General features: G+C 49.2%; 2 protein-coding genes and 3 pseudogenes across 2 annotated transcripts; 2 read left to right on the plus strand and 3 right to left on the minus strand.

The window, feature by feature from the left end:
- The first annotated feature begins 19,910 nt into the window (after window positions 1-19,910).
- Window positions 19,911-20,935, plus strand: LOC147980928 (uncharacterized; annotated as a pseudogene).
- Window positions 20,936-39,420: 18,485 nt separating this feature from the next.
- LOC125545575 (pentatricopeptide repeat-containing protein At2g03880, mitochondrial pseudogene) lies at window positions 39,421-41,907 on the minus strand (annotated as a pseudogene).
- A 154-nt stretch (window positions 41,908-42,061) lies between these two features.
- Window positions 42,062-44,854, minus strand: SLD5 (DNA replication protein-like protein). The gene is made up of 6 exons (XM_048709577.2): window positions 44,424-44,854; window positions 44,196-44,318; window positions 44,005-44,087; window positions 43,802-43,911; window positions 42,486-42,561; window positions 42,062-42,406 (listed from the first exon to the last, which is right to left on the minus strand). The coding sequence occupies exons 1-6, from the start codon at window positions 44,583-44,585 to the stop codon at window positions 42,307-42,309; spliced, it is 654 nt and encodes a 217-aa protein (XP_048565534.1). The 5' UTR covers window positions 44,586-44,854; the 3' UTR covers window positions 42,062-42,306.
- An 8,469-nt stretch (window positions 44,855-53,323) lies between these two features.
- LOC125547079 (uncharacterized) lies at window positions 53,324-54,166 on the minus strand (annotated as a pseudogene).
- Window positions 54,167-54,675: 509 nt separating this feature from the next.
- On the plus strand, window positions 54,676-55,454 carry LOC125547080 (uncharacterized). The gene is made up of 2 exons (XM_087515800.1): window positions 54,676-54,704; window positions 54,806-55,454. Exons 1-2 carry the CDS (start codon window positions 54,676-54,678, stop codon window positions 55,452-55,454), a joined length of 678 nt encoding a protein of 225 aa, XP_087371926.1.
- Window positions 55,455-71,805: the final 16,351 nt, after the last annotated feature.

Raw genomic sequence — 71,805 nt, forward strand, 5'->3', positions numbered from 1 at the left:
ACTGAGGCCCTCCTTTGGATAAACCAGGGCACAATCGCAGTAGTTCTCCCTTTACTACCTTAGCCGATATAGCGGAATATAAGGTAGCAAGCACAGGAGCCGGGCAACCCAACTATTGACCAAAGACATGATTCAGAGCCAATGCATATAATGCTAAATTCGGGGTGCCGAACTATACTATGAAAAGTGTTCGGACTTTGTTGCCGTATTGTAGGGCGCCTGGGAGCCCCTGGCAAATATGAAACGTACCAAAGTGTACGGGTGCTAGAAGATAAGTTATTAAAGGAAAACAGAAAGAAAGCAGAGGTGATATCTTGAGCCCTTAAACTTGAGCCACGAACTGTTTCCATTATAATTGGGTTAGTGCGTCAAAGCGCATTGATACAAATAGTGCGATAAGCAACCGGCTGTTTAACAAGCCATCACCAAAGGCGAGCTGCGTGTGAGTCCTGACAACAGGTAGGGTGTCGTTGAATTGACCTCTAGAGCTTCCCCTGTACGTCTTTGCTTCTTGCCATCCTAGTGTTTTTTATCCTTTGACAGGACCGGTAGTCGGGCCGTCGAAGAAGGCCTATGTAAAATAAACCTGGAAAAGGAAAAAGGAAATATTGACAGTATATGTGTGTCCGGGATCGGTCGAGCCGAACTGTGGATCACAAGCTAGCTGTGCCTCCGTCGATGCCCATGAGATTTCTAGTGCGTAGTTATGCACACATGTTACGAATGCCACTACCTGATCGGGGCTGGGACGGAGGACAAATTGCTAGTCGAGCTCTTGATGAGCCGAGCTGTCCTGTTGTAGCGTAGTCCGGACCCTCTTTACGATGTCCAGGGGCTCGACAGCGGGATTACGGTTCTGTTTGAGAAGGCCGCTCTATACTTCTGCTGCTAGGGCGGCGGTGTGCTCCTCTGTGCGGAGGGAGCGTTCCGTGTTTCCGTTGACCGTTATGACGCCGCGTGGACCGGGCATCTTAAGCTTAAGATAAGCATAGTGCGGGACCGCGTTGAACCGAGCAAATGCAGTCCGTCCGAGCAGTGCGTGATAACCACTATGGAATGGGACAATGTCAAAGATTAACTCCTCGCTTCGGAAGTTGTCGGGGGATCCAAAGACAACCTCTAGTGTGATTGAGCCCGTACAATGGGCTTCTACACCTGGTATGACTCCTTTGAAGGTAGTCTTCGTTGGCTTGATCCTTGATGGATTAATGCCCATTTTGCGCACCGTGTCTTGATAGAGCAGATTGAGGCTGCTACCACTGTCCATGAGGACTCGCGTTTGGTGGAATCCATCAATGATTGGGTCCAGGACTAGTGCGGCTGATCCGCCATGCCGGATACTGGTCGGATGATCCCGACGATCAAAAGTGATCGGGCATGATGACCATGGGTTGAATTTTGGGGCGACTGGCTCTATCGCATAAACGTCCCTTGGTGCGCGCTTGCGCTCCCTTATGGGGATGTGAGTAGCATATATCATGTTCACCGTTTTGACTTGAGGGGGGAACTTCTTTTGCCCCCCTGAGTTCGATTGCCGGGGCTCTTCGTCATCGTCCTCACTTTGTGATCCCTTTTCCTTGTTCTCGGCGTTTAACTTGCCGGCCTGTTTGAAGACCCAACAATCCCTGTTGGTATGATTGGCTGGTCTATCCGAGGTGCCATGTATCTGGCACGAACGATCAAGTATGCGGTCCAAGCTAGATGGTCCCTGACCGTTCCATTTATATGCCTTTTTCCGCTGACCGGACTTGGAGCCGCTGAATCCTCCGTTAACAATAGTGTCATCGGTATTATCACCATTGCTTCGGCGCTTGTGTCTGTTACGTCGAAGCTTGCCATTGCTGTTTTTGACCTCGGAGGGGCCTGCCTCGCTGGCTGTGTTTTTGCTACGAGCCAGCCAACTGTCCTCACCCGTGCAAAAGCGGGTCATGAGTGTCGTGAGGGCTGCCATAGATTTGGGCTTTTCTTGGCCGAGATGGTGGGTGAGCCATTCGTCGCGGATGCTATGTTTAAAGGCCGCTAGGGCTTCAGCGTCCGGACAGTCAACAATCTGGTTCTTTTTAGTTAGGAATCTAGTCCATAATTTCCTGGCTGACTCTCCAGGCTATTGGACTATGTGACTTAAGTCGCCGGCGTCTGGTGGCCGGACGTATGTACCTTGGAAGTTGTCAAGAAAAGCTTCTTCCAAGTCCTCCCAGCTGTCGATGGAATTTTCAGGCAGGCTGTTTAACCAGTGTCGGGCTGACCCTTTGAGTTTTAGTGGAAGGTATTTGATAGCATGGAGGTCATCTCCGTGGGCCATGTGAATGTGGAGAATAAAATCCTCGATCCATACCGCGGGATCGGTTGTGCCGTTGTATGATTCAATATTGACGGGTTTGAACCCTTCGGGGAATTCATGGTCCATTACTTCATCGGTGAAGCAAAGAGGGTGTGCGGCGCCTCTATATCTGGCTGCATTGCGCCGTAGCTCTGGTGGAGTTCGTCTGCGGTTATCGGCTCGGGTGTGACTAGGTTTGTCACACCCGAATAGGCATCCGTCATCGCGTATCAAGGGACGTCCTTGTGATCTGTAAATCGATCGGGTATGTCCTGCTCTACTATCCAGGGTCTGCCGGAGGTCGTATGTGTGACCCCAAGCTGTTTTGTCTCTATTTTTACGAGGCGGTGGGGCAGGCTACTGTTCAGCCTAAGCTGCCGCTCTATGCCGACCACGTGGTGGTCGGTCCGCCGCACTGTCCCGACCGCGTGGTGGTTGATCGGCCACGTTGTGCGAGGGGGTATGAGCTCCGACGCCTCTTCGTCGAACTGGGGTAGTAGCCTTCGCTTTGGGTAACTCTTGGCTGGGCGTCTGAGGCCGTATTCTTCGGCTGCTAGGACATCGGTCCATCTATCGACGAGCAGATCTTGGTCAGCTTGAAGCTGCTGTTGTTTCTTTTTCAGGCTCCTCGCCGTTGCTATTAGCTGGCGCTTGAAGTGCTCTTGCTCGAGAGGTTCCTCAGGCATGATGAAATTTTCGTTGCCAAGGCTTTCCTCATCCTCGGAGAGCGGACGGTAACTACCGTCCTCCGAGTCGTTGGGCCTGGCCTGTTCGTCGGGGCTGGCTTGCCTGTTTTCTTGCCCCTCCTACTCGGATGTTACCTCAGCAAGGTCTTCATTTTTTTTCGGTATCGTCCAGAGTATTATTTTCATCGGCGCCAGCATTGCTGTCTTTTGAACGACGTGACTTAGAGCGGCGCCGAGGACACCGGCGTTTTTGCTATGTCTCAGGAGGTTTATTCTCGATTGGATTTTCTTTGTCGTCGTCGTTGGTTGTTTTGGGTGTATCCACCATGTACACATCGTACGAAGAAGTGGCCGCCCAACGCCCGGTAAATGGCGGGTTTTGGTCTTGATCTTCATCGGCATCGTCGTCCATACCATTGATGTCTTCAGAGTCATAATCAAGCGTGTCGGTTAGGTCCTCGACAGTGGCTATGAAGTGGGTGGCGGATAGGAAGCAAAATTCTCGATCATCAGCCCCCAGCCCGGACTGGACAGAGTTCGGTTGTGAGTCCCCCGCCAAGGACAGGCTTTTTAATGAGTTTAGCATATCGCCCAAAGGCGAGTGCAGGAAGATGTCTACGGCGCTGAATTCGAAGATCGATGAGTGATCGAGTTCAGTGTCCGCAGGCTCACATGGTTCGGAACTTATAACCAAAGACGAGTCCGGAGTTCCGGTGACACCGATATGGTGTGGGGTTAAGTCCATGTGCGGCTCCAACGCCGGGGAATCTGTGGCCTCCGTGGTGGGGTCGAGTCTTCGATCCTTGGATGCCGCAGTGTGCTTTGGATCTAAGGCCAGAGTGGTCACAGGAGCTATCTCCTGGATGCGGTCTGACGATAGATTTAGGTCATGTTCGTCAAGGTGACCGGGAGAGGTCGCCGCGGTCTCGAATCCGGCAAAGATCAAATCTCCACGGATGTCCGCAACGTAGTTCAAACTCCCAAATCTGACCTGATGACCAGGGGTGTAGGTATCGATCTGTTCCAGGTGGCCAAATGAGTTGGCCTGCAGTGTGAAGCCGCCGAGCACGAAGATCTGTCCGGGGGGAGGTTTCTCCTTGGACAGCGTCACTATCGACGATTGAAGGGGCCATCTAACCTTTCATCGACGGCATAGTAGAACTCTCAATGAAAGCACCAATGTCGGTGTCAAAACCGGTGGATCTCGGATAGGGGGTCCCGAACTGTGCGTCTAAGGTCGATGGTAACAGGAGACAAGGGACACGGTGTTTACCCAGGTTTGGGCCCTCTCTATGGAGGTAATACCCTACTTCCTGCTTGATTGATCTTGATGGATATGAGTATTACAAGAGTTGATCTACCACGAGATCGTAATGGCAAAACCCTAGAAGTCAAGCCTGTATGACTATGGTAATGAGTATATGTCTTTTCCGGACTAAGTCCTCCGGTTTATATAGACATCGGGAGGATCTAGGGTTACACAAGGTCGGTTACAAAGAAAGGAATCTACATATCCGGTCACCAAGCTTGCCTTCCACGCCAAGGAGAGTCCTATCCGGACACGGGTGCAGTCTTCGGTCTTCGTATCTTCACAGCCCATCAGTCTGGCCCATGGCTAACAGGTCGGACATTCGAGGACCCCTTAGTCCAGGACTCCCTCAGAGCCGAAGTTCGAGCACACCTCCATGGTGTTCTCAAACTTGATGCGGTCACCAGCCGACCACCCGAGGAAGAAGGCCCTCCAGCCTATACCCCAAGGGAAGGGGTTGGCGTTGGAGCTGGAGCTAGAGCTCATGGCGATGGGGAGGAGGAAGGTTGACAGTGAGAGAAGAGAGGGGGTGGGTAAGTAGTGGTGGGCAGGGTGAGTAAATATAGGGGAGTTGGAGAGGAGGAGAAGAGTGACAGTCATGCCATTTTAACTACATGCTATTCAATAAGCCATGAACTCTGTGTTGTGCCTGACTTCATGAATTGTGTGCAGATCGAGGAGAGCAATGAGATGGGCACGGAGATGCTCCCGGCCATTGACAACAAGGGCAAATAGCCCCTTCACCCAATGCCCGACGAGGTTGTGCTGCCGCCCACCGCCGAGGAAGACCCGAAGACGCCTGAGAGTGGCGACGACGAGGGCATGGAGGAGCCCCCTAGCAACAAGCGCCACAACTACGGCCACTACCATCAGGAGGATGGCCCAACTCACTTCTGCAAGGTCATCCTTGCACTGAAGCTTGAGTGCATCCCCATGCCCCTGACTTCACCAAGCACTTCGTCGCGGTGCCGACGGAGTTCAAGCTCAGGAACAACACCGGCTGCTCCTGGAAGGTGACGGTGAAGCTGATGAACGACTGGGTGACGCTGGATTAGGGTTGGGCCACCTATGCAACCGTTCATCAGATCAAGATCAGCTACATGGTGACATTCAAGCTCCTCACTCCCGGCACCCTCAAGGTCATCATTTTCGACGAAGATGGCATTGAGGTCGTCAACAAGTGCGTGAAGCACGACGAAGCCTTCGCCGCCAAGGAGTAGGGCCGGGGGCTCCCTAAGTACTATCGAGTCTGCTTTGAACTGTTTATGTTTATGGTTTATGCGTTGAACTGTTATGAAGTGTGGTACTGCTTATCTGAATATGCTCTTAAGTAGTTGATCCTCTGTTTATACTCTGATCTGCTTATGATGTGTGCTACATGGTTGTGCCGAAGTGTGCTGGTAACCTCACCAACTAGCCAAAGAGGTTACCACACACCAGGCGTTGCATACAACCAACACCATGCCTTGGGTTTGTCCACTAACATGCAGGCAACCAAACACCAGGGAGTGTGGTTCAGCCCATGCAGGCAAGAGGGCATGCAAGCAACCAAACACCATGCAGATGGTGCATTTGAGGCTGCATTTGCATAGTCAGGCTGAGTTGAGAAGGCTATGCAATGCAGCTATTGTTGGCTACGGCAACCAAATACGTCCTTAGTATACTTACTTACATTCAAAATGTTTTGGAATATTCAACATGGATAAATCATATCCATCCAAAACTCATATGGTTGCCAAATCCATGGATATGAATAAAGATCTTTTTAGACATCAGGATGACGACGAAGAGATATTAGGACCTGAGTTTTCATATCTCAATGGAGCGCTAATGTATACCACGTGGAGAGAAGGCAAGGGCAGGGAGCGGCGTTAGTGTTGTTGTCGGTGATGAGGTGAGTGTTAGAGCATCTCCAGCCGTTGGCCCCCAGGGGGCGCCTAAAATCGCCCCCTGGGGGTGAGCCAGTGCAAAAACTCGGCCTGGGGCCGAGTTGGTCCCCAGCCGCCGGTCCCAGGTGAAAGGATCGATATGGTTGACTAGAGGGGGGGGGTGAATAGGCAACTAACAATTTTTTGCTTTTCTTTAACAATTTAAACTTTGCATCAAAGTAGGTTGTCTAGATATGCAACTAGGTGAGCAACCTATATGATGCAACAAGGATAGGAACACAAGCAAGCAAGTGATATGATACAAATAAGCTTGCACAAGTAAAGGCACGAGATAACCAAGGGTGGAGACGGTGGAGACGAGGATGTGTTGCCGAAGTTCCTTCCCTTTGAGAGGAAGTATGTCTCCGTTGGAGCGGTGTGGAGGCACAATGCTCCCCAAGAAGCCACTAGGGCCACCGTATTCTCCTCACGCCCTCACACAATGCGAGATGCCGTGATTCCACTATTGGTGCCCTTGAAGGCGGCGACCGAACCTTTACAAACAAGGTTGGGGCTCTCTCCACAACTTAATTGGAGGCTCCCAACGAAACCACGAAGCTTCACCACAATGGAATATGGCTCCGAGGTGACCTCAACCATCTAGGGTGCTCAAACACCCAAGAGTAACAAAATCCACACAAGAAAGTATGGGGGAAGCAAATATCCTTTGGTGGAAGTGTAGATCTAGGTCTCCTCCTTCAATCCCTAGCAAATCAACAAGTTTGAGTGGCTAGAGAGAGAGATCGGGCAAGAGAGCTTGAAGTGCATTAATGGTGGAGTGAGAGAGGTCAAAGGTAAGAGTGGTAGGTGGGAGAAACACTCTTATATAGCAACCCTAAAAATCCAGCTGTTGCTGCATTTTCAGCCCCGCAGCGGTACAACCGGTCCTTGTCCCGGTACAACCGGGACTCACGGTGTAGTTGCAGAACCCTACCAGGCAGTACAACTGGGCCACTAGGCGGTAGTACCGGTTAAGAAAAATGACCGGACCAACCGCCCAGCCACCGCACAACTACCGCCTCAGAACAGAGACGAGACCGGTACTTGAGCGGTGCAAGACCGGAACAACCGCATGGCCTTGAGCTCTTGGATGGCGAAGTTCTGAGCGGAAGAACCGCTCAGACCACCGGTGGTACCGGTCAACTAGGGTCGACTAGATCAACCGGGCCACCACCGCCCGAGAATCGCATCAAAACAGAACCTTGAGCGGTACTTGAGTGGTGCATGGCCGGAACCACCGCCCTAGCCTTTGTTGAGAAAGGTGGCGGTACCACCGCCCGGAGGCAGCGGTACAACCGCTCGGTAAAAGCTGGAGAGCGACAAGGTCCAGCAGTACAACCTCTCCAAGGGGCGGTACAACCGCTGGGAAGAGCAGAAAACAGAAAGAAAGACAGGGGAACATTCTCTCTCACAACTGCGGAAGACAAATGAGGGGTGAGGAAAGTGTATGTGAAAAGATTCCCCAGAGCTTCCTAATGAGGATTCCCTCTTGATAGTACGGGTACTCTACGACCAAAGAAAATAAAAGCGTAGAGGACACGTCTTTTTTTTTTCTACGAGAGGCAATAGCAATCCGATGTAAGCCTAAGCATCGAGAACCTGAAACATATAGCACACGATTAGACCAACAAAGGGTTGTCATCATCATCCAAAACATAAAGTAGGGAAATGCCCTTTCAATCTCCCCCTTTTTGGTGGATGATGACAACAACACGATTTGCAAGAGATAAGTCAATGAAATCTAGACGGAACTCCCCCTGAATATGTGCCCCAATAAGAACTAGCTGTTAGAAAGCATGGGCACACTTTCAAGACTAGACTCCCCCTAGATTTTATAGACTCACCACTCCGAGCATAAAAAGAGAGTCAATATAATACTTAGAGTGCAATAATAACGATAATGACCGATGAACGGAAAGGTAAAAGGAGTAACAAGTCTCACACACAGCAAGGAACAAAACAAGTCCACGAACAAAGACCAACACGAGAAAACGAGAAAAAGAAAAACCCATGCAAATCCCCAAGACCTATAGAACCCTCTCCCCCTTTGGCATCAAGACACCAAAACGGAAAAGAGCGAAGCTAGTGTCCCAAGCTCAGGCGTCCTCCTCTGACTCCTCGGTCGCATCTGGATCCTCATCATCAGAGTCGTCATCATCGTCGTGATCGGATTCTTCCATGGCATTGTCAACTGCTGCAAACGAGGAGGATGGCTGGGGAGGGGCTTCATCATCAGTCCAGGTGCTATGGGTAGATATCCAACGCTCCTCCGGCGTGATGCTCTTCTCAGAGCCACTCTGAACCGGCATGTTGAGGTGCTTCATCATTGCAATTTGGCGACATCGTGCAAGCTTCTCATTGACATGTGCCTCATACATCCTCTTCTGGATGTCAGCCTGGAGACAAAAGGTGTTCTTCACCTTGGAAGTGAGCTTGGCCACCCATGAAGGCTTGGCCCCTGGCTCCATCTCAAAGTCATCATCGTCAGAAGTAGCATAGACATCCTCAGGAGCATTGGCAGGGAAGCGAGGCTCGGCATGCTTCTTCTTCTTAAGGAGCTTGACCTCATGAACAGTGAGGTTGTCTGGAGAAGTGAGGAGCTCTCCAGGACGACGAACAGCCCACATAGAGTTTAGAAAGCACATGACAAACGGAGCATAGATTGGGACTTTACGGTAGATGACCACGTTGTACATCTCATGCCACATCCAATTAGACACATAAAATGTTGCCCCTGTCCCCACCATGGTCTTCATAGCAACCATCAAATCAACCAGATAACCATGAATCTCATCTTGATTGCCCACCTTGGGTAAGAGCACATTGCGGAACACTCGGTGCATGATGTCATAGACCTTCTCCAAATCCTTGGATTCTCCAATAATCCCATGGCCCCGAATGTACAGAGGGGCAAGCTTCTCCTTAAGCATGGACTCAGGAAAGTCATGAGGACGAATGCCACCCCTTCCTTCCAGACCGGTATCCTCGTACCCAATAGCATTGCAGAATGCCCTCCAGGGAACTTGAAACAATTCATCACGACACATGAAGGTGAGAGTGGGTGCGTCATCTTCCCCAAAATGAACCGTGGCATAGAACTGATGGATGAGTTGAACATCAAAGTCATAGTTGACTGAAATGAGCTTGACAAGATCAAACTCCTCGCAGAGAGCCATTGCCTCACCAAAATACTCCAGGTTGTTCCTCCAATGGTCAAGATCAATTGTCCACTGCTTGGCATATCTGTTCTTGTTGTGCTCAAAGAGTTCATGAACAATCCGCACTTGCATCTCATTCGGGAACTGAACGGTGGTCCAACGAGGAGCAATGGGAACCTCATACGGATTCTTCGATCGGAAGGCTTCCCATTCCTTGGCTTTCCAACGATGCAACGGCCTAACCACACGTTGCTTAGCAGCTGTAGACTTTTCACGGCTAGTGGGCTTGGTGGGAATCACAACTTCTTCTTCATCATCAGACACAACCGGGCGCAAGGTCCTTCGTGCCCTCTTCTTGGTCTTGCGAGGAGCAGAGCGAGAACTAGAGCCACCTGAACACACACACGAAAAGAGCACACAAAACCCAACAAGGATGAGAGGATTGCACACACTAGCATAAAAGGAACATGTTGCGGCAACAGAGAAGATAGAACAGTATTGGGTGGTTGATATACTCCGGTTGTACTGGATCCTCCGCCGGTAGTACCGCTCCAGCGGTTGTACCGCCCGTAGGGGCGGTAGAACCGCTGACAGTGGCACCACCAGGGGATATAGATCTAACCGAGGCATACTAATAACACAAGTAATATTCCGAATTCTAAGTGCTGCAAACAAGACAGGAGGCAAACAAAGATCTCTTCTACTCCATAGTTCAAACACTAATCGCGAAAAGTGAAGTAATGCCCTAGACAAAGGAAGAACCCTAGAAAGATCTAGGAGCAAAGAACACGAGGCATTACCACCATCCATGGGAAGAGATCGGGAGGCTTCCACGGAGAGAATCCACGGAGAGCCCAAGGATCCGAAGCGCGAGACGCACTCCGGGGCAGGGGCAAAGAGGGCCGGTGGCTAGGGCACAGAGAAGAGGAACGAGGGCGAATTGAAAAAGAAAACCCTTCAGCCCCGCCGAGTAAATATAGGCCCGTAGACATGCCCCGGTAGTACCGCTCCGGGGAGCGGTTGTACCGCTCATCTGGTACAGACCGGTGGTTGGAGGCAATACTTCAGGTGCTTGGAAGGCAGCGTAGTACCGCCCGGCGTCCACCGGTAGTACCGGACGTAGGTTACCATGGGTTTGAGTGGTGGAACCGCCCAAGCACCGAGTGGAGACCCATTGGGACGGCACAACCAGGTACCAGCGGTAGAACCGCCCGTGATCCCGGTTGTACCGCCCGACCACCTATGCCCAAGCCAAGATCAAATGAGTGCAATCCAAGGAGGGGAAGAAAGAGCACAAAACAGGAGAGAAACAACACCCTAGGAGAACGCAAAGAGCAAAGAAAGAATGAGAGAAAACAACACGAGAACAAAAAGCTAACTCCAACCTCCCCAAGAGAGGACGGTGGCCAGAGCCACCTATGTTTGAGTCAATTGGTATGGCACCGCGAAGAATTATCCTTGGGCCCATGACCAAAACTCGTCTTTGAAGCACAATTACCATCAAAAGTGGCTAATGTGAAAGAGGTGATCGATTTATGCATAATGGGGGAAGGGAGAGTTCATTGAGAGAACAACACTCCCCCTATGTCCATGCCTACACCTAAACAAGACAACACGTTGAGTATAGTGGGGTGTGCAAGGGCTCAAGCAACATTGCTCGAATTGATGATATTTAGCTCACGCCTTAACTCGCAAAATCTTGCTTCATCCAAAGGCTTCGTGAAGATATCTGCAAGGTTATCATGAGTGTTGACGTAGTTGAGTTTGATCTCTCCTCGCCTAATGTGATCCCGGATGAAGTGATACCGAATCTCAATATGCTTCGCCTTGAAGTGTTGCACCGGGTTGAGGGAAATCTTGATGGCACTTTCATTGTCACACCAAAGAGGCACTTTGTCACAAATGACACCGTAATCCTTTAAAGTTTGCCTCATCCATAAGAGTTGTGCACAACAACTACCGGCCGCCACATACTCCGCTTCTGTGGACGAGAGAGACACACAACTTTGCTTCTTAGAAGACCAACTTACCAAAGAGCAAACAAGGAATTGGCACCGTCCGGAAGTAGACTTCCTATCCACTTTGTCTCCCGCCCAATCGGAATCCGAATATCCTACAAGCTTGAAATTTGCTCCTCTTGGGTACCATAAGCCAAAGTTTGGGGTATGAGCCAAATATCGAAAGATTCGCTTGACCGCCACAAAGTGGCTTTCCTTAGGTGCGACTTGAAACCGTGCACAAATTCCCACACTCAACATGATATCCGGTCTAGATGCAAAAAGGTAGAGCAAGGAGCCTATCATGGAGCGATATACCTTTTGATCCACCGCTTTACCATTGGGATCTATGTCAAGTTGGCACTTGGTGGTCATTGGAGTGGAAGCCGGCTTGACATAACTTAGCTTGAATCTCTTGAGCATGTCTTGAGTATATTTGGCTTGGTTGATGAAGGTTCCTTCTCTTCTTTGCTTCACTTCGAACCCTAGAAAGAACTTCAACTCTCCCATGGAATACATCTCGAACTTTGAGGTCATGAGAGCGACAAATTCCTCATTGAAAGCTTTGTTAGGGGAACCAAAGATGATATCATCAACATATAATTGGCACACAAACAAATCCCCTTTGACCTTCTTAGTAAAAAGAGTGGGGTCGATTAACCCAACTTCAAAACCACGGTCTTGTAACAACTCGGTAAGGTGGTCATACCACGCACGTGGGGCTTGTTTAAGGCCATAGAGTGCCTTATCGAGTTGATACATATGATCGGGAAAGTAGGGATCCTCGAACCCCGGGGGATTGCCTGACGTAAACCAATTCATTAATAGGACCATTAAGAAAAGCACTCTTCACATCCATTTGTTGTAACTTAAAGTTATGATGAGAAGCATATGCAATCAACATGCGAATGGATTCAAGACGAGCAACGGGAGCAAAGGTTTCACCGTAGTCGATACCCTCGACTTGGGAGTAGCCTTGTGCTACCAAACGAGCCTTGTTGCGACTGATAATCCCATGGGCATCTTGCTTGTTCTTAAATATCCACTTGGTTCCAATGACATTGTGATTCCCGGTCGGTCTTGGCACCAATCTCGACACTTTGTTGCGCTCGAAGTTGTTGATTTCTTCATGCATGGCATTGAGCCAATCCGGATCTTCTAGCGCCTCATAGACCTTGTGGGGTTCCACACAAGAGACAAACGCATGATGCTCACAATAATTTGCTAATTGTCTACGAGTGCTTACCCCCTTTCTTAAGCTTCCAAGCACATTCGTCATGAGATGATCCTTGGTGGAGAGCTTGGAAGCAACCTTGGCGGCACGACACTCTAATTCCTCATCGGGAATGAGACGAGGAGTGGTCACTTGATCATCTTGAGCATCGTCTTGAGCTTGTTTTTGTTCTTGAACTTGCTCAAAGGAGAGAACTTGACCTTGGGCATCACTTGATGTGTCAACACCGTCTTGAGCGTGATCTTGCCCTTGGTCATGTTCTTGAGGATGAGGACCTTCATGTTGTTCTTCGGAAGCATGTGGGCCTTGGGTTGGTGATGGCTCCACTTGAGTGGAGCTTTGTCCTTCTCCTTCGGCCACAAGGGGTTCCTCAAGGGGTAGGATAAAGCCAACACCCATTCTTCTTATGGCTTGGGGAGGAATTTCATCACCTACATCACAAGTGCCACTTTGCTCCACTTGGGAGCCGTTATTCTCATCAAACTCCATGTTACACGTCTCCTCAATAAGTCCCGTGGATTTATTGAGAACACGGTAAGCATGAGAGTTTGTAGCATAACCAACAAATATGCCCTCATAAGCTCTAGCCTCAAATTTAGACAACCGAACACCTTTCTTGAGAATGAAACACTTACACCCGAACACCCAGAAGTACTTGATGTTGGGCTTGTTACCGGTGAGTATCTCATATGGAGTCTTGTTCAAGCCCTTGCGGAGGTAGAGCAGATTGGATGCATGACACGCGGTGTTGATGGCTTCGGCCCAAAAGTTTTACGGAGACTTGAACTCTGCCATAATGGTCCTTGCCGCATCCATCAACGTCCGGTTCTTCCTCTCCGCAACACCGTTTTGTTGAGGGGTGTAAGGTGCAGAGTATTGATGCTTGATCCCCTCATCACTAAGAAACTCATCCAAGGTGTAGTTCTTGAACTCGGTGCCGTTGTCACTTCTTATTGTCAAGATCTTTGCATTGTGTTGACGTTGTGCTTCATTTGCAAAGTCAATGACGGTTTGTTGGGTCTCGCTCTTCCTCTTGAAGAAATACACCCAAGTGTATCTTGAGTAGTCATCCACAATCACCAAGCAATACTTCCTACCCCCAAGACTATCGAAGGATGGAGGCCCAAAGAGATCCATGTGAAGAAGCTCCAAAGGCCTCTTTGAGTAAATGATAGTCGTGGGAGGGTGAGCCTTCTCATGTAGCTTTCCTTCGATACAAGCACTGCAAGAACGATCTTTAGCAAAACTAACATTTGTTAGTCCACGGACATGGTCCCCCTTGAGAATACTTTTCAAAGATTTCATATTGACATGGGCTAGACGGCGATGCCAAAGCCATACCACATCAACTTTAGCCATTAGGAATGTCGCGGTCTTAGTGGGTCGCTCCGAAAAGTTAATCACATATAGACCGTTCTCGACATGCCCAACAAAGGCTACTTTAAGAGTCTTGCTCCACATGAGGGCCACGGTATCAATATCAAAGAAGGTGGCAAAGCCCATGATTGCAAGTTGACGAACGGAAAGTAAATTGTATACAAGGGACTCTACAAGCATGACCTTCTCGATCGTGAGATCATGAGAAATGACAACCTTGCCGAGTCCCAATACCTTAGAGGACGAGGCATCACCCCATTCGACATTGGTGGGCATAGAGGGAATCTTGTGCACGTCCACCACCAAGTCCTTGCTTCCGGTCATATGATTTGTAGCTCCACTATCGAGCAACCATGATCCCCCACCGGAAGCAAACACCTACAAGAGATTAATGCTTGGTTTTAGGTACCCATTCGTAATGGGTCCTTTGATGTTAGTAACAAGGGTCTTAGGAACCCAAATAGACCATTCAATGTATTCATAGGGAGAACCAACAAATTTGGCATAAACATGCCCATCACTAGCACGACATAACACATAAGAAGGATTAAAGTTGCCGACTTTGTTTGGAGGGGTGGCATTGCCCTTCTCGGCACCGCCACACTTCGCATCGTTCTTCTTCTCCTTGGATGCACCCTCTCCCTCCTTCACAAAAGTTTGCTTGAGAGGGGGAGGTCGTTTGGCCTTGTCATTCTTCTTCTTGTTCTTGGGCTTGGGTGCGTACCCAATCCCTTCCTTGGCCACGACTTCCTTTTGACTACTCAAAAGGTTGTTGAGGTTCTTCTCACCTTGTATACATGACACAAGGCCTTTCTCAAGCTGCTCCTTCAACTTAGCATTTTCCTCAACAAGATGTATATGCTCATAACACGGGTTAGTAGCATTTGCATTATCAATTAAAACCATATGAGGAAATGTGGCTTTCTCCTTAGTTAGCTTCACTTGGAGTTGATCATGAGACTCCTTGAGACTAGCGTGAATACCCTTCAAGGCCTTGTGGTCCTTGTCAAGTATATCAAACTCCTCTTTGAGTCTAGCAAGATCAACCCCAAGTTCGGCCTTCTCAGAATTTAGCACACGAGAAACAACAAGAGCATGATCAAGATCTTTCTTTAATTTAGCATGATCTTCGTTGTGTGACTCCTCAAGAGCCAAACGAAGACCACGCTCTTCCTCAAGAGCATTGGAAAGATCTGAAATCTCATCGGCATAATCACGGCTATGCCCTTCAATCTTAGAGATGGTATCTTCGTGAGCGTCGATCATGTCATTGGCTTCACCAAGTTGTTCCAAGAGAGCAACAAAGTGCTTCTTGGACTTGCCCTTGAGTTTACCCATAAAGGTCTCAAACTCATTCTCCTCCACATTAGTTCCCTCAAGTTCATTAATGCTATCCGTCGGAGAAGGATGATTAATGATGGTAGTTTTGATGTTGGGGGTTACCTTGTTGGTGGCTTTAGCCATGAGGCACTTGGCGGTGATGCTCTCATTTGGTGAGTCGAAGAGAGACACCCGTGGAGTCGTTGCAATGGCAACGGAGGCCATGGCAACCGACTCATCACCTTCATCATCGTCATCATCCTCATTGTACTCTTCTTGTACCACCAATGCCTTGGGAGGAGTCTTCTTGGTAAAGTTGCTCTTGTTGGGGAATGACTTGGCCTTGTCCTTTCGGATGAGATTGCCACCATTGTCTTCCCTCTTCTCATACGGGCACTCCGCAACAAAATGACTCACGTTGCCACAATTGTAGCAAGTCCTTACACGTTGCTTGCTCTTAATGCCACTCGAGTTGTTTTTGCTAAAGTTTTGCCTCGAGTTTTTCTTGCTCCAAAATTGCCTTGAAGCGAGTGCCATGTGTTCATGATATGCATACTTTGTATCCTCGGGGTTGCTCTCCTCTTCTTCCTCTTCTTCTTCTTCAACGGACATCTTGGCCTTCAATGCAAGGTTGGGCTTCTTTGTCCTTTGAGAACGAAGCACCGCATTGTCGGTGGTATTGTCCAAAATGTTCATGGCCACAAACTCATCCAACACTTCGCTTGAGGTCAAAGTGTGGAAGTCCGGTCTTTGATGAATAACGGAGGACATGGCCTTGTGATAGGGCATCATTGCCTTGAGGAATTGGCGCTTGATCCAATTGTCATCCGTGTCCTTGCTCCCGTGATCTCGTAGTGAGATCGCGAGTTTGGTTACTCTCCGATAAAGCTCACGAGGTTCTTCATCTTCTTTCATTGCAAACTCATCGGCCTCATCTTGCACCACTTCATAGTTGGAGCGTTGAATGCTTGCGCTTCCCCGATAGAGAGAGACAACACAATGCCATGCATCTTTGTCCAAGGCGAAGGGACGAAGATGAGGTAGGTCTTCGGGTGGAATTGCATCTTGAATGATGAAGAGAGCATTCTCATTGAATTGATTATCCGCGGCTTCTCAAGGAGTGAAGTTGCTTGGATCATGCGGATAGAAACCTTCTTCAATGATTCTCCAAAGGTTAGTGTTCACATGATTTAAATGATGTTTAAAGCGGTAAACCCAAGAATCAAAGTCCTCATTTTTCACAATCTTAGGGGGAGGACCGGCATGATTCAAATGAGTGGAGGGAACCGGTCCACCATAAACAAGTGGTGGTTCCACATGAGCAAAGATGTCGGTGCCATTTTTACCACTAGAAGAAGGAGCCTTTTCACTACTAGCTTCCCCCTTATCGGAGATAGCATCCGTCACCTTGTCGATGGGATCACCCACTTTTAACGGTGCGGTGGACAGTTTAAGCCCCTCAAGGAATTTAGTAAACATGCTTTGAACCTCGGTCGTCATGGAGGTTTTCAATGTCTCCAAGGCCACATTGAACTCCTCACGAGAGACCGAGGTTCCCCCATCGCCCGTAGACGAGGTCGGATTTGCACCGGAGTGTTCCTCCACACCGTCTACGACTCTACGGTATCAACCATACTCTTCGGACGGTAAAGTCCTTAATAAAGAGACGAGGCTCTGATACCAATTGAAAGGATCGATATGGTTGACTAGAGGGGGGTGAATAGGCAACTAACAATTTTTAGCTTTTCTTTAACAATTTAAACTTTGCATCAAAGTAGGTTGTCTAGATATGCAACTAGGTGAGCAACCTATATGATGCAACAAGGATAGGAACACAAGCAAGCGAGTGATATGATACAAATAAGCTTGCACAAGTAAAGGCACGAGATAACCAAGGGTGGAGACGGTGGAGACGAGGATGTGTTGCCGAAGTTCCTTCCCTTTGAGAGGAAGTACGTCTCCGTTGGAGCGGTGTGGAGGCACAATGCTCCCCAAGAAGCCACTAGGGCCACCGTATTCTCCTCACGCCCTAACACAATGCGAGATGTCGTGATTCCACTATTGGTTCCCTTGAAGGCGGCGACCGAACCTTTACAAACAAGGTTGGGGCTCTCTCCACAACTTAATTGTAGGCTCCCAACGAAACCACGAAGCTTCACCATAATGGAATATGGCTCCGAGGTGACCTCAACCGTCTAGGGTTCTCAAACACCCAAGAGTAACAAAATCCACACAAGTATGGGGGAAGCAAATATCCTTTGGTGGAAGTGTAGATCTAGGTCTCCTCCTTCAATCCCTAGCAAATCAACAAGTTTGAGTGGCTAGAGAGAGAGATCGGGCAAGAGAGCTTGAAGTGCATTAATGGTGGAGTGAGAGAGGTCAAAGGTAAGAGTGGTACGTGGGAGAAACACTCTTATATAGCAACCCTAAAAATCCAGCCGTTGTTGCGTTTTCAGCCCCACGGCAGTACAACCGGTCCTTGTCCCTGTACAACCGGGACTCACGGTGTAGCTGCAGAACCCTACCACGCGGTACAACCGGGCCACTGGGCGGTAGTACCGGTTAAGAAAAATGACCGGACCAACCACCCAGCCACCGCACAACTACCGCCTCAGAACAGAGACGAGACCGGTACTTGAGCGGTGCAAGACCGAAACAACCGCATGGCCTTGAGCTCTTGGACGGCGAAGTTCTGAGCGGAAGAACCGCTCAGACCACCGGTGGTACTGGTCAACGAGGATCGACCGGATCAACCGGGCCACCACCGCCCGAGAACCGCATGAAAACAGAACCTTGAGTGGTACTTGAGCGGTGCATGGCCGGAACCACCGCCCTAGTCTTTGTTGAGCAAGGTGGCGGTACCACCGCCCGGAGGCAGCGGTACAACCGCTCGGTAAAAGCTGGAGAGTGACAAGGTCCAGCGGTACAACCGCTGGGAAGAGCAGAAAACAGAAAGAAAGATAGGGGGGACACTCTCTCTCACAACTGAGGAAGACAAATGAGGGGTGAGGAAAGTGTACGTGAAAAGACCCCCCCAAAGCTTCCTAATGAGGATTCCCTCTTGATAGTACAGGTACTCTACGACCAAAGAAAATAAAAGCGTAGAGGACACGTCTTCGATGTTTTCCTACGAGAGGCCATAGCAATCCAATGTAAGCCTAAGCATCGAGAGCCTGAAACATATAGCACACGATTAGACCAACAAAGGGTTGTCATCATCATCCAAAACATAAAGTAGGGAAATGCCCTTTCACCAGGGCCGTCCCCAGGCGCAGTCAAAAAAATTTAAATATGTTGCAAAGTTCAAAGTTCGGCGAAGTTTGGCATATATTACATTTAAAAAGCGGGTTTTTATTACATATATAATTAAAAAAAGAACTGGCTAAAAGCGGAGTAGTCGCCGTCGTCGCCGCCGTCGTTGTCCGGCTTCTCCTCCTTGACGCGGCCATCCCTGGTGGACCCCTGACCGGCGTCGCCTATGCGGGCTGGTGGCAGCGGCGCGGCATCGTCGTCTCTGTCCTCGATGACGACGCACTACTAGGAAAAGGCTTATACATAGAAGTTTACCAGTAGCGTGCTTTTTGGAGCCCACGCTACTGATAATTAGCAGTAGCGTGTGTTACAAAACGCGCTACTGGTAGAACTTAACAGCAGCGTTGGTTTCTAGAAGGCACGCTACTGGTAAGTTTGCCACACCACACCCCCCCGGCCAAAAAATAGTAGCAGTGTTGGTACCCTAACAAGCGCTACTGTTAAGAAAATAGAAGTAGCACGGTGCCACCAAGAAGCGCTACTGCTACGTCTTCTATGTGTAATCTTTTAGCAGTAGCATGTTTTTTGGGCAAGCGCTATAGCTAGTTTTATGTACCAGTAGATATTTTGGCTGGCACATATAGCTGTAGCGTGCTTTGGTGCCCAGCGCTACTGCTACGGTCGCCAGCCAAAATATCTGCCACCTCCCCCCCCCTCTTCTTCCCCCCTTTCTTTCTCCCCCTCCCTCTTGCACTTGCTTGTCCTTCAATGCTTCCCCCTCTTCTTTGCCCCTCCTCTCCCCCTCCATTAATGCCCTCCCTCCTTTCTCTTACTTGTTTTTGCCCCTTCTCCCCTTCTCTTCTTTGCCCCTCCACCACCCCATCCATTAATGCCCTCTCTCCTTTCTCTTCCTTTCTTTTGCCCCTTCTCCCCTTCTCTTCTTTGCCCCTCCACCACCCCTCCATTAATGCCCTCCCTCCTCCCTCTCATAGCTCTATCTAGAGCTACTAGCTAATTATAAGGAGGTGCTCAATATTCCTCTCGACAAATTGGTGAGCAAAAAAAGAGTTGTGCAAGAATGGAAATATGTGTGTTTGCGATTAGGACCAAAACTATGTGCGATATGAATATACCAAATTGTGTGTGGCATGTGAGTGACATGAGTTGCCTATGTTTTGCCGAAATGTCGATTCAATTCCGTTTCGGCGAATTTCGGGCATGCAAACTCAATATGTCCTATATTTAGGGAAGGTCATGCCGAATTTTTGTATAAATTTGATCCATGCATGCATATATACGTGTTTAAAATATTTGCTTCGTGCACAGGTGATCATGAAGGTCAATGGAAGGAAGGTGGAAAGATACTGGCAATCCGCTGTGGATGACATGTATGAAAAAAGACTGAAGGATGTTTTATGTCCGTGTCAAAAATGCAAAGGAAGAGTCAGGCTCGACCCCTTTGAGGGTGGTAAATTCAAGGCGCACCTGCTCATGCATGGTTTCATGCATGGCCATACTCGGTGGATAAGTGATGATGATGAGGAGGAGGAGGAGGACGTCGACGGGGCAGGAAATAACGGCATGGGGCCACCAGACGAAGATATGACCGATTATGTGCCCAAAGAGGAAGACGGCCTCGGAAATGTCGATGGCGAAGAGGCAGTTCAAGGCGGAGAAGACGCGGACATGCCACCGTCTTCGTCTCTAGTTCGCTACTAAGTTTAGCCATGCAGGACCCGCATGTTCGAGACCTGCTTCGCAAGAAGACGACTAGCGACAGAGCTGCTTCTAGAGAGGAGGCCAAACTGGCGCAACTGGAGGTAGACTCGATGACTCCTTTGTATGATGGTTGCAATAATCCCGAGGTGACCCGCTTGAGTTTCACACTAGAACTTCTAAAGATGAAGGCAAAAAACAAATGGACAGATACAAGCCTGGATGAGCTTCTGAAGTACCTAAAGAAGCTTCTTCCCGCGGGAAGCCTGTGTCCTACTAGTGTCGAGGAGGCAAAGAAAATCGTGTGCCCTCTTGATCTGACACATATTAGATATCATGCATGCATCAATGATTGCATCATATATCGGAACGAGCACGCTGGAAAAACCATCTGTCCAAAGTGCAATGCTTCACGATATAAAAAGGCCGGAAAGAAAGCTCCACAGAAAGTTGTATGGTACTTTCCGATCACTCCGCGTCTACAGCGGTATTTCGTAGATTCTAAGGAAGCAAAGCTTATGCACTGGCACGCGGAGAGGGTGAAGCCAGATGACGGGGATGAGCCGAAGCTGAGACACCTCGTAGATGTTAGCCAGTGGAGAGCATTAAATGCTGAATTTGATTTTTTTCGCAAATGATCCAAGGAACATCATGCTTGGCGCTAGTAGGGATGGCATGAATCCATTTGGCAACCAAAACACCAATCATAGCACATGGCCCGTGTTTGTATGGATGTACAACCTCCCCCTGGTTGTGCATGAAGGAAAAATACATACACATGGCTATGCTTATTCAAGGGCCGAGACAACCGAGAAATGATATAAATCTGTATCTTGGGTTACTGAAAGAGGAGTTATAGACCTTATGGAAAACGCCGGCCAAGACATGGGATGCAAGCAAAGGAGAGTATTTCTACATGAGAGCCGCGCTGATCACGACGGTGCAGGACTATCTCGGTTACGGCTATCTCTCCAGCCAGGTGTGCCACGGATATTGCGGATGCACGAGGTGCATGGATGATACAACTTCTCTGCGGCTATCGAAAGATGGCGGGTCTTCGAAAATCATGTACATGGGGCATCAAAGATGGCTCGAGAAGGATGACCCATGGAGAAAGCGTGGAGATCTATTCAATGGTAAGGCTGAGCATCGAGGTCCTCCACGTAAGCGTAGCGGTGCAGAAATATATGAGTTATTGAAGAACTGGAAAGAGTGCCCCTCGCCGGGAAAGACGAAGAAAAAGGCACCGGAGCCCCTGCTGAAGGTATGGAAGATGAGATCTGTTTTCTGGGACTTGGAATACTGGCCCATACTCGACACGCCACATAGCCTTAATCAAATGCATATCACAAAAAATATCCTTGAGAGTTTGCTTGGAACATTGATGAACATGCCGGAGAGGACCAAGGATGGGCCGAAGGCAAGAAAAGACTTGGAATTTTTGAAAATCAGGAAAGATCTCCAAATGCTAGGTAAAAGGTCGTCAGAGGAGACCGAGAAGGAGACGGAAGATAGGGGAAAAAAAGTAAACAAGAAGGAAGAACAATATTGCCCCCCCTCTTGCTTCACCTTAGATCCGAAGGAGGTCGATCAATTGTTCAAGTGCCTTGCCGGAATCAAAGTTAGTTCCGAATACTGTGGGAAGATAAGCAGATATCTGGACACTAAGAAAAAAAGGTTCAGTGGGATGAAGTCTCACGACTGTCATGTGATGATGATGCAGTTACTCCCGGTTGCACTTAGAGGGATTATGGACACACATGTGCGTGAGACCCTTACTGACCTATGCCACTTTTTTGATGCTATCTCTGGAAAGTCGATCAGTGTGAAGCAACTCCATAGGCTACAGGAAGAGATCGTTGTCATACTGAATGAGCTAGAGATGTACTTCCCGCCCGCGTTCTTTGATGTCATGGTGCATCTATGTGTCCACATCGTGGACGACATCATCAACCTAGGGTCGACATTCCTGCATAGCATGATGTCGTTCGAGAGGATGAATGGGGTCATCAAAGGATTCGTTCGTAACATGTCCCGTCAAGATGGAAGCATAGCCCAGGGATATCTGGCCAAAGAGTGCATCTCTTTCTGTGAGAGTTATCTGACCAAAGACCGTGTTGTTGGTTTGCCCGTCAACAAGCACTGTGGAAGGCTCGAAGGCGAAGGTCACACCAACGGTCATAGGGATTTGAATGTGTTACGCTCGGGCCGACAAAACGACATTGACAGGGCAAACTTAGTAGTGCTACAACACCTAGATGTGCTAGAAGATTTTGTGACACTGCACAAAGAGACCATCGCAAAGGAATACCGTGACCGTGGGGTGCACAGGACGGACGTTGAAGTTATTAGAGAGCACAACTCCACTTTCGTGCGTTGGTTCAAAGAGAGAGTTCTGACTAATCCCCCGGAAGAGGGTTGTCCGAATGGAACACTCATATATGCCTTAGCACATGGCCCCTCGACCAACCCCACGACTTATCAAGCATATGATATCAACGGATACACGTTCTACATGGAGGAGAAAGATATAAACAGTGATGACCAAAACTCAGGGGTGACGATGGAAGCCATGACCGGGAATGTAATTGAAAGATATTACGGAAGGGTCGAAGAGATATGGGAGCTTAACTACTCTGGATTGCATAGCGCGACGATGTTCCGTGTCAGATGGGCTAAAAATGTACACAGAGAAAACCGACATTTCACTACCATGTGTATTCCCGACTACGATGATAGTGGTACCGTCAACGCCATCGCCAAAAATGAGCCATGGGTACATGCTAAACACGTGACACAATGTTTCTTCATAACTGATCCGATCAATCCCAGTCGTGTTGTCGTGAGGAGAAGCAAAAGGAGCATCGCCGGAATGGATGGAGTCGCCAACGAGGAAGACTATGACCGGTACGGTGATCCGATGAGGGAAGATGATGCTGATGACGACGAAACATATGTCAAAAGAAGAATGAAGACTACATTACCTACGGAAGATCGTAATCCCTGGAGAAGGAAAATTCACGACCATGGGCTCAATTATTCGACAATGAACAAAAGAGGGAAGAAGATCACTCTAAAGCGTCGCCGTCGCCCAAGCTGACAAACTAATCCCCAAAGTTTGTGTGTGTCTTTTTTGTATACCGGTGTTAGCGGTCAAATCATGTAATATATATTATACTAATTATTATCCAGAGGGTAACAATGGTATTGCTCTAACGACAGACCAAATTAAAGGAAGGAAAGTGCAAAAGAAAGATAAGAAAAAGGAAAGTGCAAATGAAAGAAAAAGAAAAGGAAGAAGAAAAAGAAAAAGAAAGGAAGTTTTGCAAAATGAAATGAAAAAAAAAAGAAAAAAGAACTAATAAGTTGTGGAAACTAAAATGAAAGAAAAATAAAAAAGAACAAGGAAGGAAGTTTGTGGAATATGAAAAAGAAAAAGAAAAAAAGTAAAAGAATAATAAATATAAAAGGAGAAATATAAATGAAATAAAAGGAAGAAAGTTTGTGGAATATCAAAAATAAAAAGAAAAAGAAAAAAAAATTAGCAGTAGCTTGTTTTGGCCTGGGCAGCGCTATAGCTAAGAAAAATAAAAAATTAAAAAAAATAGCGGTAGCGCGTTTTGGCCTGGGCAGCGCTATAGCTAAGAAAAAAATTAAAAAAAATAGCGGTAGCGCGTTTTGGCTTGGGCAGCGCTATAACTAACTTAGCTATAGCGCGTTTTGCCAACACGCGCTATAGCTAAGTTGCCTACAGCACTGTCCGCTAGATCCTATCTCTTTCCTCTCTCTCACTCTCGCTCGAATCCCCTTTCTCTCGCCACCGCCGACGCCCGCACCCGCCCACGCCGCTGACGCCCGCCCGCCCACGCCACTGCCAACGCCCGCACCCGCCCATGCCGCCGACGCCCGCACCCGCCCACGCCACCGCCGATGCCCGCACCTGCCCACGCCGCCGTCGACGCGCGCCGCACCTGACCTCGACGCAGGCCACTGGCCACCCCGACGCTCCCTCCTCCCGTGTTACCCCCTGCCCTAGGTGCACCCCTAGCCTGACCCCTCCCCCCGTGCCGCCCCTGCTCTCTCTCTCTCTGACCAAATTTGGTCTCTCTGCAGATCGACGAGGAGGAGAAGGACCCCGGCTCCTCTACCCCGGCGACCCCGACCTAGGTGCACCCGGCCCCTCTGCCCCGGCGACCCCGACCCTGATCCCAACCCCGGCCAAGGTGTGCCACCCCCTCTTCCCTCCCTTTTCATATGCTTGTTTTGTTCAAATGCTTGCTGTCCACATGTTGAATGCTGTTAAAATGCATGTTGTTAGAGTGTTAAAAGTCTGTTGTTAGAGTGTTCAAATGTGTGTTGTTAGAGTGTTCAATTTCTGTTAAAATGCCTATTGTTGGAGTGTTCAAATGCTTGCTGTTAAAATGCATGTTGTTCAAATGCTTGCTGTTAAAATGCCTATTGTTAGAATGCTGTTAATATGCTTGTTTTGAATTTTGTTGCTAGATTAAATGAAAATGAGTGTTTAGTTTGTTTATAGAGTAAATAAAATGAAAATGAACATTTTATTAGGCAGATTGTAGGTCCACAATTGATCTTGTGTGTCTACAATAATTTATCTTGTGTGTCTACAATAATTTATCTCGTGAATGATTGACGCACAGGTAGATCACCGAAGTGCCGCTCGACGACGCCGCTTGAAGATCATCGACACCACACCCTCATCCTCGACAGGCAAATAGTGAGCATCCCAAAACCCACACTATATAGAGCTCTGTCCATGCAGATGCTAGAGGAGAGTACATGTGCATGTGGTTGTTGTCCTGCTATAGTGAGCATCCTATATTGTTGTGCTGTTGTAGTTCTACCGGACTTTGGTTGTTGATTAATTTCCCGATTGCGAGTGACCTATGTTTTGCCGGAAATGTTGATTCATTTCCATTCTGGCAAATTTCAGGCCCTCTATATGTGCACTTTCTAGCAAAGGTCATGCCGAAATTTTCCGTGAATTTCGGCATGACTTGTGCTAGAAATTGGACATATCGAGTGCTTGAGATTTGTCGCGACGGGAATGAAACGGCATTTCCGGCAAAACAAAGGTCACTTTTTTCATTATTCACTTTATATTAAACCACTACAACATTGAACCCTAGGAAACATGACCGACACCGATGAGGTCGGAGGTTCTCAGGCCCAATTAGGTCAAGCACACGCCTACCTCGACTTTCTGGCGGATCAGGAGGGACAGCAAGCTGGGTGTCCGGACCGCCTTGTCATAACGGATGACGATGGTGGTGGCACCGGCGCCGGCGCCAACACTGATGCCACCAACGACACCGGCACTGAGACTGGCGCTGATGATGTTCCTAACTGCAGCATGGAAGGTGGGACCTCCCAAGCCAGTGAGGGACAGAAGGAAAAGAGGACACGACGCCCAAATGAGCTCAGCACCGGAAGAATGGTGGTCACGGCGGTGCACCCTGGCAAGTTCGAGCCAATAGAGCCGCGAGAAGTGGCAGCGTGTTACGGCAACCAACTAGGATGCATCCTACAGGATACCACTAACATCAACGACACAAAAATATGGAAGAATGAACATTTGAAGAAGCTGCTTCTAACTAGGTTGCACGCAAGATTCCAGTTCCCTAGTCGGAAAGACGATGTCGACCCATGGGATGATGAGGGCATGAAAAAAATCAACAACAAAGCCCTAGGGAAGTTCAGCAATGCATTGAGCGCTTGGAAAACTAGGGTGAAAAGGGCGATTCAAGAGAATGAAACCTACGCCGAGATTGTTGTAGACAATCCGAAAATTACGATAGAGGACTTTGAAAGGTTCAAGGAGACTTGCAATGAAGAAGCTGCCAAGGCCAGGTCGGAGAGAGGCAAGCAGCTGCAGGCAAAGAACATGGGGAACCACCGCCTTGGAAGTCGTGGTTACACGGGAAAGAGGCCTGTGTGGGCTAAGGAGGACGCAGAAAGTGAACGTCAGGGGATCCCAGACCCATTGGCTGAGTTCACCGACCAGCAGGAGCACGACTTCATCAGGGCCCGATTCTCGTGGGACCCCAAGAAAAAGATTTTTTTCACCGACGGGCCGACTAGGCAATTCATGAGATTAGTGGTAATTATCCTTTTTACCACCTTACATATTAGGTTCTGATCAACGAAGTCTACTACATTCTAGTCGTATTCGTAAATGATTCACGGTCCATTTTGCAGAGAGAGCAACACAAGCTTGCGGCCGAGAGTGACTCGTCGACTCAGTCGTCGACGAAGTACAAGTGGGACACTCCTTTCAACCGGGCCATGAACATAATGATGGGACACCCGCCCGGCCAACGGCCGCAATATGGATGTGTGCATGGCGACAGGGATGGGGCCACTTGGAAGTACTATTATAACGAGGACCCCGAGGCCAAAAGACAGAGAAAGAAGTTCAGTCAAGTGACTATCGACGAGAAGGTGGCACGGGCGATGGAGAAAGCAAAAGTTGAGACCAAAGCTGAGATAATCGCTGCCTGTAGAGATGATATGGTGGCTGCCTTTACAAGCTTGATTCCAACAGTGGTCACATGGGTGCAACAAAATCCAAACGCGCCACCAAGTGATTTTCCCATGCCCAGCTTCAGCGAGAGCAACTCAATGAACACCGCACCCATACCCGTACCTAGTATGGCAACCGGCGCACCTCCTCCAGTGGCACCTGCTCCTCCGCCCAGCTCTCATAGCAGCCCTAGCTCCGTCTCTGGCTTGAATGTCGGGCCGTTGACATTGGCTGAGCTCGACGCCCTCACGGTAAATATGCGTCGTCGCACCTTCATCAACTCAACTAATTAATTAATCTTCAGTTGCTGTTCTTTTTGGATCTCTGACGCCGCACGTATATGTCTTTGTAGGCCGACTCCACTCCGTGCACCCTCCTTTACAACATGAAGGGCGGGTTGGTGGATGTGGGGAAGGGTACTATAGTGAAGCCTAAGGATCGATTGTTTCACCGCCGGCAGATGCCTGATAACGCCTTAAGGGTCTCCATGGCGAGTGTGAAAGCGGGCTACGAGGGTCTCCCTCATCCGATACAAACCGATGGAGAGGATGACGAGACCCCCACGCAGCTTGGGAAATGAAAAAATTGGCTGATCCTGTGGCCGAAAAATCTTCTTCGTGTCGAGGTGGCCGGGAGCACACCAATGGGACCTCAGGAAGGTATGACCACAACACCACCTACACAAGCACAACCATCGTCGGTGCTGCTTGCTGAGATCGAGAGACATGAGGAAGGAGGGCCAACCGTTCCGCCGACAGATGATGCCATCTGCCCCATGGAAGAGGATAGGGATCATGACATGGAGGAGGCCGACGATGACCCTAACCAGTATTTCAATACTGCCTTTGACAACGATGTAACAATGAGTCAACCATATGAATATGAGATGCATGTACCAGAGCCGGGACGTCCCCAGGAGTGCAAGAAGTCTTTGTTCATGCAATCCTCGCAGGACACGCCTCCAGATGCCGGCTCCACCAAAGCTCAACTGATTAGCAAGAGTCGTCCAAAGCTGAGCCCGACAACACTAGGGGTGGTGCTCAAGGAGGGTCTAACAGACCCACCACCACCTGAGCCCAAGAAGAAGCAGAGGAAAAGACCAGCGGCGAGAAAATCCAATAAAGCTGGCAATGTTGGTTCTAGTAGCCAGCCGCCTTCGACCAAGGTTGACCGTGTACCGATGAAACATGCGCCATTAATCCATGTTGCGGGACAGCCAATGGTACCGGCGAATCTGGTTTAAATCTGGCTTACACCCGTTGTATTCGAACGTTAGAATCTATCACACCGGATCATCACGTGGTGCTTCGAAACGACAAACCTTCGCAACGGTGCACAGTTAGGGGGAACACCTTTCTTGAAATTTTAGTGAGGGATCATCTTATTTAAGCTACCGTCGTTCTAAGCAAATAAGATGTAAAACATGATAAACATCACATGCAATCAAATAGTGACATGATATGGCCAATATCATTTTGCTCCTTTTGATCTCCATCTTCGGGGCTCCATGATCATCGTTGTCACCGGCATGACACCATGATCTCCATCATCATGATCTCCATCATCGTGTCTTCTTCAATTTGTCTCGTCATCTATTACTTCTACTACTATGGCTAACGCTTTAGCAATAAAGTAAAGTAATTGCATGACATTTATGTTGACACGCAGGTCATAAATAAATTAAGACAACTCCTATGGCTCCTGCCGGTTGTCACACTCATCGACATGCAAGTCGTGATTCCTATTACAAGAACATGATCAATCTCATACATCACATATATCATTCATCACATCCTTTTGGCCATATCACATCACAAGGCATATGCTGCAAAAACAAGTTAGACGTCCTCTAATTGTTGTTGCAAGTTTTTACGTGGCTGCTATAGGTTTCTAGCAAGAACGTTTCTTACCTACGCCAAAACCACAAGGTGATATGCCAATTTCTATTTACCCTTCATAAGGACCCTTTTCATCGAATCCGATCCGACTAAAGTGGGAGAGACAGACACCCGCTAGCCACCTTATGCAACTAGTGCATGTCAGTCGGTGGAACCAGTCTCACGTAAGAGTACGTGTAAGGTCGTCCAGGCCGCTTCATCCCACGATGCCGCCGAATCAAGATAAGACTACTAACGGCAAGTAAATTGACAAAATCAACGCCCACAACTGCTTTGTGTTCTACTCGTGCATAGAAACTACGCATAGACCTAGCTCATGATGCCACTGTTGGGGAACGTAGCAGAAATTCAAAATTTTCTACGCATCACCAAGATCAATCTATGGAGTAATCTAGCAACGAGGGGAAGGAGGGTGCATCTACATACCCTTGTAGATCACTAAGCGAAAGCGTTCAAGTGAACAGGGTTATGGAGTCGTACTCGTCGTGATCCAAATCACCGATGATCCTAGTGCCGAATGGACGGCACCTCCGTGTTCAACACACGTACAGCCCGGTGACGTCTCCTATGCCTTGATCCAGCAAGGGGAGAAGGAGAGGTTGGGGAAGACTCCATCCAGCAGCAGCACGACGGCGTGGTGGTGGTGGAGGAGCGCGGGACTCCAGCAGGGCTTCGCCAAGCACTACGAGAGACGAGGAGGAAGAGGGGTAGGGCTGCACCAACAGGGAGATTGAATCGCGTGTTGGGCTGCCCCCTTTGCTCAAGTATATATAGGGGGAGGGGAGGGGCTGCGCCCCCACCTAGGGTTCCCTCCCTAGGGGTGGCGGCAGCCCCCAGATCCCATCTGGGAGGCAGCCAAGGGGGAGAGAGAGGGGGCGCACCTAGGGTGGGCCTTAGGGCCCATCTGCGCCTAGGGTTTGCCCCCTCTCCCCTTGAGGACGCCTTGGGCCTTGGTGGGAGGCGCCCCAGCCCTCCTAGGGGCTGGTCCCTTCCCACTATTGGCCCATGTAAGCCTCCGGGGCTGGTGGCCCCACCTGGTGGACCCCCGGACCCCTTCGGTGGTCTCGGTACACTACCGGTGATGCCCGGAACACTTCCGGTGGCCAAAACCATACTTCCTATATATTAATATTTACCTCCGGACCATTCCGGAACTCCTCATGACGTCCGAGATCTCATCCGGGACTCCGAACAACATTCGGTAACCGCATACATACTTTCCCTATAACCCTAGCGTCATCGAACCTTAAGTGTGTAGACCCTACGGGTTCGGGAACCATGCAGACATGCCCGAGACAACTCTCCGGTCAATAACCAACAGCGGGATCTGGATACCCATGTTGGCTCCCACATGCTCCACGATGATCTCATCGGATGAACCACGATGTCAAGGACTTTATCAATCCCGTATACAATTCCCTTTGTCTAGCGGTACGATACTTGCCCGAGATTCGATCGTCGGTATCCCGATACCTTGTTCAATCTCGTTACCGGCAAGTCTCTTTACTCGTTCCGTAACACACCATCCCGTGATCAACTCCTTGATCACATTGTGCAAATTATGATGATGTCCTACCGAGTGGGCCCAGAGATACCTCTCCGTTTACACGGAGTGACAAATCCCAGTCTCGATTCGTGCCAACCCAACAGACACTTTCGGAGATACCTGTAGTGTACCTTTATAGCCACCCAGTTACGTTGTGACGTTTGGCACACCCAAAGCACTCCTACGTATCCAGGAGTTGCACAATCTCATGGTCTAAGGAAATGATACTTGACATTAGAAAAGCTTTAGCAAACGAACTACACGATCTTTGTGCTAGGCTTAGGATTGGGTCTTGTCCATCACATCATTCTCCTAATGATGTGATCCCGTTATCAACGACATCCAATGTCCATGGTTAGGAAACCGTAACCATCTATTGATCAACAAGCTAGTCAACTAGAGGTTTACTAGGGACATGGTGTTGTCTATGTATCCACACATGTATCTGAGTTTTCTATCAATACAATTCTAGCATGGATAATAAACTATTATCATGAACAAGGAAATATAATAATAACCAATTTATTATTGCCTCTAGGGCATATTTCCAACAGTCTCCCACTTGCATTAGAGTCAATAATCTAGTTCACATCGCCATGTGATTAACACTCACAGGTCACATCGCCATGTGACCAACATCCAAAAGTCTACTAGACTCAATGATCTAGTTCACATCACTATGTGATAAACACTCAAACAGTTCTGGGTTTGATCATGTTATGCTTGTGAGAGAGGTTGTAGTCAACGGGTCTTGCCATATTCAGATCCCTATGTACTTCGCAAAACTTTATGTCATATCGTAGATGCTTCTACCACGTTCCACTTGGAGCTATTCCAAATTGTTGCTCCATTATACGTATCCGGTATCTCTACTCAGAGCTATCCAGATAGGTGTTAAGCTTGCATCGACGTAACTCTTTACGTCGAATTCTTTATCACCTCCATAACCGAGAAACATTTCCTTATTCTTCTAAGGATAATTTTTGACCGCTATCCGGTGATCTACTCCTAGATCACCTTTGTACCCTCTTGCCAGACATGTGGCAAGGCACACATCAGGTGCGGTACTCAGCATGGCATACCGTATAGAGCCTATGACAAGAGCATAGGGGACGACCTTCGTCCTTCCTCTTTCTTCTGCCGTGGTCAATCTTTGAGTCTTACTCAACTTCACACCTTACAACTCAGGTGAGAACCCCTTATTTGACTGATCTATTTTGAACTCTTTCAAAAACATGTCAAGGTGTGCGTTCTTTGAAAGTATCATTAGGCGTCTTGATCTATCTCTATAGATCTTGATGCCCAGTATGTAAGCAGCTTTATCCAGGTCTTCCTTTGAAACATACTCTTCAAACAACCATTTATGCTTTCCAGAAATTCTACATTATTTCAGATCAACAATATGTCATCCACATATACTTATCAGAAATGTTGTAGTGCTCCCACTCACTTTCTTGTAAATACAAGTTTCTAGCAAACATTGTATAAACCTAAAAGCTTTGATCACTCCATCAAAACATATATTCCGATTCCGAGATGCTTGCTCTAGTCCATAGAAGGATTGCTGGAGCCAGCATACCTTTTAGCATCCTTAGGATCGACAAAACCTTTTATTGTATCACATACAACTTTTCTTACGAAAACTGGTAAGAAAACTTGTTTTGACATCCATCTGTAAGATTTCATAATCGAAAAATACAGCTAATGCTAACATGATTCCGACGGACTTAAGCATCGCTACGGGTGAGAAATTCTCATCATAGTCAACTCCTTGAACTTGTGAAAAGACTCTTTTCCACAAGTCGAGCTTCATAGACGGTAACATTACCACCCACGTCCGTCTTCTTCTTAAAGATACATTTATCTTAATGGCTTTCCGATCAACGGGCAAGTCCACCAAAGTCCATACATGGATCCTATCTCGGATTTCATGGCTTCTAACCATTTTTCGGAATATGGGCCCACCATCGCTTCTCCATAGCTCGTAGGTTCATTGTTGTTTAACAACATGATATCTAAGACAGGATTACCGTACCACTCAGGAGTAGTACATATCCTTGTCGACCTACGAGGTTCGATAGCAACTTGATCTGAAGCTTCATGATCACTATCATTAACTTCCTCTTCAACAGACGTAGGTGCCACAGAAAACATCTTTCTATGTTGCATCACTCTCTGGTTGAAGTAAAGGTTCGACAACCTCATCAAGTTCTATCTTCCTCCCACTCAATTCTTTCGAGAGAAACTCCTTCTCGAGAAAGGACCCATTCTTAGCGACAAACAATTTGCCCTCGGATCTGAGATAGAAGGTATACCCTACTGTCACCTTTGGTTATCCTATGAAGATGTGTTTGTCCGCTTTGGGTTCGAGCTTCTCCGGCTGAAGCCTTAAGCATCGCATCCCCAAATGTTAAGAAACGACAACTTTGGTTTCTTGACAAACCAATGTTCTTATGACGTCATCTCAACGGACTTAGATGGTGTCCTATCTAAAGTGAATGCAGCTGTCTCTAACGCATAACCTCAAAATGAAAACGGTAGATCACACCATATCTCATAAGGTTCGATTACGATGTCCGGACACACCATAACCCAGTGGTGTTCCAGGTGGCTTCAACTGTGAAACGATTCCACAATGTCTTAAGTGTTTGCCAAACTCATAACTCAGATATTCTCATTGATCAGATCGTAGGAATTTGATCTTCTTGTTATGATGATTCTTAACTTCACTCTGAAATCGCTTGAACTTTTCAAACGTTTCAGACTTGTGCTTCATTAAGTAAATATACCTATATCTACTCAAATCGTCAGTGAAGATGAGAAAATAGCGATATCCACCGCATGCTCCAATTCTCATTGGATCACACACATCTGCATGTATGATTTCCAACAAGTCACTTGCCCGTTTCATTGTACCTGAAAACGGGGTCTTAGTCATCCTGCCCATGAGGCATGGCTCGCATGTGTCAAGCGATTCAAAATCAAGTGACTCCAAACATCCATCGACATGGAGTTTCCTCACGCATCTTACGCCAATATGACCTAAGCGGCAGTGCCACGAGAAAGTGGTACTATCATTATTAACTCTACATCTTTTGGCGTGAACATGTGTATTACCACAACCGAGATTCAATGAACCATTCACATATGGTGCATGACCATGAAAGGTATCATTCATGTAAACAGAATAACCATTATTCTCTAACTTAAATGAATGACCGTATTGCAATGAACATGATCTAATCATATTCATGCTCAACGTAGACACCTGATAACATTTATCTAGGTTCAATACTAATCCCGAAGGCAGATGGAGCGTGCGATGGTGATCTCATCAACTTTGGAAACACTTCCAACACACATCGTCACCTCGCCCTTAGCCAGTCTCCATTTAGTCCGTAGCTTTTGCTTCAAGTCACCAGTAATAGCAACTGAACCGGTATCCAATACCCAGGTGCTACCAGGAGTACTAGCGAGGTACACATTAATAACACGTATATACTTTGTTGAAGTTGCCAGCCTTCTTATCTACCATGCATTTGGGGTAATTCCGCTACCAGTGACCGTCCCCTTTACAATAGAAGCACTTAGTCTCGGGTTTGGGTTCAACCTTGGGTTCCTTTACTGGAGCGGCAACTGGTTTGCCATCCATGAAGTTTCCCTTCTAGGCCTTGCCCTTCTTGAAACCAGTGGTCTTGTTAAACCATCAACACTTGATGCTCCTTCTTGATTTCTACCCTTTACGGTCTTAAGCACCGCGAACAGCTCCGGGATCAACTCCATCCCTTGCATGTCATAGTTCATCACGAAGATCTAGTAGCTTAGTGATAGTGTCTAGAGAACTCCATCAAACACTATCTTATCTGGAATTTTAACTCCCACTTGATTTAAGTGATTGTAGCACCCAGTCATTCTGAGCACATGCTCACTAGCTAAGCTATTCTCCTCCATCTTGATGGCAAAAGAACTCGTCAGAGGTCTCACACCTCTCAGCACGGGCATGAGCCTGAAATCCCAATTTCAGCTCTTGGAACATCTCATATGTTCTATGGCGTTCAAAACGTCATTGGAATCCCGATTCTAAGCCGTAAAGTATGGTGCACTAAACTATCAAGTAGTCATCAGGATGTGTCTGTCAGGTGTTCACAACATCCACAGACGACGTTGTAGGGGTTTACACATCGAGCGGTGCATCAAAGACGTAAGCCTTCTGTGTAGCAGTGAGGACACTCCTCGGACTACGGACCTAGTCCGCATCATTGCTTACAATATCTTTCAACTTGGTCTTTCTCTAGGAACGTATTGAAACAGGGAGCTACAACGTGAGCTATTTATCTACAACATATTTGCAAAGACAATTTAGACTATGTTCATGATAATTGAGTTCATTTAATGAACTCCCACTCAGATAGACATCCCTCTAGTCATCTAAGTGAAACATGTTCCGAGTCAACTAGGCCGTGTCCGATCATCACGTGAGACGGACTAGTCAACATCGGTGAACATCTTCATGTTGATCGTATCTTCTATACGACTCATGCTCGACCTTTCAGTATTCCGTGTTCCGAGGCCATGTCTGTACATGCTAGGCTCGTCAAGTCAACCTAAGTGTTTTTGCTGTGTAAATCTAGCTTACACCCGTTGTATTCGAACGTTAGAATCTATCACACCCGATCATCACGTGGTGCTTCAAAACGACGAACCTTCGCAATGGTGCACAGTTAGGGGGAACACCTTTCTTGAAATTTTAGTGAGGGATCATCTTATTTAAGCTACCGTCGTTCTAAGCAAATAAGATGTAAAACATGATAAACACCACATGCAATCAAATAGTGACATGATATGGCCAATATCATTTTGCTCCTTTTGATCTCCATCTTCGGGGCTCCATGATCATCGTTGTCACCGGCATGACACCATGATCTCCATCATCATGATCTCCATCATCGTGTCTTCTTGAAGTTGTCTCGTCATCTATTACTTCTACTACTATGGCTAACGCTTTAGCAATAAAGTAAAGTAATTACATGACATTTATGTTGACACGCAGGTCATAAATAAATTAAGACAACTCCTATGGCTCCTGCCGGTTGTCATACTCATCGACATGCAAGTCGTGATTCCTATTACAAGAACATGATCAATCTCATACATCACATATATCATTCATCACATCCTTTTGGCCATATCACATCACAAGGCATATGCTGCAAAAACAAGTTAGACGTCCTCTAATTGTCGTTGCAAGTTTTTACGTGGCTGCTATAGGTTTCTAGCAAGAACGTTTCTTACCTACGCCAAAACCACAACGTGATATGCCAATTTCTATTTACCCTTCATAAGGACCCTTTTCATCGAATCCGATCCGACTAAAGTGGGAGAGACAGACACCCGCTAGCCACCTTATGCAACTAGTGCATGTCAGTCGGTGGAACTAGTCTCACGTAAGAGTACGTGTAAGGTCGGTCCGGGCCGCTTCATCCCACGATGCCGCCGAATCAAGATAAGACTAGTAACGGCAAGTAAATTGACAAAATCAACGCCCACAACTGCTTTGTGTTCTACTCGTGCATAGAAACTACGCATAGACCTAGCTCATGATGCCACTGTTGGGGAACGTAGTAGAAATTCAAAATTTTCTACGCATCACCAAGATCAATCTATGGAGTAATCTACAAACGAGGGGAAGGAGAGTGCATCTACATACCCTTGTAGATCGCTAAGCGGAAGCGTTCAAGTGAACGGGTTTGATGGAGTCATACTCGTGGTGATCCAAATCACCGATGATCCTAGTGCCGAACGGACGGCACCTCCGTGTTCAACACACGTACAGCCCGGTGACGTCTCCTACGCCTTGATCCAGCAAGGGGAGAAGGAGAGGTTGGGGAAGACTCCATCCAGCAGCAGCACGACGGCGTGGTGGTGGTGGAGGAGCGCGGGACTCCAGCAGGGCTTTGCCAAGCACTACGAGAGACGAGGAGGAAGAGGGGTAGGGCTGCGCCAACAGGGAGATTGAATCGCGTGTTGGGCTGCCCCCTTTGCTAAAGTATATATAGGGGGAGGGGAGGGGCTGCGCCCCCACCTAGGGTTCCCTCCCTAGGGGTGGCGGCAGCCCCTAGATCCCAACTGGGAGGCGGCCAAGGGGGAGAGAGAGGGGGGCGCACCTAGGGTAGGCCTTAGGGCCCATCTGCGCCTAGGGTTTGCCCCCTCTCCCCTTGAGGACGCCTTGGGCCTTGGTGGGAGGCGCCCCAGCCCACCTAGGGGCTGGTCCCTTCCCACTATTGGCCCATGTAAGCCTCCGGGGCTGGTGGCCCCACCTGGTGGACCCCCAGACCCCTCCGGTGGTCCCGGTACACTACCGGTGATGCCCGGAACACTTCCGGTGGCCAAAACCATACTTCCTATATATTAATCTTTACCTCCGGACCATTCTGGAACTCCTCGCGACGTCCGGGATCTCATCCGGGACTCCGAACAACATTCGGTAACCGCGTACATACTTTCCCTATGACCCTAGGGTCATCGAACCTTAAGTGTGTAGACCCTGCGGGTTCGGGAACCATGCAGACATGCCCGAGACAACTCTCCGGTCAATAACCAACAGCGGGATCTGGATACCCATGTTGGCTCCCACATGCTCCATGATGATCTCATCGGATGAACCATGATGTCAAGGACTTTATCAATCCTGTATACAATTCCCTTTGTCTAGCGGTACGATACTTGCCCGGGATTCGATCGTCGGTATCCCGATACCTTGTTCAATCTCGTTACCAGCAAGTCTCTTTACTCGTTCCGTAACACGTCATCCCGTGATCAACTCCTTGATCACATTGTGCACATTATGATGATGTCCTACCGAGTGGGCCCAGAGATACCTCTCCATTTACACGGAGTGACAAATCCCAGTCTCGATTCGTGCCAACCCAACAGACACTTTCGGAGATACCTGTAGTGTACCTTTATAGCCACCCAGTTACATTGTGATGTTTGGCACACCCAAAGCACTCCTACGGTATCCGGGAGTTGCACAGTCTCATGGTCTAAGGAAATGATACTTGACATTAGAAAAGCTTTAGCAAACGAACTACACGATCTTTGTGCTAGGCTTAGGATTGGGTCTTGTCCATCACATCATTCTCCTAATGATGTGATCCCGTTATCAACGACATCCAATGTCCATGGTCAGGAAACCGTAACCATCTATTGATCAATGAGCTAGTCAACTAGAGGCTTACTAGGGACATGGTGTTGTCTATGTATCCACACATGTATCTGAGTTTCCTATCAATACAATTCTAGCATGGATAATAAAAGATTATCATGAACAAGGAAATATAATAATAACCAATTTATTATTGCCTCTAGGGCATATTTCCAACAGTGGGGTATTGGAGTAGTAGCAGCGCTGCTTACCAGTAGCGTTTTTTTGAAGCCCACGCTACTACTATTAGCAGTAGCGATGGACAGAGGCGCGCTACTGCTAGATACAGATAGCAGTAGCGCTGGTTTAAACAAGCACTACTGCTGTAAAATAGTTGTAGCGCCGTAGCAATAGCGCTGGTGCCCGCGCTACTGGTAGCTCAAAAACCAGCGCTACTGGTAAGAGTTTTCCTAGTAGTGACGATTCCTCCCTCGTCGCAGCCCCGGCGGCGCTGCGCGAATCGCCGCAGGGCGGCGCACTGGCGCTCCCTCACCATCTTCAGGGAGTCTGCGCGCGCCCATTCTAGGGTCACGTCGTCGTCGAGCTAGACGTCGGCGCCGTGCTCCGTCTTCACCGCGGGGAGGCCCGGCTCTGTCTTCACTGGCGCCAGGCCCGGCTCCGTCTTGGACTTGACGAAGCGCGGAGGAGCCAATGAGGGGGCGCGCCGGCCGCCCTCATTGATGACGATGCCGGCGCTGCGAGTGCGTCGGTCGAGCGGCGTCTCCATCGCGGGCTCGGCCTTGACGCCGAGCAGCGCCGGAGCGCCGGGCGAGTGTGAGGAAGAGCGGGAGGAGGAGGAAGAAGAGGAGGCGCCGAACCTCCTGGGCAACCATTGCCCGTCGCGTCGGCGGTGAGCCGTGGCCGTGGCAGCCGCCCTCGCCGGGGGGTATGCCAACGGCGGGTCGTTGCCGCCCTCGAGGTACGTCAGAACGCCCGTTGCTGAGTCTCCACCCCGTTGGCCTGGCGCGCATGTCCGGCGGCGCCGGGATGTTCGCCTAGAACAGGAGCCACGACTCCTGTTCGCGGAGAGATCGGCGGCCGAAGCCGTTGGCTGCGGCCTCATCGTCGGGGAATCGCTCGGCCATCGGGAGAGGGAGGGAGGGCTTGGCGGCAGCGCTCGGGAAAGGCAGGGCTCGGCAGCGGCGCTCGGGAGAGGTAGAGGGCGGGCTAGGGCTCGTGTGGCTGATGTAGCCAGAGGCGAGGGAGGCCACCGGCTTATATAGCGGCGCCGCCCCGTGTGTACGCATGCGAGGGAGGGGAGGCGTCGGCGCCGCCCCGTGAACGCGCCGCCCGTGAGGAATCACTGGTAAGGCTGACCGGCGACAGCCTTGCCATTGATTCCCCGCGGGAAACCGAAGCGTTCGGGGAAGAAGACGCGCGGTGTCGCTGACGCGGCGGGCCCGCGGCTTTTTCGCGCCAAAACCGCTCGCCCCGGCGCCCCCAGCGCGCCGGGTTCGATCTGTGTCTGCCGGCGCTAAATCCGGGCCCGCTGGAGATGCTCTTAGACGGTGCGTGGACGGGAAGATAGAGACTCGCGTGAGCGCGCAGTATATAGTGGCTGCGGGAGGCGAGGCGAGGAGAAGCCTGGGCACAGAGTGCTTGATAAGCAAAGTGAGCAACATCCGGTTATTTGCTTCGATGAATTTACAATCTCTAAAAGAAATTCGTTGGGAGAGTTTTTTTCTCTTTTATTTGATTGTGTCGACCATGATCTAAACAGAAATGGCAATGCGTGTACGTGAGGGATGCAGTTGCATGCTGTTACAATACCCTGCTTTCGGGGCCTCTTTCTTGATCGGTACTGTACTGTTCTTGCCTTAACGGAGATATATTCCCATCTGGAAACTACGGTTGCAAGAGGATGAAGGATACATACATACATCATACTCAGCTACTCCAGAGACCTATATTACGGTACAAAGGAAGTACATATACAAGCATGGAGTACTTGATTAGTTGCATGCTAAGTTTCATGCTTAGTTCATCATAATGTGTATGTGATGTGGTGTGCTGTAAACAAGGAAAAAAACAACACGCTATACAAAATAACGCCGCCCCTAAAAATATGCTTAGTGTGTTATAACACGCTATAGCATGCTATTAACAAGATATTATACACTGGTCAATTTAGCGAGACAATTCTCTAGCTGCGTAGCTAGGCCCCAGGTTAGCAGCTTGATGCTTCAGTAGAACTGTTTAGTACTGTTTGTTACTGTAGCAACGAGCTTGGTCTGGGGCGTGGCTCTGATGTGGCTACGCCACTGTAAACAATGCAGGTGTCAACGAAAAAGAGGCCGCCACTGCTGTCCATGGCTGGCGCTAGCTCATGCTCGACTTGAAGCTTATCGGTGCACCGGCTGAACCTACCTACCAGTAGTCGCCGCACGAGCACGCGCCATCCTTCATGTGATGGAAGCAGTTGGCGTCCCTCAGCACGATCTGCCTGCCGTACGCCTGGGCGACCATCTTGATCGCGGCGTGGCAGTCGCCGCACACCCGGAGGTTCTTGAACACGCGGATGGGCGCGCCGGCGGGCACGGCGAGCAGCCCGAACGCGACGGCGAGCCTCTCGCTGTGGTGCGCCAGGCCCTTCTCCCTCCCCTCCGGCCCCTCGTCCTGCAGCGCCCAGGCGGTGTCCGCCACGTACCCTTGGCCGCGGATCCTCTCCGTCATCTCCTCCACCTTCCGGTAGATCTCGGCCGCCCGCGGGTGGCCTCGGTCCTCCACGTAGAACAGGTGCGTCACGCCGTTCGCCGCCACCCAGCTGCAGCCGGGCTCCTTGGTGATCCCTCTCGCCTTCATCGACGTCCGGACCCTCGCCACGTCGCCCCACCTCCCCGCCCGCGAGTACAGGTTCGACAGCATGACGTACGGCACGGCGTCCGTGGGGTCGAGCCTCCAGACCATCCCGGCGGCGTGCTCGGCGAGCTCGGCGTTCCGGTGCGTCCGGCACGCGGCCAGCAGCGCCTTCCAGACCGTGGCGTCCAGCCTCGTCGTGCTCCGGTTCAGCAGGTCCATGGCCTCGTCGAGCCGCCCGGCGCGGCCGAGCAGGTCCACCATACACGCGTAGTGGTCCGGCCCGGGCGCGATGCCGTGGTCGGCCTGCATGGACCGGAAGTGCGCCCGGCCGGCGTCGACCAGGCCGGCGTGGCTGCACGCGAAGAGAAGGCCGATGAAGGTCACGTAGTCCGGCCGGCACCCGGACCGGACCATCTCCGCGTAGATCTCCAGCGACTCCCTGCCCCGGCCGTTCTGCGCGTACCCGACGATCAGCGCCGTCCACGTGATGGGGTCGCACCGGACCCGCATCGCGTCGAAGACCCTCTTGGCCTCGCCGAGCGAGCCGGTCTTGGCGTACATGGAGACCAGCGAGTTCCCGACGGAGAGGAACGGGTCGAGCGCGAGCCGGATCGCGGCGGCGTGCACCGACCGGCCCAGCTCGAGCGCCGTCGCCCCGGCGCACGAGCTCAGCGCGGCCGCGACGGCGAACTCGTCCGGGCCGACGCCCGCGGCGACCATGTCGCGGTAGACCCGCAGGGCCGGGTCGTGGGAGCGGGAGCGCGCGAGCCCCGTGAGGAGGGAGGTCCAGGTGACCACGTCGCGGCGCGGCATTTCGTCGAACACGGCCCGCGCGGCGCCGTGGCGGGACAGCTTGGCGTAGGCGTCGACGAGCGCGTTGGCGACGTGGAGGTGCGCGGCGAGGCCCGCGCGGAGGAGGAGGCAGTGGAGCGCGTCGGCGGGGAGCCGGAGGAGCGCGGCGGAGTTGAGGGCGGGCGGCAGGGTGTACTCGTCGGCGTGGTGGCCCCGGGCGCGCATCTCGTGGAGCAGCGCGAGCGCGCGCGGGTGCAGGCCGGCCCGGGAGCAGCGGGAGATGGCCGCGTTGTAGGCCACGCCGGCCGGCACGACCATTGCCGCCGGGTGCACGACGGGCTGAGCTCGGAGTCGGTTCGGCGTCTAGCGTGGCGACTGCCGCGTCATGTGTGCATCAGTGCGTGCTGCTGCTTCTGATATGCGATTGCTCGAGCGTTCACGGCGTCGGCGTCGGCGAGCCATCTCAGCCATGGCGGCGGGTCAGTACTTTGATCGCGGCACATATTCAACGGAATTCTTTTGTACACGACCAGCGCTCTAAATCAGCAGCACGGTTCATCCTGCCGATCGTTGGGAATTCATCAATTATCACGGGATCATCATTTTATGGCGAAACAGCTAAAACTTTTGTCAAAGCAAATATTGAGCTTCAAAAGTTTGGTGGAGTTGCACCATTGGGATCTCTAGTTTTAAATGACCGCCAACAAAGGCAGATACATGTCCAATGCAATTGGTCTCCTTTCTTCTGTTTGTATGTATTGCGCAGGGTCCAAGAAAGGGTCTAACCACTTTGGATCTATAGTACGCAGTCTTTCCCTACATTTCTGTTAGAGGCTGCTTCCAGAACTCAAACTCGTGACCTGATGGTCACAAGGCAACAACTTTACCGTTGCGCCAAGGCTCCCCTTCTATGTAGATAGATCACTGCCGAAAGCAAATATTCAGCTGGTTGGTTGATGCTGAACTTAAGTTGTCAGACAATGAAAAATCTTTTGGAGATAACTGGTGACCTTATGAACAACATAACAATCTTGATTCTTGAAGAACATGAGTTGGAGACAATTCAGACAAAGCAAAAAATACTGATACATACACGGTCTGTTCTCCTAACGGAATTCATTCTGGAGTACACACATTTGAAACGCTTCATTTCTACCTTACCAGGAATTCAGAAGATTCTGGCACTGAGGATTGATAATCTGTTTGATACTGCCTTGTGGCTCACATCAAATAAGGTCAATTCGGCCGGCCTCGACAAGGCCCTTGATGGACTTGTACCGAAGGACATACAGGTCGTCAGCAACCAAATCCACAACTTCCTCCCCTCTTCATGGAAGCAAGCACCACAGGTTAGCACAGTTCAAGGAAGTGAAATGACAAAAACCATGTGAGCTTGGGCACTTACACGTCATCTAGCTGGAATGCTCCTACGTCACTCTTGGTCTTGCAGAAGACAAATGTGTCAAGCTGAGGCTCTGGAACTGCACAAGGCATTCGAAAACCAAGTGAGATAGTGTCTCAAAGCTGATTACATGCTACAAACACATTTCTCTCACATCTTCAGCAAATCAGCAACAAAAAGGACAGAAACATTTTCAACAATAAAAACACGTACATGAACAATAAAAAAGATGTCCCAACATCTGTTGTTAACATTGGACATCATAGCTATTCTATGAACTTTATTGTACTCATGGCACTTGTTGAAAAGTAAGGTTCGGGTTTTCTCGCTAATGCCTATATACAGTACTGACTACTGAATCAGCTCCATAACGTCCATGTCAATTGTTGGTTATTACTGACTGGTAGGTTAAAATGCTAAGCTGAATATACAGCAGTAACTGGAGAACTAGGGTTACATTTTGCAACCATTGTACAAAATATAAAATCGTCAGCATGAATCTTTGGCTGACTGAGGGGGCACGTGAAAATCTGCTGACTAATCTTAGAAATGATAGAAAGACACACCATCACAGTCTAAGATTGACTCTCCTAACATGTCATGCTCTATTTGCATGTAATGTATTTTAGCGTCTTACGGCTCTGTAACTACTGCCCCAGGCTTCCCTATCATGATGTGCAGTCATGCACTTGCCTTTTCACTTCCAAATTGCATCAGAATATTATTTAAGTACATGATGAAGCCAAGCGTGATGATTCCAATAAATCTACATTGCATACAGGGATTTCAAGCTCAGGTAGGAGACAAGAAACGAATGTTAAAACCTTCAAGATAAGCTGCTTATAAAGCACATTGCTATGATCAAATGCTTTTATTAAACAAATAACAGTTACATTCCAGTGCGGCAGGCCATTTTATCCTTAGAAAACTGTTTTTACTGCTCCATTACTATTCACTAATGAGCATAGTTTTCAGGAAGGAATATTCCAGGCCAACTGAACTATATATCACCAAATGAAACTCCAAGAGGCATGAGTGTACAAGTGAGGCTTTTTTATGAACCTGGCAACTTATTTATGTTATCCAAAATCAAGTTGTAGGTGCATGTTTGTCAGTGATACCCTGACCAGGACCCAAAAAACCTATTTGTCACAGATTAACTGAATGAAATGTCAACATGTGATACATATCAAGCTGGCTTTAAATGGTGAAGTACTAATCATCATACTGAGTAGCTTATGTAATGGCTGAAGCTATAAACAACTGATGTAGTAAAGTATGACAAAGAAACATGCTAATTTCAAGATCAAGTGGAATACCCATGTCATCCTCCGTGCTCGACAAGGATTGCCTCGTTACCGAGTCATAACCGTAGGGAAGCTTCGACAGCACCGACTGCTCGAGATGCTTCTCCATGATCTCCTTGCAGCTTCCGACAGATCAAACCCAACAAGGGAGCGTTACTTCAGCCACAAAACAAGCACAAACAACCACTAGACGGTCCAATCGAGTAGAGAGGTACCTCTTGGCGAATCGCTGCTCCTGCTGCGACAGCCGGCTCAAGAGGTCCTCAGAATTGGCGATGTGGGCCATGTACTTCTCAATCTACAGACAGCAGCACGATGAGGTCAAGTAATTGCCAATGATGCAACATTTCGGTCAGTAACTGAACCGCTGCGCGGTACAGACTACAGAGACTGAATTCAACTTGACCTTCTGCAGGCGGAGCCGTAGGTAGGAGCGGAGCAGGAAGAGCGTGCGGTCGAGGTCCATCTGGTAGAGCGAGACCACCAGGTCGTCGACGCCGTTATCCGTGAAGTCATCGAGCGTCTCCTCCTGGTTTCACCGCACAGGTCGTCAAGAATCAGAAACATTCCGAATTGTGAAGAACGGGGGGCAACCAATAGAGTCAGTGAAGCGAGAAGGGGTGGGAGGGCTAACGAGGAGCTGGATCTGCTCGCGGGCGCGGGAGACGAGGGCGGAGTCGAAGTGGAGGATCTCCGGCGCGGCCTTCTCGTTGCGCCAAGCACGCTTCAGCAGCTCCACGTCCGTGGTCGCCGCGGCCGACGCGGCGGCGGAGTCCTCGTCCTCCCACGAAGACATCGTCGCCACTCCCTTCCTCTGTCGCTAACTGGCGAAGCGAGCGCCGGCGCGGCGAGGAACGAGGCGGTTAGGAAGGGGCGGCACCGGCCTGGCGAGGGCGAGTACGGACGGGGAGGGGAGCGGTGGCGCGGGGGGGGGGGGGGGGGGGGGGTCAGACTTGTACGGCGGTGGCGGTGGCGACGGCGACGGCGAGACCCGAGGAGGAGGCAAAATCGCAGGGGTTTGGGTTCGGAGTGAGGCTAGTGCTGGACTGCTGGGCCGTGAGGTGTGAGCGCTCTTCATCTGTGGGCCGAGAGCGAATAGACGAAGCGGATCGATCGAGAGAGTAGGAGTACCGCTCAAAAAAAAAAGAGAAGACAGAGAGAGAATAGGAGTGTCCACTCCAAAAGAAAAGAGAGAGAGAGTAGGAGTGTTGTCTTTCTTAAAAAAAAGTCTACGCCCACATGTGTGGCATACTAGATATCCGCTCACATATCGTGTGTGGCGTGAGTAGGAGGCAACCTACATGGACTATGTGTGGGTGGACATTAGAATTGCCCACATGTGTAGGCGCAGCTACTTCGTGTCACACGTCCAACAAATACTACTCATCCCCGCTCCGCGCATGTGGCGCGAAGCAAATATACCCACACGTCCTGGCGCAGCTACGTTAGGTACCCGCAGGATGATGATTTTGTTGCCATCCAAAATGACAGATGTAGTTATCCGGGATGGCAAATGTAATTGTAAAAGCATGTCAACTCCTTCTGTTTTGTTTAACTATAGTTGTCATGTCTAATTTATGATAGTTGTCGCGTGTAATCAAACCATAGTTGTCGTGTGTGATTAACTACTTGTCACATATGGTCAAACAATAGTTGCCACGTGTGGTCCAACCGTAGTTGCCATGTATGGTTAATCACACTTGTCATGTGTGTTTATCTGGTTGTCACATACGCGCAACTGCAGTTGTCGTCTAGCAACGAATCATAGTTGTCATGTGTGTTTACCTAGTTGCCACGTACGCGCAACTGCAGTTGCCATCAAACAATATACGAGTGTCGTGTGGGAAAAAAGCAGTTCGCCCACACGCGCGTGGACTAGGTGGTGGTTGTGTGGGCAGAAACTAGTTCGCCCACACAGCGCTGGCAAACTGCGTGCTACGGGACGTGTGGGTAAACTCTCCAATGCCCCCACACACGATGATGCCCACGTGACACTCAGATTCTAACAGATTTCTTTAGGATTCGTGCAAAACAGAATCAATGTGGATCAAGACGTGTGGGCGATGTGCAAATATGCCGCCCGTATGGGCGTTATTATTTGGGTGAAAAAAAAGAGTATGAATGTGTCCACTAAAAAAATAGAGAGAGAGAGGAGTGTGTCCACTCATTAAACCCATTAAGCTACGCATGAAGGGTGCCCAACCAGCTATGCCACGTGGCGCAAGCTGGTTGGCCGTGGTGAGAAATTTTTTAGAATTTTTTTAAATGAAGGTGTGTATTATTTTTAAAATATTTTTTCCTTTTTGGATGGAGGTGAAGACCTCTGATATTTTCTAAATGGAGGGTTATACAAAGTGGCATTCGCTGGTAGGTTGCGGTGGCATTTTTTTATTTTTTTAGATGAAGGTGAGGATTTTTTCCTGAGATTTTTTTTAGATGGAGGCGAGGACTCTATGTATTTTTTTTACGAAAATATGCACACAACTTTCTCTTAAACGGCGTCACTGGGTGGCGTCTCAACCACTAGTCAAAATTCAAAATGAGGGAGAGAGGAGAGTGTGTATAGTGTTTTTTAACAATGGTGTCTGCAGACCTTCGAATAACTAGAAGCGCGTTGCAACGGATGCTAAAATTGGTACCCTGATGACATGGATAAAGATGTATTGAGTGTCCAACAACCTATAGTTGAAATATATTCCAAATATATCGTTGCTCGGAAGAAAACCCACCTTCTTGTTGGGATTGTAGACGACGTAGTTGATGGCGATCTGGGTGTAGAGGTGGTCGGGTTCGTCCACGACCTAGACATCGAGCAACACGTGGTCCGGCCACAACACTGACTCCTTCATAGCTATGTTAACTCTCTAGTGGCAATTCAAGCAGAGCCCCATGCAGACCACGTAAAGGGGAAGATAGTTGTTGGCGCTGACCTGATCAGTATCGCATGTGTAATACAGCCAAAGGACCTGCTTCGACGCTGGTTGACGCCGCTGGCGGGCTGGACGAGTCTCAACGTTGATGGGTCGTTTTGCGAGCGCCACCATTCTGCATGTGCAGGTATGATAGTGCGTGGCTTGGGTGGTGTTTAGTTCTCTGGTTCTAGGATTTTTTGTAGTCCCAACTAAAAAATCTCTAATTCCTAAAATGTCCCTCCCTCCCTGTTTGTTTTCAGAGATTAAAAAGTCTCTAGTCTCTTCCTAGAGGTTATTAAATGACCATGTTGCTCCTGGCATATAGAAAAATAACAATTAAACAACACTATAGGATGACGGGCCAATGGGTGCATGGAGGAGCATTGTTGGAAAAGTCTCAAAAAGTTTTAAAAGGACTCTTTTTGAGAGTCTTCTTCATTTAGTCTCAAATGCCTAGTTTAGTCCCTAAAAAGTCCCTTTCGTTTGGCAAAAAAGTCTTTAAGAAAGATTTTTTTTAGTTTTTACATAAAAAAATCCCTGGAAACAAACACCCCCTTATATTGCAATCCCATATTTGTTGCATGCCGTCAGCTACGTACTTGCGCGTCTCTCCTGGAAGCAGAAATCGCTGCATGCAAGGAGGGGATTGAGCTTGCTCTTCAATGGACAACCCTGCCGATTATTATTCAGTCCGACTGCAGAGACGTCACTAATCTTATCCAATGCATGAGCAAGGACAGGTCGGTGCATTCCATGGTAATTGAGGAGATTAAGAGCCTTCTCCATGAAGGAAGGGAGTTTTTAGTCAAAGTATGTTAGGAGAGAACAAAATAATGTAAGCCATTATTTGGCTAACTTTGATAGAGGTGAGAAGCGTACTGCGGTATGGTTTCGATCTGGGCCTGGAGATGTGCTAGACCTATGTAAGGCAGACATGGTCGATGCTTGATTAATACAAACCCCCTTTCAATCGCAAAAAAAGGTACATGTATAAATAATATTATTTCTAAATATGTACTGTAATAACTTGTTTTAATTGCAATATTGGTTATTTAATCTATGTAAAATTCTAGCCCTTGTTGATGCACGGGTTGATGAGTCTAGATAACAAAGATTGAGATTAGTATGTAACGAATTACGGAACATTGAGTTTTCTTCCATTCCCTTCATAGTAAAGTTACAAGATTGAAATAGGTTTACTATAAGTAGCGTTTTCCGTAAACCCTACCGCTCTGGCGATTAGGGTTTGGCGGACCTGACGGCGCCCGCAAATTGGATCGGCGGGGCGCACCTGGGATTCTGCCGGCGGGAGGGATGGTGACACCCTCCGGCAGCGGAAGCGGGACGGCAGGGGCAACTCTGTCGCCTGGATCGGCTAGGGCGCGCCTGGAGGAACAACTCGGGAAACTCGACATCACAGAGGAAGAGGCGATGCCATTGGTGCTAGACGATCGTGTGGATGGGGCGCCAGAGAAGTGGATTGTGGCCGGAAAAGTGCTGAATCGGAATTTACTTCACATCTAGACTATCTCAAACGCCCTCCGACCTGCTTGGGGTAATCCCAAGGGTCTAGCCTTCCGGATCGTGGGAGAGAACACGTTTGTAGCGGAGTTTGCGACGAAGCGAGATCGAGATCGTGTATGGGATGGATCCCCATGGCACATCAGCAAGAACGCAGTAATTCTATCAGAGTTCGACGAGTGCATGTGCCCGTCGGAACTTAAATTCGGCAAACTCAAGGTTTGGGCCCGTGTCGTCAATCTTCCGTTCAATCTGCGCACTGAAACCTGGTGCAAGGCCATCGCGAAGCAGATTGATAAGGAGGCTAGCTCGGCCCACTTCGATCATGGGGGAGGCTACCTGCGTGCCCGTGTTACTTTGGACGTAGCCAAGCCATTGAGGAGATGGATCGTCATCAATTCTGCAAGGAGGGGCAGCATCGATCCATATGACATACAGTATGAAAACATCCCCCACTTTTGCTTCTCGTGTGGCCGATTGGGTCACTCTGACTTATTCTGTCCGACGCCTGGAACGAGAGATGAAAACGGCGATCTGCCGTTTGGCAAGGGTCTCCGTCCGCCGGAAGAGAAAAGGAAACCTGCATCTTCTGAAGGTTCCTCGAAAACCAACCAGACCAAATCAGGCAAGAATGACACAAGGAACTCAAGTAATGCAACTGAGAAGGGGGCCGAGGTCACATCCCCAGCGAAACGAACTGCACCGAAACGAAAAGGGGAGGCTCCTGCTCAAGTGTAACGCAGAATTGATTTGCCTCTTCTGACAAATCACGCTACAGCTGATACTTTGGAAGCAGAACATTCAGATGTAGCCATGCAGAAGGGTGCAGATGATGCTGAGGAAAATGATGGTACAGTGAGAGAGGTTAAGAAAAAGAAACCAACACCTACGAATTCTGAATCTTCGGCAGAGGCTGCTAGTCGGCCCTGCCCGAAGCAATGATTTGCCTAAGATGGAACTGCCGGGGGCTTGGGAACCCCGAGGCAGTTCGCGAGCTTCGCAGTGTCGTGAAGCAAGATGGCCCCGCTCTGGTTTTTGTCATGGAAACAAAGATCCGAGGGAAACGAGTGGAAAAATTGCAGCAGATGTTAGGGTTTGCTGGCTGTTTTGCTGTGGACAGCGAGGGACTAAGTGGGGGCATCGGCCTCTTTTGGTCCCGTGATGTAACAGTGGAGCTCAAGAACTACAGCTCGAGCCATATCGATGTTGTGGTCCGCGATGCACTAAACACCTCGGTGAACTGGAGGTTCACCGGGTTCTATGGAGCGCCGAGGGCAGAGAACAGACATCATAGCTGGCGATTCCTACGTACCCTACACAGCTTACCTCATTCTGAGTGGTTGTGTATGGGTGATTTCCACGAAACCCTTTATGGGGAAGAGCATTTTAGCAGTACAACTCGACCGGAGTGGCAAATGAGAGCTTTCCGCGATGTTGTCAGTGATTGTGCTTTCCAGGATTTGGGGTGGTCTGGGGTTCCCTACACATGGGACAACCGACAATCTGGTAATGCAAATGTCAAGGCTCGGCTTGATCGAGCTTTCGCTAACGAGGAGTTCCGACAGAAGTACGAGCATGCTACAGTGCGCCATGTGTGTTCCTTAGAATCTGACCACTGCTTTGTAGTGGTGGATCTTCGACACCATCCACCCAACAGACATGTTTCGAAGCCCTTTCGCTATGAGAACGTCTGGCAAACTCATAGTGACTATGAACAGCTGGTGACTGAAACTTGGCGTGCACAAGTAAAGGAGCCGGGTCTGCTCGGGGTCATGAACTCCCTAGAAGCCCTACAACATAAACTAGCACCTTGGGGGGTTCGGGAATTCGGATGCTTAACAAGGACCGTCCGTCAGCTGCAAAAACGACTTGACAGACTGCGAAGACAGTCGGTTGGACGGGGCCCTTCAGATGAAGAAAAAGCTACCATGTCAAAGCTCCGAGAGGCATTAAAGTTAGAGGAGATATGGTTCAAGCAACGATCACGTGTCCCTTGGCTTCGTGAGGGAGATCGCAACACGGCCTACTTTCAAGCGTAGGCTAAGCAATTCCAACGAATCAACAAGATCGCTAACTTACAGTGGTCTGACGGCTCAGTCTGTGCTTCGGGGGAGGAGGATAAGGAAGAGATACTTGCTTTTTATCAAAGTCTCTACAAGTCTCAGGGGTACAGCAACAGTCATGAGCTGTTATTGCATGTACCGCGCCGGGTCACGCCGGTGATGAATGATCTTCTCTGTAAACCGTTCGACGAATCAGAGATCTGGGCTTCCCTCTTTCAGATGGCCCCGTCAAAAGCGCCGGGGTTGGACGGATTTACAGCAGGTTTTTACCAACGCCATTGGGATCTTCTTAAGCAAGATATAGTCCCGGCGCTATTGGAGTTCTTAAATGGTGGTGAATTACCGACGGGACTCAATGACACTTCCATCACTTTAATCCCAAAGGTACGCCACCCGCAGAATATCTCGCAATATCGACCCATTGCTCTGTGCCCAGTACTCTATAAGATTGCTGTTAAAGCCATTACCAATCGTTTGAGGCCGTGCATGGATGAGATTATTAGCGAAGAACAAAGTGCTTTCGTCCCGGGTCGTTTGATCACAGACAATGTTCTTGTTGCATTTGAAAGTGTACATACGATGAAGAGACGGAAGAAAGGGAAAATTTTCTCATGTGCAATCAAACTGGACATGATGAAAGCTTACGATCGAGTCGAGTGGCATTTTCTTGAAGCTATGCTTTTGAGGCTCGGATTTGCTGGCAGCTTGGTGAGACTGATCATGAAGTGTGTCACATCTGTACATTTCTCCGTGCGTGTAAACGGGGAGCTGCTGCCCTACTTCACCCCGTCGAGAGGCCTTCGGCAGGGCTGCCCAGTTTCGCCATACCTTTTCTTGCTATGTGCTGAAGGCTTCTCTGCTCTGGTTAATCACTATGGAAATTTCGTTGATCGTGGCATCAGAGTGAATCACAGAGCGCCTTGGGTAAGTCATCTTTTGTTCGCTAATGATAGTTTGATTTTCATCAAGGCGACCCTCGAGAGTGCAACTAGATTGAATGACATTCTCACGATCTATGGTGCGGCCTCCAGTCATTGTGTAAACATATCAAAGAGTTCTATATATTTCAGTCCTAACACACCGGCGGCGCTCAAAGCAAGTCTGAAACAACTTCTGAATGTCCATTCCGAAGCTTTTTCTGAGCGTTACCTCGGCCTCCCCACTGCAATTGGAAGGATCTCCAGCGGAACCTTTGAACATATTGGAGATCGGGCCAAGGGTAAGATGCAAGGTTGGTCAGAACGCTTGTTTGCATGTGCCGGGAGAGAAACCCTAATCAAGTCAATCGTTCAGGCCATTCCAACTTTCAGCATGTCATGCTTTCTGTTGACCAAAAAAGTTTGCAAAGGTTTGACCTCAAACATGGCAAAATTCTGGTGGGCGAGCTCTCTGGACAGACGTGCTCTTCATTGGATTGCATGGGACAAACTTGCTACACCAAAAATCAAAGGGGGGATGGGTTTCCGTGACCTCCGACAGTTCAACATTGCCCTTCTTGGGAAACATGGCTGGAGGTTCATGACGAAACCGGACTCACTTTGCACCAGAGTTATGAAAGGAAGGTACTTTCCTGATTGTGATTTTATGCAGGCTACTATACCAAAGTCAGCGTTTGCTACTTGGAGGGCGATCGTTGCTGGTCTTCAAGCACTAGATGTTGGCCTTGTTAAGAGAATCGGTGATGGCACTACCACCTCGGTGTGGGAGGATCGATGGCTGCCGTCGACTGTATCCATGAGACCGTTATTCAGACCGCCAAATACAACGATCAACATGGTGAGCGACTTGATCGACTATGATAACTGGTCTTGGAATCGGGATCTGATCCGTGCAACCTTTATCACACCCGATGCGGAAGCGATCCTGAATATTCCCCTACGTCACGGCGGTGGGGAGGACTTTTATGCTTGGGCACATGAGAGATCCGACACTTACTCTGTTAAAATAGCCTATCGAGCTCTAATGAATCAAAAAGAGCATGCAGCTCTGGAAGAAGGGCAGGTAGCAGGACCATCAGAGAATGAACAACAGATGTGGAGTGTTTTATGGAAGCTCAAAGTAGTTCCCAAGGTCAGGGTGTTCTGGTGGCAAGTTATTCGAGGAATCATCCCAGATGAGAAGACACTCCAACATAGACACATAAAGGAGACAAGCTTATGCAAGCTCTGTCTCGCGATGGACGAGGACCTGATGCATGCATTAGTGCATTGTTCTCATGCAAGAAGTTTCTGGGAGGAGGCCCGGTTGCTTTTTGAGATATCTTTGCCTAGGCTCCACCCCAACACTTGGGCGCATGGCATACTCTGTGAGCAACACTTCTCAGAGAGAGACCGTGCCATCATCATCACAGTCATGTGGGCTATCTGGATGTCCCATAACAGGAGGACACATGATCAAGATATCATCGACCCAGCATCTTCGGTTCGGCGCATCCGGGAAGACCCGGCGTTGCTTGATATTCCCCGGCAGAGTATCATACCATTGCCGGGCCACGGTTGGCGGCCGCCCGAGACGATCTACGTCAAGGTGAACACAGACGCTGCGATCCAGCGCGATGCTGGCAATGCAGGTGCGGGTGGCGTCGCCCGCTCTTCATCAGCTTTCCTGGGTGCATGGTGCAAACCCCACATGGGGGTCACGGATCCTTTCATCGCCGAAGTGCTCTCTCTTCGGGAGGGCACCATATTTGCTAAGCTTCGAGGATTCACGCACGTGCAACTGGAAACCGGCTGTCTAGAGGCAGTAAACCTCTGGAACTCTAGCTACACTGATCTTTTGGTAGTAGCACCGATCCTGTCTGAAATTAGAGAGCTCTCTGCTAGCTTTTTGTCTTTTGATATTTCTCATGTAAGTAGAGCTGCTAACGGTCCTGCACACTTGTGTGCTAAGCGTGCATGTACGCTTAACGTGACCGAGAGCTGGCTAGATACCACTCCAAGCTTCCTGACCAGCAGCCTCTTGTCTGACTGTCCAGCGAACACTTTTATTCAATAAAGCTCTCTAAATCCCCCGCAAAAAAGAAATAGGTTTACTATACATTACATCTCACCGCCAACGTAATCTGCTTGATCGCTCAAAAAGTACAAGTAGAAGTAGTGATCCTCGAGAGGACGGCCCCGCGGCAGCGCACCCTGCTCTCTCGTCACATGCGAAGCGGACTCCCTGAACCTCCGGGCGCGCGCCCTGCCGTACGCGTCGATGTTCAGCTGCGAGACCAGGAAGAGCTCCACCTCCGCGACGAACCGCGCCGTCCGTCCATGGAGGAACGGCCTCGCGGCGTCGGACAGCGAACGCACGAACTCTTCCCTTGCTTTCTCCGGCGAGGTCTCCTTGGAAGCGTGCGGCTTCTCTGCCGTTCTCGTGGCGGAGTCGATGACGCCGAGGATGTGGTAGACTATGGCGTCGACGTCTTCGTCCCGCATGAGGGCCTGGATCTCCCGTCTCAGCCATGGCTCGAGCCACACGTTCCTCCGGAGGTACTTTCGCTGCTTTCAGTATTTCTGCATGCTCGGCTCGTCGCCTGAGACCTCTCTCGTGTTGTAGATTTGTGATATGAGCGCATGCACGTCTGAGAGGTTCCCCGGGCGGTGCTGCTCGTGCTCGATGTGATGCTGCTGGAACGACTCGCCGTCAAAGGCGTGGACGATGGACGCGTTGTCGGTCTTGCAGAGGGGGCACCTTGCCAAGGACAAGGGTGCTTCGCGCTTGCTCGCCACGATCTTCACCCACTGCGTTATGCACCTGTAGCAGAACGAGTGCAGGCAGGCGTCGAGGTAGGCCTCATCTTCGATGGCTTCGAGGCAGATGGGGCAAGCGCCCGCCGCCGCGGGCAGGTTGCTGCGGCCGCTGCCGGAGGGCGAGGCGGATGCGGCGGCCGCCATGTTTGGAACTGGAGGCCGAGACGGGTCGGCGGCGCCTTACGGTTTTGGGGCTTGCCTCGTGCCGGTTCTATGGATTCGTACATGCTGCAGCCATATATAGGCGTGCACAACGCGAGAAAAAACCAACAGAAGACCGGACACGGACTGCGATACGACCACGACATGGAAACTGATCGGCCAGTTTTAATCCTTGCCGCTGATAATTCACCCTAAGCCGATCCAGTGAATTCGCAGGCGCCGCCTTCCCTGTGGCAACTCGTCCCGTCTCGCCCCGGCTCTCCCGATCTCCGCCGCCGGCCACCACAGTACGCCGCCTCCATCCCTTCTGTAACACCCCACCAGGCCACCACACGCCAGCCGTCCGCTGCGGCCAACACTACCCTCGGTTGCCGTTGTCCCCTGCGACTGCCCCCGCCCACACCCTAGCCATCCGCTCGGCCACCATCGCTCTCCTCCGCCGCTGGCCACCATCGCTCCCCTTCCTTGCCACCACCTCCACTTCGGCTATTATGCCTAACTGTGTTCGGGGCGAAATTAGGTCAGTTTGTTGAACCGATCAGCCATGAAGGACAAAAACGGCCTAAATGTAAGTCTTGTTTCTTTTGTGCCTGACTGATTGATGTTTGTCCTACACGTCAGATTCACACGCGCTGGCAATGGAGGAGACAGGCTTAGCAAGCTGCCCAATGACCTTCTGCTCAACATTCTGAAGAGGGTGGACACACTCGATGCTATAAGGGCATGCGTCCTATCCAACGAAATGCTGAAGCTCCCTGCCATGCTCTCACAGCTCTTCCTAAGTGCTGGCTCCATTCCAGGCCGCCATGATAAAGCTCGTGTTTTCAGTCTTGGTGAATGCCTCCAAACCAACCGAGCCGTGGCTCATGTGACTGATAACATCTTGAGAACAAGGTTCCTGGATATCACCATCACCAAACTCAAAATCAGATTTGTCTTGACGCAACACGACTCTCTCGCCATTGGCAGATCTGTTGCCCGCGCCATGTCAACCCAGAAAGTTGCGGCGGCTGAATTTCAGATCACAACAGAGAAGGCTTGTAAGATCTGCTCTTCTGCAGATTTCCTCCGCTTTGGTAAGCAGTTCAATGATCTTATCGGTGCTTGTCTAGATGCATTTGTTAGCCTTAGGCGTCTGTGGCTGCGCAATATGAGGTTTGGTGAACACGACATCCCCAGCATCCTCAGCACTTGCAAGCTTTTGGAGTCCTTGCGTTTAACCGATTGCGACTCGGGGATCTATTCTGTGCTGCAAGTAGAACATGCTTAACTTGTTGAGTTCGTGGTCGACAGGGGGAAATTTGAGAGAATTGAACTGGCATATCTACCAAAACTCCAAAGGGTTTGCTATAATAGTTGGTACTCTTATAAAGATTTCCTGTATTTTCTTTTTGTACCATAGCTTTCGAAGCTCACACTTATGAAATCTGCCGGCCGTTTGCAAAAGACCCTTGAGTTAAGTCAGCTCCTTGCTAATGTTCCTTCCGTAAGCGATCTGCATCTGGATTTTGCAAGTGAAAAGGTATGAATTAGTCATTTGAATCATATATGCCCATTCTCACTCTATATATTATATGCAGCAATATTAACTTGAGTGGGTCTTCTCCGCCAATTGAGCATGTAATTTATATGCAACTTGCACCGAGTTCGTTAATTGTTTTTTTTCTATCCCAGATTTGGGTTCTACCAGAATCCCCGAAGCTGCTTACTCCTGTGCTCAGCAAACTACAGCGTGTGAATCTGGGTCATCTTTCTGAAGGATGTGATTTAGCTTGAACAATGTTTATTCTTGAAGTTGCACCGTCCCTAAAAGAGTTGTGCATTAGAGTATGGGATCATTAGTGCAACACAGTGACAGACAAAGAGTTACGGAAGAAATATGGTTTGTGCGAAAAGGCAGAGGTGAAGTGGAAGCCATATGCCCCTGATTTCAAACACAAGAATCTGGCTAAGCTCACCATCTATGGTTTCTAGCCCGACGATAACTTTGTGACCTACATCAGGCGTGTTGTGGAAGCTGCGGTTAATATGACATAGATATATCTGCATGACAGGAAGGTGTGTGGGCGTTGTAGTGACCTGGATCATGCGGTCAAGGGCAAGGTTTGTCCATCAAGATATCCACGAACCACTGAGGAGAGGAAGGGGACAACTGAGGGGCTTGGTTTGGCTTCACGTGTTGTGATTCACTTTATGTCCTAAATGAAGAATGATGTACTTTGAAAATCAACTACCCTATCATCTTTTACTTGGAAGGAGTTTCTGAACTCCATAATTCTGTAGTCACCAAGTCTACTCTTGCTTTCCTTTCTGTTGAATCTTGTACCTTGAAAAACGCCCGCCCTAATTGTGGAAACATTTATTAAGTACATCTCTGGCACATTTTTATGTTAAAACCAAATGTTCGTGATTAGAGATTACATTGTGACCCGTTGCCAATCGATTTATGATTTCTGAAGATATTATTTTGAACCCTTTCTGAACATGTTCCCCAGCATAATGTGTTGGGAGGCGACAATGGCAAGGATTTGGTGCCCGGGGGCTGAGGAGGCAATGTGTTGGGAGACGACAATGACATGGATTTGTGTCAGGGTGGTTCTGGAGGCTATTGTGAGATAGATTTGATAGAGAAGCCACTGTAGGGCGCAAGAAAGATTCTGGATATGCGCCTCGACGGTAATACTCGTGATGATTATGTATGGGGCAGAGTGCGGCATGACGTCCAGCAGCCGCTCACTAAGTTTGTAAGCATCGTTCGAGCAAAAAAGAGGCAGTTGTACCTTGTCATATATGAGAAACTGGTGAGATTTTGGAAATTATGTGACTTAGTTGGTCACGAGTTCAAGGAGTGTGGGATTGAAATACATGAGGAGAAAAACAAGAAATATGGCAATTGGCTTTATGTTGATCCTCCGAACAGGTCGCGTCCTGATGTGAGCAGAAGGAAAAGCAAAGAACAATAACCTTCCAGGACGTCTTATGCTACTACTTGGGACACGTTTGGTTGCTCGCATGTTGTTGGTTGCCTGGACTACATCAGATTATTTGCCTGCATGAACCTTAAAGCACTCCTTAGCCATGCCCGCTTGGAACGGCTGAATCGGCCGTTTTCACCGAGCCAGACTCGAGCGTTGCATGGGAGGGGTCGCAACACTGACCACCTGCGTCCACGGAGATGGCAGGAGCTTGCGCATGTCTCCCAAAAAGCAGCAGGAGGAATTAGCGTCACCTCCCATCAAATTGGTCGCCCTATATAGCCTCCCTCACCTCACCGCCAAAACTCGCCACCCCCCTCTTGAGCTTTCCCTCCGGCGCAGATCGACAAGGACGAGCAGGTAAGCGGCGCTTCTGCTCCGGTCATCGGTTGACAGCGGCGGCAATTTGACTTCTCCTCTTCTCCGGCGTGTTCAGCGCCTCCATCGCGGCTGCTCCGATGGCGCCTGTGAGTTCAGTCACCCCTTCTCTCTACTAGTTCTAGTTAGATCTGTGAGCATGTGGTAGGGCTTATATTTGTGACCATGTGTGTGAGTGTGATGTTCTGGCAGCTATTGGCGATGGATCTGAAGCAATGCTAGGAGTTGTTTCCATTTTGGTAAGGATTGGTAGCTAGTTGGTGATGGATGGATTGGTAGTATGCTTGATGTTTAGTATGTTAGTATGCAAGTATATGTGCTAGTTTGTTGGAATCTTTGCTATGATTTGAGCTGTTGTGTTGAACTAGATCATCCGCTTGTACATGTGGTAGTGCTCGTTCATACAATCCATATAAAGTGTTCGTTCATATTCTCCATGTTTAGTGCTAGTTCCTACTATTGATGTGTAGTGTGCGCCACTCTTGCCGATACTTACGTTTGTAGGACATGAGCACGCAAGAGTTTAGTCAAACCCTTGTCGTGTCCCAAAGGCAATTCGCGGCGTCCTATGTCGAGGACTCCCAGCCTCCTATCGGCCAAGTGCTTCCTGATTCTGATGTTTTTGAGGTGTCGGTTGCGGGTTCAACCAGAATTCCCCCTACCATCCTTTTTATCCTTTTGTGTCTGCCTTTCGATAAGCAACATGAGCTGCATCATTGGGCTAAGTAAGCATGTAACCCCTCACGCCAATGGCGAAGTAGCGATGGTAGGATAACATCGTCTTTTGAATGTGGTGGTAGGATGACACCATACTGGTGGTGGAATGAACTTGTTATGTTGTATGATCATGCATGCTTACTTATGTTTCATATCTAGTGTGCTCCATTGTTTGATGCTTGAATTGTTGCTCTTCTGCCATGCTAGGACAAGTGGTATGTGGTGTTCTGAAGGAGGGTTCCCGGGGTTTATAGTTCATGAGAAGCATGCAATGAACAAGTGTCAGGTTACAAGAACAACTCCCACAGAGGGTTTAAGGATAGGTAGGCGAAAGAGGATGCTTGCTCCAACTTTGTGCTAATGCAGGCATGCAATGTTGAAGTTAGCAAGGCAGATCGATGGTTTGGGCTAAAGAACTTCATCATTATCGTCCAGTTAGTCACAATTGCAGTGTTGTCTTGTTGGTGCGAGCGGATTGATCGTGTGTAAGGTGTAGCGGGTAAGCTCATCACGTACGGGACAAGGTTACTACACCTCTCTGCCTGTATGTAACCAAATAATATGCACTAGTACTAGCACAACCAATGCGAGCAACCAAACACAGTGCGTAGAGTCATTGCTACGATGCTGGGAGAGGGGATGCAGACAAACAATCAACATGCATATATTGGTTTTTTGCCTGCATTAGCTCAACCAGGATCACTTGGACAAGTATGCAAAGTGGCAAAAAACCATGCGAGCAACCAAACGTGTCCTTAGTTTTTTTCCATACCATGGTGGTTCCTTTTGGGACGTCTTATGCTGCTACTTCTTGGTTTTCAACTCCTCCTCGGCTTGGAAGAGCTCATTCCATCAATCCTTGATGAATTGTGCCTCCTCCAGAAGGCCATGTTTCTCGCGGACGACCTTCTTGGTCGTACTGACCAACGACTTTATCCTTAACACGTCGTGGTTTGGGCTGCCGAGCGATTCGTTTAGGCATCCTTGTCTTTAGGACCTAAGTTGCTCTGAGGCTCGCTCGTGCTATCAGGGTTATCGCCGTTGATGGTGCCATTGTTGTCGCGTTATTGGCTCCGCCATTGTTGCTGCCACACAGTGTTCGAGCATGTAGATATTATAGGTCGAGGTTGTCATCCAGCTACCCAAGGGCATGGCGGCTGCCAGTGCGTCTTTCTCGGACATGTCAACCTCCTCATCTATGTCCTCGGTCTCATCCATGGGTTCTTCCAAGACACTGGTTAGATCCTCGATGTTGGCCTGGTTCGATCAAATTGAATTTTCCCAGAGACTCCCATATTCGATCATACACCAAGATCGGGCTATCTGAGGTTGCAAACTTCTGGAACCGATCTGATATCTAAATCATGGGCATCGGCTTTGGAGCAGACATCGTAGGTTCCTCTTGGGTCAGATATGACTTCCGGACCAGGGTAAGCATCCTTGAAGTGAGATCTAACATCAACCTTGGGTTCTCACGCTCTTTAGTGGCTTGATCTGACATTCGGGCCAGGGGAAGCGACCTCGAGATCGGATGTGACACCGACCACGTGAAGGGGTTCTCATCCTCCTCGGCAGCTGGATCTAGCGCCGGGTCGGAGGGAAGTGGTGAAGGAAATATGCCCTAGAGGCAATAATAAAGTTATTATTTATTTCCTTATATCATGATAAATGTTTATTTTCATGCTAGAATTGTATTAACCGGAAACATAATACATGTGTGAATACATAGACAAACAGAGTGTCACTAGTATGCCTCTAATTGACTAGCTCGTTGATCAAAGATGGTTATGTTTCCTAACCATAGACATGAGTTGTCATTTGATTAACGGGATCACATCATTAGGAGAATGATGTGATTGACTTGACCCATTCCGTTAGCATAGCACTTGATCGTTTAGTTTGTTGCTATTGCTTTCTTCATGACTTATACATGTTCCTATGACTATGAGATTATGCAACTCCCGTTTACCAGAGGAACATTTTGTGTGCTACCAAACGTCACAACGTAACTTGGTGATTATAAAGGTGCTCTACAGGTGTCTCCGAAGGTACTTGTTGGGTTGGCGTATTTCGAGATTAGGATTTGTCACTCCGATTGTCGGAGAGGTATCTCTGGGCCCTCTCGGTAATGCACATCACTTAAGCCTTGCAAGCATTGCAACTAATGAGTTAGTTGCAGGATGATGTATTACGGAACGAGTAAAGAGACTTGCCGGTAGCGAGATTGAACTAGGTATTGAGATACCGACGATCGAATCTCGGGCAAGTAACATACGGATAAAAAGGGAACAACGTATGTTGTTATGCGGTCTGACCGATAAAGATCTTCGTAGAATATGTGGGAGCCAATATGAGCATCTAGGTTCCGCTATTGGTTATTGACCGGAGACATGTCTCGGTCATGTCTACATAGTTCTCGAACCCGTAGGGTCCACACGCTTAAAGTTTCGGTGACGATTGTATTATGAGTTTATGTGATTTGATGTACCGAAGGTAGTTCGGACTCCCGGATGAGATCGGGGACATGACGAGGAGTCTCGAAATGGTCGAGACGTAAAGATCGATATATTGGATGACTATATTCGGACATCGGAAAGGTTCCGAGTGATTCGGGTATTTTCGGGGGTACCGGGGAGTTACGGGAATACGAGGAAGAAGTAATGGGCCTCATGGGCCAAGTGGTGGAAGAGAGAAGGCAGGGCGCGCGCCCCCCCTAGCCCAAACCGAATTGGACTAGGGGGGCGGCCCCCCTTTCCTCCTTTTCCTCCTTCTCCTTCCTTCTCCTTCTCCTCCTTCCTTTCCTCCTCCTAGTAGGAGTAGGAAAGGGGAGTCCTACTCCTACTAGGAGGAGGGCTCCTCCTCCTGGCGCGCCCATAGAGGGCCGGCCGGCCTCCCCCCTGCTCCTTTATATACAGGGGCAGGGGGCACCTCTAGACACACAAGTTGATCAGTTGATCTCTCCTAGCCATGTGCGGTGCCCCCCTCCACCATATTCCACCTCGGTCATATCGTAGCGGTGCTTAGGCGAAGCCCTGCATCGGTAGCAACATCATTGTGACGCCCTCGATTCAATCGTACACTAATTATACACGCAAATGTGTACGATCAAGATCAAGGACTCACGGGAAGATATCACAACACAACTCTAGACACAAATTAAAATAATACAAGCTTTATATTACAAGCCAGGGGCCCCGAGGGCTCGAATACATAAGCTCGAATACACAAGAGTCAGCGGAAGCAACAATATCTGAGTACAGACATAAGTTAGACAAGTGTGCCTTAAGAAGGCTAGCACAAAAGCAACAACGATCGAAAAGGCAAGGCCTCCTGCCTGGGAGCCTCCTAACTACTCCTAGTCGTCTGCGGTCTTCACGTAGTAGTAGGCATCCCCCGGGTAGTAGTAGTCTTTAGTGGCATCGTTTGGCTCCTGGGATCCGTCATCTGGTCGCAACAACCGGGTATAGGGGAAAAAGAGGTAGCAAAGCAATCGTGAGTACTGCATTTGTATCAAAGGAGATGGGCTGTATCTGTGGACTAAACTGCAGAATGCCAGAAGGGAAAGGGAAAGCCTAGCCTATCGAAGACTAGCATCTTCTGGAAACCACCATCTTGCAGCAACAGGAGGGAGTAGAGTAGCATAAAGTAAAGTAGCAGTAATGTTATCAACCTCGGCCAGAGATCCTTTCTCGACTCCCTGCGAAAAAGCAATCCCAGAGCCATACTATCCAGTTATCATCACAATCCAATTCTCATCACCATGTCTCACCTCAAGTATCCAGTTCTAGTTGTATCGATCAGGATACAACTCCAAGTGTCTGTCACCGTAGGACAGGCTATCGATAGATGTTTTCTTCCCTGCAGGGGTGCACCAACTTACCCACCACGCTTGATTAACTCCGGCCGAACACACTTTCCAGGGTCATGCCCGGCCTCGGCCAAACAATACGCCGCAACCCGACCTAGGCTTAATAGAGAGGCCAGCACGCCGGACTAGACCTATGCCCCCAGGGGTCATGGGCCATCTCCCCAGGAACTCCTGCACGTTGCGTACGCGGCCGGTGAGCAGACCTAGCTACCTCCTTCAACAAGTGTAACACCCCGGATGTAACTTTCCCAATTTGTACTCCAACTCTTGCCGTTTTTGGCGTTAAGTTATTTTATTTTCACGGGTTCGGGTCTTTGTCTCCGTGTGTTGTTATCGTTGTCATGCATCTCATATCATGTCATCATGTGCATCGCATTTGCATACGTGTTCATCTCATGCATTCGAGCATTTTCCCCGTTGTCCGTTTTGCATTCCGGTGCTTCGTTCTCCTCGGGTGGTCTTTTCTACCTTTCTTTCGTGTGTGGGGATTAAACATTTCCGGATGGGACCGAGACTTGCCAAGCGGCCTTGTTTTACTACCGGTAGACCGCCTGTCAAGTTTCGTGCCATTTGGACTTCGTTTGATACTCCAACGGTTAACCGAGGGACCGAAAAGGCCTCGTGGGTGTTGCAGCCCAACACCCCTCCAATTTGGCCCAAAACCCACCTAAACCTGCTCCATCATCTAGAGCGTTCGATCACGATCGCGTGGCCGAAAACCGCACCTCATTTGGACTCTCCTAGCTCCCTCTACCTCTATTTAAAGTCCCCTCCCGAAATTCACGGATCTTCCCCTTCCTCTAACCCTAATTTTTTTCCTCCGCGCCGCCGGACACGTCCGGGCGACGCCGGACAAATCCCGCCGCCGCTCCCAGCCTCTCCCGTCGCGCCACGTGTCCCTGTACCGCCGCCCGCCGCCGCGCGGCCCGGGGAGCCCGGAGCCGGCCCCCGCGGCCCATCTCCCCCGCGCCGTCGCCCGAAGCCGCCTGCCTCCTCGCCCCGTTCGCCGACCCCGCCGCCACCGTGCACCGCCACCTCGCCTCGTCGCCGGCCGCCGTGGCTCCGCCGCCCCTCGCCTCGGCCTCGCCTCCTCTCCGCCGCCCCAGCCTCTTCCTCCCGCTCCGGCCGCCGCCCCGGCCAACGACTCCGGCGACGGATCCGGTCGACCTCGGATTGCGTGCCACCGAAACCCTAGATCTGGTGGTTCCTTTTTTTTCTCTAAGTCCCCGGAATTTTCTAGTCCATATGCTCATGTTCATAGCCTCGTAACTTTGCATCCGTAGCTCCGATTCATGCATATGGCATATCAAAATGTTCATCTCAGAGAGTACATCATTTCATTCCATTGCATCATTTTCATTTGAGTTCATCTTGATGCATGAAATGCTGTTAGAAGAGGGCTACTTGAGTTAATTGTCAGATCTGCTACTCCATTTGCATATTTGTCATTTTTGCCATGATTATTGTGTGCATGTTATGCTCATGAGCTCTACATATGTTTTGTTAAGGGTTTTGTCATCTTTCCAGAGGTGCAACCCATGTATTTTTGTGATGTGTGTGGTGCCTAGTGCAAGCTTGCAAAGTGGTGCACTTGGTAATTCTGTTTTCAGGGACTTAGCATTTCCACTAAGTCCTTGAGCTGTTTAGTTCATGTTGCCATATGTCCATGTTGTTTCCTAGTGATCCGTGCCTCTTTTGAGGATGATCAGTAAGGATGTTTTGTTAATCTTGTAGTGCTCTATCCATCCATGTCTTTGTTTGAAATTATGGAGCACCCTAGCTTGAGTCAATCGAGCTCTACTTTTGCTACTTTGTGAATCTGGGCAGATTGTCAACTTGTTTGCAATGTTGCCGATGTTGTTATAGTTGATTCGTGCATGCTATGCTATTGTTCTTGCCATGTCTAGCTTGCATTTTGTGTGTTCTTGATAGATTCATGCTTATCTTGTCATGACTTGCACCGTAGTGAGTGCATCGAGCTCGTAAACATGCCTACTTGAGTTATGTTTCAGCATGTGCCAGTTTTCACTAAGTCTGAAAACTGATTATGTTTTTGCCATGTTCACATGCTTGCAATTGTATTTTCTGGTCCCTTTTGGCTCAAGGTCACTAAGGGACTTTTGTTAAGCTTTTTGAGTATCTCCATGCCATATTTTACTTTGCCATGTTCAGGTCCTGTAGCATGTAATTTTGTTGCTCCGAAGAGTGCTACTTGGTCTGAAATTTCAGACAAGTGTTAATTTCACTAAGTCTGAGATCTGTTTACCATATGCATTTTTGCCATGCTTGTTTGAACCTGTTAATGGATGAATTGGCCGTAACTCAGTGCTAGACTTTTGTTAAGCATCTTGAATGCATCCCTGCCATGTATTTTTTTGCCATGTTTGGGTGCTGTAGCATGTTCATCTCATTGCATTTAGATGGCTACTTGCTGTAAATCGCAGACCGGTGTCATATTTGTTTTGCTTGCCATTTCCAAACCGTAGCTCCGATTCCGGTGATCTTTATATCGTTTTCAAGCGATTTCATCTCATATTTTCAGTGGCACACTTGGTTTTCCAAGTTGAGGCCAGGATCTTGCATTTCCTGTCACATCTTGCATATGCATCCCGCATCGCATCCCGCATAGCATACCATCCTTGCATCATATTGTTTGATCCTTGCACGTGGTTGATTGTGTCCTTGTTGCTTGTTTGTCTTGTTTGGGTAGAGCCGGGAGACGAGTTCGCTAACGAGGAGCCCGTTGAGTTTGCTTTCGAGGATCCAGTCAACTCTGACAACTTTGCAGGCAAGATGATCATACCCTCGAAATCACTACTATCTTTGCTATGCTAGATTGCTCGCTCTTTTGCTATGCCAATGCTACGATGCCTACCACTTGCTTTCAAGCCTCCCAAATTGCCATGTCAAACCTCTAACCCACCATATCCTAGCAAACCGTTGATTGGCTATGTTACCGCTTTGCTCAGCCCCTCTTATAGCGTTGCTAGTTGCAGGTGAAGATTGGAGGCCGTTCCTTGTTGGAACATTTATTTACTTGTTGGGATATCATTATATTATCTTGTTATCTTAATGCATCTATATACTTGGTAAAGGGTGGAATGCTCGGCCTCTCGCCTAGTGTTTTGTTCCACTCTTGCCGCCCTAGTTTCCGTCATATCGGTGTTATGTTCCCGGATTTTTGCGTTCCTTACGCGGTTGGGTTATAATGGGACCCCTTGATAGTTCGCCTTGATTAAAGCTTTTCCAACAATGCCCAACCTTGGTTTTACCATTTGCCACCTAGCCTCTTTTTCCCTTGGGTTTCCGGAGCCCGAGGGTCATCTTATTTTAGCTCCCCCGGGCCAGTGCTCCTCTGAGTGTTGGTCCAACCGAGCGATGTCCGGGGCTACCAAGGGCAACTCTGGGCTGGCCTACCCGACGTCTTGCTCATCTGGTGTGCCCTGAGAACGAGATATGTGCAGCTCCTATCGGGATTTGTCGGCACATCTGGGTGGTGTTGCTGGTCTTGTTTTAACCTGTCGAAGTGTCTTGAATAACCGAGATACCGAGTCTGATCGGAACGTCTTGGGAGGAGGTCTATTCCTTCATTGACCGTGAGAGCTTGTCATGGGCTAAGTTGGGACTCCCCTGCAGGGATTGAACTTTCGAAAGCCGTGCCCGCGGTTATGGGCAGATGGGAATTTGTTAATGTCCGGTTGTAGATAACTTGAACCTTAACTTAATTTAAAATGAATCAATCATGTGTGTTACCGTGATGGCCTCTTCTCGGCGGAGTCCGGGAAGTGGACACGGTGTTGGAGTAATGCTTGCGCAGGTTGTTCTCTAGTTTCTCGCTCGCGCTTTGCCTCCTCTTCTCGCTCTCTTTTGCGAACAGGTTAGCCACCATATATGCTAGTCGCTTGCTGCAGCCCCACTTACTTTTACCTTGCCTCACCTATAAGCTTAAATAGTCTTGATCGCGAGGGTGCGAGATTGCTGAGTCCCTGTGGCTCACAGATTACTATTACACCAGATGCAGGGCCTGATGATTCCGCTCCAGGTGATGCGCTCGAGCTCAAGTGGGAGTTTGACGAGGACTCTCAACGTTATTATGTTTCATTTCCTGATGATCAGTAGCCCAGTTGGGGATGATTGGGACCATGTCGCATGTTGGGTTATCTTTTATTTTGGCGCCGTAGTCGGGCCATGAGTGTTTTGAATGATGTAATGTTATTCATGTACCTTGATTGACGTGGCGATTGTAAGCCAACTATGTTCTCTCCCCTTTATTATTATATTACAAGGGATGTGTAAAGATTACCTTACTTGCGACATATGCCTTCAATGCGATTATGTCTCTAAGTCGTGCCCCGACACGTGGGAGCTATAGTCGCATCGAGGGTGTTATAACAAGGTAGGTGCTTTCCAGTCCAACCCGGCGCGCGCCGCTCAGTCGCTGACGTCTATTAAGCTTCGGCTGATGTATACGACGCAGAACGCCCATACTATGCCCACGTGATGGTTAGTGCTATCAGGCCAGAGGCCCCTCGGATCAAATATCCAAATCATAGTGGATTAGGAACGCGCGGTAACGAGCAGAGACTCACGATCGATGTGACCCCGTCGCCCCATCTCGAGTACTTTCGACAAGGGCTAAGAATGCCCGGCCATGCCTCCTAGGTATCTCGCGGGCACCTTCCAGGTCAACCCGACTCCACATCACTCGCAATTAAGCTCGCGCGGGTACCCCTCAGGGTCGACCCGTCTTTAGTAACATGGCTCAGTGTAAAGTCATAGTAACCATAGTAATTGTGTGTCTAACACCAAGGGGAAAACCCGAGGAATCACCCCCGGTGAATCCCACTCGATGTTATCATCAAGGTGAACGTAAGAGGATCCACCCTCGAGGTTCACACTTGAGGGGTTGCAGGACAGAGCGGTAACGGAAGTGGTTTAGGAGGAAATCACCCTTGATGACCTCGACCGTATAGCTACACTATAGAGATCTCATCAGGAGTGATGTATGAGGTTCACCCTCAGCACTCGATAGTAACTCTGTAGTGTCGTACAACTAGGGGGTGATGTGCGGTGTCGGGGCCTGGACGTCGATCACGTTGATCGAGTCATCGAACATAAAACGAGGCAACTGGGACAAGGTGGGGGTCACTGATGGATCACTAACCAACCTATACTAAGCAGTTTAGGATAAGCAGGTAAGGTATGAAAGCAGGTAACAACAACAGGCTATGCATCAGAGTAGGATCATACAGAAAGCAGTAGAAGTTCTAATGCAAGCATGAGAGGAAAGAAATGGGCGATATCGGAATGCTCAAGGGGGGTTTGCTTGCCTGGTTGCTCAGACAAGAAGGAGGGGTCGTCGGTGATGTAGTCGATCACAGCGGCATCATCAATCTCAGGGTCTACCGGAGAGAAGAGGGGGAAGAAACAGTAAATACAGAGCAATCAATGCATCACAAGGCATAACATGACGACGGGCAAAGCTAGGGTTGCCCTAACGTAGTACTACACGTTGCAGACGGAGGGGATAAACATCCGAGGATGGATTCCCGGCGTTAGGCGGATTCCGGACAAAGGAAAAGAGGGGGAAAGTTCCAAGTTCAGCATGCTTGGGAGGCGTGGCGGACAAACGGGCTGCGTATCCGGGTTCGTCTCGTCGTTCTGAGCAACTTTCATGTACAAAGTTTTTCCACCCGAGTTACGATTTATTTTATATTAATTTTAAAATATTTAAAACATTTTTAGGATTAATTTAATTAATTTAAACAACATTATCCAGAATAGTGTTTGCTGACATCAGCATGACGTCAGCAGTCAACAGGGGTGTTGACTGGTCAAACTGACGTGTGGGTCCCACCTGTCAGTGACACATTTTAATTAAACACATTAATTAACCTAATCAGGATTAATTAGGGGTGGGCCCCACTGTCATTGACTACCTAATTAACTAATCAGGTCAATTAGTTAACTAATGTGTAATTAGTTAATTAGTTGTTTAATTTAATTAATCAGAATTAATTAAGTTAACTAATTAACCAATTAATTAATTATTAATTATTAATTATTAATTATTTTTATTTTTTATTTTTTTTTAAAATACGTTCTGGGGGGGTGGGGCCCCTTTGTCATAGGCCCAGGGGGCCTTAGCGGGGCGGGTTACCGGGTGCGGGCACACCCGAGCAAGCACTCGCCCGCAGGGCGGGACGAGGCCGCCGGGGCACCGACGATGGGGCAAGCCGGCGCGGCCAGCCGGGGCCACGGCGGGCGGAGGCGAGGGGTGGCGCCGGCGCGGTCTCTGGCGCGGTGGCGCGGCCGTGGGAGGAGGAGAGGGCAGAGGCGAGGCGCGGCGAGGCACGAAGCCATGGGCGCCGGCCGGGCAACCGTAGTGGCGGCCGGCGAACAGCTGCGGATGGGCGGGGCGGCGCGCGCAGGGGTGAGCGAGGCAAGCGGCGGCCGCAGCACGAAGCAGCAGCAGCCAAGCGCATGGCGGCGGAGCAATGGCCGGAGCGGGCGATGGCCGAGCGCGGATGCACGCGCGCGTGTAGAAGCGAGGTAGCGGGAGGGGGAAGGAAGCACGGCGCGAGCGGGGCCGGCGAGCGAGGCGGCAGTGCAGCGACGAGCAGGGGAGGCGGGCCAAGCAGGGCAGCTGGTGCGGACTTGGCCGCGGCTGGGGACGGAGCAAAGCGGGGAAGCAGGGCGGGCCGGAGCGTGCGGGAGCGCGCCCATGGGCACGGGCGGATGCGGTGAGCGCGAGCTCCAGCGAGCTCGGCCATGGCGACGTACGACGTCAACGGCGACGGATCCACGCGAAGGAGGAGGGGGGTCGACGGAGGGGCTCACAGCGAAGCGTAGGGGGTTGGCAGTGGGCTCGGGGTGTGCGGGGGCGGTCCGGCGACGATGGGCGAAGTAGGGGATGGGCGCCGGCGTCGAGGCGCGTTGGGGCGATGATGAGGCTATCCAGCTTGGTGACGGGGACGGGGCTGCGGTGCGGTGGTCCGGCGAGGTGGCCCCGGGTGGCGGCGACGGTGGCGCCGCGGGGTCGAATGACGGCGACGGGCTCGGGTGCCCCGATCCAGAAGGGATCGGGAGAGGGGGGGAGTAGGGGTTGTGGGGTGGACGAGAGGATAGGGCTAGGGTTCGGAGTGGATCGGGAGGGGGGTTAAGGGGAGGCGGCTGGGCCGACCAGCTGAGTTGGGTCGGTTGGCTCGGGTGGGCCGAAGCCCAAGGGGAGGCGAGGGGCTGTAGCCCCTTTTCTCTCCTTTTGTTTTTGTTTTAACTTTTTTTTTCAGCTTTTGCATTTTTCCTTTTAGTCACTAATGACCTTGCAAAAATGTTGGTCCACCACCAATATTAACAAATGATTATTTGCCACAAGATGAACATTTTAGATTTCATGTCTGACAAAAAGAATTTTTGACTTTAGATTGGATTTGAATTTGAATGGTGATTTGGATCAAGTGAAGATTAGCAACAGTAACCTAATGACATGGCACCATTAACAGGTGATTACTGTAGCATGACACTAGGGGTGTTACAATCATCACCGTCACCACGCCGTCGTGCTGACGGAACTCTCCCGTGAAGCTCTGCTGGATCGGAGTTCGCGGGACGTCATCGAGCTGAACGTGTGCCGAACTCGGAGGTGCCGTGCGTTCGGTACTTGGATCGGTCGGATCGTGAAGACGTACGACTACATCAACCGCATTGTGCTAACGCTTCCGCTTTCGGTCTACGAGGGTACGTGGACAACACTCTCCCCTCTCGTTGCTATGCATCACCATGATCTTGCGTGTGCGTAGGAAAATTTTGAAATTACTACGTTCCCAATAGTGGCATCCGAGCCAGGTTTTATGCGTAGATGTCATATGCACGAGTAGAACACAAGTGAGTTGTGGGCGATATAAGTCATACTGCTTACCAGCATGTCATACTTTGGTTCAGCGGCATTGTTGGATGAAGCCGCCCGGACCGACATTACGCGTACGCTTACGCGAGACTCGTTCTACCAACGTGCTTTGCACACATGTGGCTGGCGGGTGTCAGTTTCTCCAACTTTAGTTGAACCGAGTGTGGCTACGCCCGGTCCTTGAGAAGGTTAAAACAGCACCAACTTGACAAACTATCGTTGTGGTTTTGATGCGTAGGTAAGAGCGGTTCTTGCTAAGCCCATAGCAGCCACGTAAAACTTGCAACAACAAAGTAGAGGACGTCTAACTTGTTTTTGCAGGGCATGTTGTGATGTGATATGGTCAAGACGTGATGAGATATAAGTTGTTGTATGAGATGATCATGTTTTGTTGAAGTTATCGGCAACTGGCAAAAGCCTTATGGTTGTCTCTCTATTGCATAAGATGCAAGCGCCAAATAATTGCTTTACTTTATCGCTATGCGATAGAAATAGTTGCAAGAGCAATAGTTGGCGAGACGACCATGTGATGACACATTGATATAGATCAAGATGGAGATCATGACGATACTTTGGAGATGGAGATCAAAGGCACAAGATGATGATGGCCATATCATGTCACATATTTTGATTGCATATGATGTTTATATTTTATACATCTTATTTTGCTTAGTTCGACGGTAGCTTTATAAGATGATCTCTCACTAATTATCAAGGTACAAGTGTTCTCCCTGAGTATGCACCGTTGCGAAAGTTCTTCGTGCTGAGACACCACGTGATGATCGGGTGTGATAAGCTCTACGTTCAAATACAACGGGTGCAAAACAGTTGCACACGCGGAATACTCAGGTTAAACTTGACGAGCCTAGCATATAACAGATATGGCCTCGGAACACGGAGACCGAAAGGTCGAGCGTGAATCATATAGTAGATATGATCAACATAGTGATGTTCACCATTGAAACTACTCCATCTCACGTGATGATCGGACATGGTTTAGTTGATATGGATCACATGATCACTTAGAAGATTAGAGGGATGTCTGTCTAAGTGGGAGTTCTTAAGTAATATGATTAATTGAACTTCAGTTTATCATGAACTTAGTTCTGGTAGTATTAGCATATCTATGTTGTAGATCAATAGCTCGCGATGTTGCTCCTAGTTTATTATGTTCCTAGAGAAAAATTATGTTGAAAAATGTTAGTAGCAATGATGCGGATTGGATTCGTGATCTGAGGATTATCCTCATTGCTGCACAGAAGAATTATGTCTTTGATGCACCGCTAGTTGACAGACCTATTGCAGGACTAGATGCATATGTTATGAACGTTTGGCTAGCTCAATATGATGACTACTTGATAGTTTAGTGCACCATGCTTAAACGTCTTAGAATCGGGACTTCAAAAACGTTTTGAATGTCATGGACCATATGAGAGGTTCCAGGAGTTAAAGTTAATATTTCAAGCAAATACCCGAGTTGAGAGATATGAAATCTCCAACAAGTTCTATAGCTAAAAGATGGAGGAGAATAGCTCAAGCAGTGAGCATGTGCTCAGATTGTCTGGGTACTACAATCGCTTGAATCAAGTGGGAGTTAATCTTCCAGATAAAATAGTGATTGACGGAATTCTCTAGTCACCATCACCAAGTTAGTAGAACTTCGTGATGAACTATAATATGCTGAAATCGACGAAGGTAGAAATCAAGAAAAGCATCAAGTGTTGATGGTAAAACCACTAGTTTCAAGTAAAGGGACAAAGGGAAGAAAGGGGAACTT

Source organism: Triticum urartu, chromosome 3A (genome assembly GCF_056163025.1).
Source record: "Triticum urartu cultivar PI428250 chromosome 3A, HENAU_Tu73, whole genome shotgun sequence".
Lineage (NCBI taxonomy): Eukaryota > Viridiplantae > Streptophyta > Magnoliopsida > Poales > Poaceae > Triticum > Triticum urartu.

What these genes read in the sequence shown, in the direction of transcription:
- SLD5 (XM_048709577.2), bottom strand. Translation starts at nt 44,585, where the DNA reads ATGTCTTCGTGGGAGGACGAGGACTCCGCCGCCGCGTCGGCCGCGGCG. An exon ending in GAGCAGCGATTCGCCAAGAG is followed by an intron (nt 43,912 to 44,004) that starts GTACCTCTCTAC and finishes ATCTGTCGGAAG; the next exon opens with CTGCAAGGAGATCATGGAGA. An exon ending in GAGCACGGAGGATGACATGG is followed by an intron (nt 42,562 to 43,801) that starts GTATTCCACTTG and finishes TGCCTTGTGCAG; the next exon opens with TTCCAGAGCCTCAGCTTGAC.
- LOC125547080 (XM_087515800.1), top strand. Translation starts at nt 54,676, where the DNA reads ATGCCTAACTGTGTTCGGGGCGAAATTAG. An exon ending in TGTGTTCGGGGCGAAATTAG is followed by an intron (nt 54,705 to 54,805) that starts GTCAGTTTGTTG and finishes CCTACACGTCAG; the next exon opens with ATTCACACGCGCTGGCAATG.